This window comes from Hesperophylax consimilis, chromosome 15, assembly GCF_061612785.1.
Source record: "Hesperophylax consimilis isolate HC1 chromosome 15, BYU_Hcon_1.0, whole genome shotgun sequence".
NCBI classification, from domain to species: Eukaryota; Metazoa; Arthropoda; class Insecta; order Trichoptera; family Limnephilidae; genus Hesperophylax; species Hesperophylax consimilis.
Genome location: NC_142850.1, coordinates 3,105,686 through 3,163,760, shown reverse-complemented (window position 1 = coordinate 3,163,760; position 58,075 = coordinate 3,105,686). Strand labels below are relative to the sequence as shown.

General features: G+C 35.4%; 1 protein-coding gene across 1 annotated transcript; it reads right to left on the bottom strand.

The window, feature by feature from the left end:
• Positions 1 to 15,596: 15,596 nt before the first annotated feature.
• Positions 15,597 to 55,811, bottom strand: LOC149417187 (N-acetylglucosamine-6-sulfatase-like). Its single transcript, XM_089640161.1, has 10 exons — positions 55,674 to 55,811; positions 55,202 to 55,529; positions 51,705 to 51,764; positions 49,953 to 50,156; positions 37,758 to 37,913; positions 25,113 to 25,283; positions 21,443 to 21,644; positions 18,254 to 18,603; positions 17,998 to 18,114; positions 15,597 to 16,750 (listed from the first exon to the last, which is right to left on the bottom strand). Exons 2-10 carry the CDS (start codon positions 55,334 to 55,336, stop codon positions 16,601 to 16,603), a joined length of 1,545 nt encoding a protein of 514 aa, XP_089496287.1. The 5' UTR covers positions 55,337 to 55,529; positions 55,674 to 55,811; the 3' UTR covers positions 15,597 to 16,600.
• Positions 55,812 to 58,075: the final 2,264 nt, after the last annotated feature.

The following is a 58,075-nucleotide window of genomic DNA, read 5'->3' as shown; positions in this document are numbered from 1 at the left end:
TCATGATGATTTCAGATGATTTCATAAATAATGAATTAGAAAAAAATATTAAAATTCAAGAATATGAATGCATATCCACTGATTCATGTAACAAAATTATTTCTAAAAACAACAGTGATATAATTATTATGCACCTAAATATTCGTAGTGTTCAAAAAAATTTTGAAGAGCTAACTCTAAAAATAAATAATTTAATAAAAAAACCGGACTTCATAGTATTATCCGAAACATTTACAAATGCTGAGTCACCTTCTTATTGCTTACCCGAATACAATTATATTTCTACCAAAATAGATATCAATAAAAATAGTGGAATAGTAATATTTGCAAGTAATAAATTTAGTATTATTAAAATAATTGAACACCCAATACATTTAGTTAACTGCATCGAAATACATTTTAAACTCGGCAAATCAATGTACCATCTAATAGCTATCTATAGAACGCACGGCTCGAATATAATTACGTTTATTAATGACCTTAAATGCATATTATCGAAATTTAAAAATAAGCTTTGTTTCATTGTAGGTGATTTTAACTTAAACATTAATGACAAAATTGAAAATGGTTGCAAAAATGAATACATTAACTGTATGACTGAACAAAACTTCATATCTTGCATAAATAAAAACACAAGAGAAATAAAAGAACATACTCCATCCTGCTTAGATCATATCTGGACAAACGTAAATATTAAAAATCTTCACAAATTAAAATCAATTGTTTGGAAAACTAACATAACTGACCATCATTCATGCTTACTTCTATATAATAACAATATTAAACAAAAAAAACATAATATAATAACTAAAAAATCCACCATTAATATGACCATTCTCACTGAAAAGCTAAAAAAAGAGGATTGGAACAATGTTTTAAACAGTAATGACACTGAAACATGTTCGACTAACTTTGAAAATACCCTGTCGCAACACATTAAAAATTCAACAAATGAAACAACAACACACATAAAATCTAAATTAAGATGTTTAAAGCCTTGGATTACACAAGGACTTATAATATCTATTAGAAACAAAGAAAAACTTTACAAGACAACATTAAAAAATCCCCAAAATGAAAATGCATATATTTTATATAAAAAATATAAAAATAAATTAACAGCCTATATTAAAAAAAGTAAAGAAGATTTTTTTAAAAATAAAATACTATCCTCAGAAAATAACCAAAAACAAATGTGGAAAACAGTTAATTTGGCTATTGACAATACAAAAAAAACACAAAACGTAAAATATATTGAGCATGATAACAAAATTATAGATGCCAATATGCAACCTAAACAATGTGCAAACATATTTAACTCTTTTTTTGCTAATGTCGGAAAAAATCTTGCGAAAAATATCCAAAAATCTTTTATCCCGGAAAATCATAATAATGAAAACTTACAGGAACGTAATATACTCTCAACGTTTAAAACGACAACAGAATGTGAAATCATAAAAATAATAGATAATATGAAAGTAGGTTCGTCTCCCGGTTTTGATTCTATTACGGCACATATGTTAAAATCTATGAAACCTTATTTAATAAAACCAATCACTCATTTAATAAACCTAAGTTTAACAAAAGGAATATTTCCAACGAACTACAAAAATACAATAATCTCACCTATTTACAAATCTGGAGATCCACATCAAGTAACAAATTATCGACCAATCTGTTTAATTTCAAATATAGGAAAAATCTTTGAAAAAATAGTAAAAAAACAATTAGTCAATTTCCTAGATAATAATAAAATACTACACAAAAACCAGTTTGGATTTATAAAATCTCTCAGCACACAAGATGCTATTGCTAACGTAACTTCATACATTTACGAATCTTTAGATAAAAGTAAAAAATGTGCAGGTATATTTATTGATCTAAGGAAAGCCTTTGATAGCATATCGCATAAGATTCTACTAAAAAAAATGAATAATATAGGCATAAAAGACAATGCGATTAAATGGATTTCAAACTACCTAAAAAATCGACCACAAGTCGTAAAAATAAATAATGTCAATAGCGATAAAGAACATTCTGACTTTGGAATCCCGCAAGGTACAGTGCTTGGACCAATTCTTTTCACCATATATGTTAACGACATTTTCTTTCAACCACTACATGGCCAAATTACTTCGTATGCCGACGACACAGTTCTAATAATAAGCGAAAAAACTTGGGAAAACGTAATACTTAAAGCCACTGAAGACATAAATACTCTTAAGAATTTCTTCGACATTAATTTGCTATCACTAAATAGCGATAAAACATATGTAATTCCATTTGCAATACACACAAAAGACATCCCTAAAAATTTTAACATTATCATTCATGACAATTCCAAAATACATAATAAAAATTACTGTCTCCAAAACTGCACAATACTAAAAAACACAAACACAATCAAATATCTAGGAGTAATTATCGATAAAAATTTGAATTGGAAGGAACAAATATGTCAAATTGTAAAAAAAATCAGAAAACTGATATATGTATTTTTAAGAATCAGAAACTTTTTGTCTTTAAAAAACCTATATTTAATATATTATGCCTTGGTCCAATCAACGCTACAATATGGTATCATTAGTTGGGGATCCACATACAAAACTAACCTTACTCCGATAGAAGTGGTACAAAGGTTAATAATTAAAATAATATTACGAAAACCTTCCGATTACCCAACGGATCGATTATTCGAAGAATTTCAAGTGCCTTCATTTAAAGATCTTTATATTAAAAATGCACTAATTCAAATCATAAAAGAAAAAGACAAGTATCAATTTCTAACTGAAAACCGTACTAGACTTAAATATATTTTTCCATGCCCAAAATTAAACACTTCCTTTGCACAAAATTATTACACTTACCGGGCAAGAATTTTTTTCAATCGACTACCCGAAGAAATTAGAAACATTAATGATAACATCAAAATAATAAACACTGTAAAAAAATATTTTAAAGACAAACTCACAAAAAATAAAAATGTTTCCAATTGAATTAATCTTTAGAATAACTCACTTCATGAAAAATAACTCACTTCATTTAAATAAGTTTAAAATCATTTAATTTTTAATTACTTACTTATTGCAATAAAACAATGTACACACCTCTTCCAGCCACAAGCTAATGCTTCTATGGAAGAGGGGTCCTGAAATATTTTATCTTATATTGTAACAAACAAACAAAAATGTACTTATATAATAAATGTAATAAATAAAAAAAATAAAAAAAAAAAAAAAAAAAAAATAAAAAAAATATTTATTTGTATGCTTAGGTACAATAAGTCCTTCATTTAAGTTAAAACGATTATTATTATAGTGTTCTAGCCTGTTTATATATAGAGGGTTATTTATGTGCTGAAATATAATTTTGTACCACAGAATTGCTCTCACTGAAAGAATTTTGAGACTCTGATAGAATTATGGAAGCTATTTTGCTCGGATTGAACATGGTCGATATTAGTTTTACAAGAAAATCCATAAGCTGTTATTCCATACCTTATAACAGATTCAGCTAGAGATAAATAAATTATTCGAAGTGTGCAGATTGGAACAAAAAAAATTAGTTTGTACAATCTGCTTACAATTGATCTTAGTCGTCAACAAACTTTGTTTATTTGTACACCCCACTTGAAAAAGCGATCAATATTGACACCTAAATAAACATATTCTTTAACTAGTTCTATATTTTCACATGTACACATTGCAGGAATACCATCGTGTAAGCAATCTGAGGTATGGGTCTTTATTTCTGGTGTAATGTATACCTTAACATTAGTGGATCTTAAGTGTAACAATTTTGTTTTTTTTTTGCATTTATGATTAATCCAAAGTCATGAGACCATTTTAAGAGTTCAATGTAGTCTTATTGTAGAAGTTTTATACAAGTTTGCAAATCACTGCTAGATATCACTATGTTTAAAGCAGTGGACGCCTAAGTAGATGATCACTATGTCAAAAGCAGTGGATGCCTATGTAGATGATCACTATGTCAAAAGCAGTGGATGCCTAAGTAGATGATCACTATGTCGAAAGCAGTAGACGCCTAAGTAGATTATGACTATGTCAAAAGCAGTGGACGCCTAAGTAGATGATGACTATGTCAAAAGCAGAGGACGCCTAAGTAGATGATCACTATAATCAATAATATTTGGATAATTTGTGTTTGCATACCGCCGTTTAGTGAAAAAAATTTCAAAAGCGATGTGTCAGGTGTTAGATATTATCAGAGCTTTGGCGCCTTGCCAATTAATCGCCTGGAGCGGACTGCTTCAATTGCGCCCGCGTAGGGGCGGCCCTGGGCCTAGCGCATACGTGTGTTAAGAGGAAGCTACAAGCCAATAATGTGTATATTCTTTGTGTACCTTATATTGTAGGTAATAGGCATTAAAATCGCTTGACAAACGGAGTCTAGAAACGTTAGATTTCAAGCACAAATCTGGTTTTTATTTATTTTGTTAATAATATGATAAGAAAGCAAAAAAGTTAATCAAGTGAAACTGTCACAGATAATCTTAGCTATAATACTGTATTTTTAAAGTTGTTTCCTTTACTCGTTCATTCATTTCTTTTGAAAAAAAAAATTAGGTGGTTTATATTTTTTATTGAGTAATTTATTTTTTGTTTGTATTCTACTCAAACGAAATGATAGGAAAACCTTCTATTTATCTAAAGCATATTTTTTGGTATTCATAATGTACACCAATTCGTTATAAAGATTAATCAAAATAGTGATTTAGCATTAAGCTTCGCCTTAAGTGCAATTTGAAATTTCAATTTATAATAATAGTCCAGGTTAATTATAAGATATAGAGCTACAAAATCAATGTGAATATCCGCTTTTTATCCATTCTAGGTGAAAGTCATGTACATTCCCCACTTGTCTTGTCTAATCTTGATAAATGCTTTACAAAACACGTAATTGTTTTCACTTCCAACTGCACACTGCACACACAAATGTGTGCTAGGCTTTCGCTAGTGTCATGAGTTATGACTATTTTCTCCTATGTAAAAAAATAGTAAGTAAATTTTATTTATAGTAATAATTTCCGTAGATCTCAGAGAACCAAGTCAGTCACGTAGGTACTTACGAAAATAAAACCCATTTAAGGTGAAACGGGGGGGGACCTTTCTTATAAAAGTGTTTACTTAAGTTATTCGTAAACAATATATATTATTGTAGTACCTACCTACTAAAAATTAGGTTCTCGCCAACACCTATTTCGTTATTTTTAAAGATCAACTATTATTTTTGAAGTGAAACTTCTTTACGCGCGTTATGCAATTTCGAGGACAGGAGTAAAACCAACTCATGGCCGTCATGAAAAACCGTGATCATTTCGCTATAGGAGCCTAGCCAATATATTTAAAAAATAAGCGGGGATCGAACCTCGGTTCTTCATGATGAGAGTCGCGCGCTCTAGACCGCGAAGCTGAGTTTGGAGAGTGACCTAAAAAAGGTATATAATCTCATCATGAAGAACCGAGGTTCGATCCCCGCTTAAAATATATATTTTTTCCATAGACATATGAATATTAGTAGACCTGCCCTAAGTGATTAAAAGCGTATTATCCCCACTCCCCATACCGGTTCCATTGGAGCCGGCTTTGCTCGCGTATGGCCTCAAGTGAAATTTGAAAACGTGACGTCATCATTCTTGTGCGAACTATGGTCGAGGCATCATCGGTTCATTTTACGAAATAACACGGCAAAATGTTGACTTGTACTGTGAAAACTTGTAAACATAGATGTGAAAAAGAGAATAAACCCAATTGTCGTATTACATTCCATATATAAGCATTATTTTACTTTATTTTAAGCTTATTCACACCGTATTATATGGATCAGTTTTAGAAACATAAACTATCACATCACAATGTAGCGATTCTCAAGTGTGCTCATCGTTGTTTACTGGGGTAAGTAAATTATGAAACATAAGTGTCTTAACTAAATACTCTGAAACTAACTACGACTCTGCAAACAGAAGAAATTTACTTTGCCGAATTTGGACTTCGAAAATTGATTCATAACGTGGCGAGTAATTTGCGCTCCCATGTAAAAATGTCTATTCATTCAAAATCAGATTTTACTTTTAAGAACTAAATGGTGATATTATAATGCGAGATGCCTATTTACTGTCAGATTGATTTATTGACGAATCACAGTCAGCTTAACCCCCTTCGTTCTTCAACAGTTGATTTTACCCCTCGCCATTATCTTCTTGTCTATTAATTCCTATGTCTGTGATTTTTTCTTTTTATAATTTTTTTAATAATAATTATTTTTAAAGAAATAAAATGCTTTTTTTAAAAGTGATAAAAGACTTTTAGATATTTTGACTATATTTCTAATATTTTAATCGAATACGTAATAACCGCGGTCTAGAGGCAGAGCGTTCGACACTCGTTATGCAGGACCCGGGTTCGAATCCCATATTTTTATAACTTTTAATTTTTTTATCACATGCTACTTATAAATATGTCAATATACAAAAAGAGAGAATGAAATTAAAAAAGAGAGAGAAGAATACTAAAAGTTTCACTTCCGTCGTGCGTAGGCTTGCCACACACTGTATTTTTTTTAACTCTAAGACAAGCTTTTTTATATAGGGTTTTCCAATAAGAGGTGTTATTTTGTTATTCAAATAAAAATGCCATTTTTTAATATAAATAATCGAATATTTATTTTATTATAAAGAGGAAGGTATGCCGTTAATAGTAAAAAATAACATCAGTCAAATGACCACCGCGACCACGCCTACAGGACCATATCCGTTTCATGAAATTTTCCATAACCAAATCGCAAAGTGGCTGCCTTATGTCCTCGATAGCCTCACGAATTCCATCTTTGAGGTCTTGAATCGACGCTGGGCTGTTGGCGTAGACCTTCTCTTTCACGTGGCCCCAAAGGAAGAAGTCGCAAGGTGTTAAATCACAAGATCTCGGTGGCCAATTGTGATCACCTCTTCGAGAGATAACACGGTCCGGAAACTTTTCCCGTAAAATATCAATGGTTTCGTTGCTTGTGTGGCACGTAGCGCCGTCTTGTTGAAAGTAAACGTTGTCCAGATCAATACCATCTAATTCCGGTCATAAAAAATCATTTTATGGCCGGAATTAAATACAGATGACACCTCTTATTGGAATATCTTATAGATAGCACAAAGGAAAACAAATTATTGTAAGCAATAATTATCCGCCCGAAATACCCATACAAATAAAATAAAAATGCAATCAGCAATAATTGTTGAATGAAATACTAGGTAGTCATATTGAAATATTTAGCGGTTTGGAATAAGCTGACGTAGCTTAGTGGTTTAGAGAAACTGACCGGCAATGAGATAGTTGCGGGTTCAATCCTCGTCGGCGGCATTTATTTTTACTCGGGAGATATTTTCAATTTGCATTGCTTGGTATTTCAGGTGGAATTATTATTTATAATAACCTATTTCGTGTTATATCACTTTTAGAGCTGTTTAATTACATTATCAATCAGGCAATCTCCCCGGGCGTTTGAAGAACTTTATTTTTGGCCAACTTTTTTAGCCGAAGTTTCGGACAGCATTACAAATTCCATCATCAGGGCAGATGTGTAAAAATTGTGGCAACACGGCATAATACCCTAAAAGTAAATCACCATAATACTTTTCACTGAACTAAAATTATCTTTGTTTTATTAGACAAATGTATTATAAACATTACAGTCAAGTCTGCCACCTCCCTTTTTGTTGTTTCATATAAAAATTAATTAATGAAAAAACACTTATCTTGATTAACTTCTGTATTTGAATGTAAAGTTTGGTATTTTTTATTTCTAACACCATTTAGTTTATATTTCTAACTATGACGGTAAGAGAGACAAAACGATTTCCATGAGACCATATGAGTTGTTCCGAAAAGTGAACAAATTAACTCTACGGATAATAGCTTTTTGTTCAAATAACTGAATAAATTAGCTTGAGGAGTTAATAGGTGCCTACCTATTAAAATTAACATTGGAATTGCTTTATTTCACATAACTCATAACCATTAAAATCTTATACCTATGTGAAGAAAGAGACAATTGTTAAAAAGTTGACTTATAATACTAATGCGGGATTAAGATCCAAAGATCTTTTGAGAATATAACCTACTTATACACATTTAATTTTAATCCGAAGTGGAGAAACCAATTAAATTTCAATATAATTGCCAAAAACACTATTTTGGCCAACTAGCATCTCAGGTATCTAGAGGTATGTGGGACAATTGCGCAAGATAGGAGGAAAGGTGCTGCATCATGCATGGTGGGATAAAGAGATTAAAGCGATGGGCTCAGAGAAGAAGAAAGCATGGTTATGGTTATGTCTAATAGCGGCTGGCAGTGCTTCTATGTAATGTATAAAGTGATCGAGCGAAAGAAGTGTACTTATTAATAGTATGTGTTGGAGTGAAAGAAAGAGAATGAGGTCAAGAGTGGTCCAGAAAACTAAAGCATGAAAGTGACAAAATCAAAAGATTAGAATTGATTTTAGTGTCAGTTTTCATAACTTTATAACACTTTTTATAGGTGTGTTGAATTTTCATTTTTAGGAGTTATCCGGTTATTATTATTATTATCCATACTATCCCAATTAGAACTTTCAATTCCAAGATCCCGGACCTTTTTCAGCACCGCGCTTCTCTTAATTCCGGGAATAATCATGGACTTCTTCCAAAATATAATACAACAATAAATATCACTGACAGCTGTCGAGTTTTTTCTGTGTCTTACTAGAAACTTATAAATAGAACAAAAAAAAAAAACAGTGTTTTTAAACAAGTTTCAGTATACTGCAACATAATTTAGTGCACTACGTTTATTTATTAATAATCATTTCGAAATCATCGTAAATATTCACCATTATTATAAAATTTATAAATCAATTTGTTTAATAATCAATTGTGCACAGTGTTCCCTACGTCTCGCTCTAACAAGTAACAGGATAAGGTATTCTCTCCCTCGCACTTACTGGATAACACTTGTGGACGCTCCCGCTACCTACTTGAGTTAATTACCTGTACATTGCGAGCAGGGTTGTCACTCATATTATTTTCTTATAAAAAAAAAAATTTAAATTTAACTTTCGAAATGAATAATAATGAAGCAATTGCTTTCCTAAACAAAGCTAAGGAGGAGATTAATAGCATCCACAATGCCATTACCGATCCTGTCTTAAAAATAACAAAAGACCAAATGGCAAAAATACTCAGTAAACTTTCTAATCTATCTGGAACTATGCAAGACCTAGGAGTAACTGTTGGAGTTCTTGAAGGAAAAGTTATGACATTCGAAAAAATCATTGAAAAGAAAGTATTACCACAGGAAACAACGCCAATTTGTGAGGTGCTCGCTGAGATAGAGGAACGCAAGACCCGCTCGAAGAACATAATTTTACTCAACGTCCCCGAGTGTAATTCGAACTCAACTACAGTGAGCGTCTTGGAGGATGGAAAAAAGGTATTAGCAGCTATTAGTGAAATTAATAGCGAGTTCAATCTAGAAGATGTGAAAATTTACAGGCTCGGAAGTAAAATTCCAAACAAAACCAGGCCAATTAAATTAGAATTTGATGAAGTCAAACAGGCGAAACTAATACTCTTTAACAAAACTACTCTGTCCAATGGAATTATAATCAAACCTGACAGGACACTACAACAAAGAAATCACTTAACTGACCTCTGGAAGGAATTAGAAGAGAGGAAAGAAAAGGGCGAAGTCGATTTACGAATCAAACATTTCAACGGAATTCCCAAAATCATCAAAACCCAAGCAAAAAACTAAAAAACAAACAGAACAGATTTTCTAGACTTACAGGATATTATCAAAATGTACGGGGAATGCGTACAAAATTGCACCAACTTAAAACTAACTCCCCAATCTTCTCACACGATATTCTGTTTTTAACTGAAACATGGTTAAATGCTGATATCAGCTCGTCAGAATTAGGCCTACATCAATATACCACATATCGTTCTGATCGAAATTCTATTACGAGCAAAAAGTCTAACGGAGGAGGTGTGATGCTGTGCGTATCCAAGAATATATCATCTACTAAATTACCGGTAAAACACAAAAGTGTTGAACAAATTTTTGTATTGCTCAATATACCTAATGGAAAAATTATTATTGGCTGTGTCTATATCCCACCTGCATCGGATTTGCAAACGTATAAAAATCACAATGAGGACATAGAAGTACTCAAATTCAAATATCCTAAAGCAAAATTCATTATTGCTGGTGATTATAACCTTCCTAACTGGACCAGCCAAGATGACAACGGACCTGCTACAAACCAAGCCGATTTACAGTGTGCTAAATGTAGTGAAATTCGTGATATGTCTTTATTTTTGGGACTAACTCAATCAAACAAGATTTTCAACTTTAACAATCGAATGTTGGATTTAGTGTTTTCAAGTGATTCGAAAATAGTGGTTGAGCTATCCGACGAATTATTATTACCATTAGATCAACACCACCCACCGTTGGACATTATCATAACAAATAGGCCTTTAACATCTTCAAAAAAAACAAGTGTCCCATCGTATAACTTTTCCAAAGCTGAATACCATCATATTACGGAGTACCTTGCCCAAACAGATTGGTCCTTTTTAGATGAGGAAAATAATATAAATGATCAATTAGAATACTTTTACTCGATTTTAAATACCTCTATAGAACAATTTGTTCCCAAGGTTAGCTTTACATCATCTAATTATCCGAAATGGTTTACAAGGGAACTAACTAATTTAATTAATAAAAAAAAATGTATCCACAGAAAATATAAACATACCAGAAATTCTAACGATTATATAGCATTTACTAAACTACGAAAACAATGTAAAGAATTATCAATAAAGTGCTATAGTGACTATGTTAACGTAATTGAAAATGAGGTACATCATCACAATGTGAAAAAATTCTGGAATTTTACTAAATCTCAACGAAAAGACAACTGTGGATATCCTAATAGCATGTTCTTTAAAGAAAAATGTGCCGACAGTATTGAGGGTATAGTTAATCTTTTTGCTGACTCATTTAAAAGTGTCTACGACAAAGATATTCCCATCAAAGCAGTCTCCAGTACGTCAGTGGAAGAGTCATTAAACCTAAGTCAATGTTTCATAAAATTAGATTCCATAGAAAGAAGCATAAAAGCACTAGATAGTAATAAATCTGCTGGACCGGATGGTATTCCTCCCATATTTTTAATAACTTGCATTGATAGTTTGATATATCCCTTACATAAACTTTTTAACAAATCCTTAGCGTCTGGCTGTTTTCCGGCTCTGTGGAAAAAGAGTTATTTAACGCCCATTCATAAAAAAGGCGACAAAAGCGATATATCTAACTACAGACCTATTTGTATTATGTCTGCTTTACCCAAACTTTTCGAGTCATTAGTATTAGATACCATTGTAAAACCTATCAACAATATTATTGTTCCTAACCAACATGGCTTTATCAGAGGTCGATCTACCTTAAGTAATTTAACTATCTACAATAATTACATATCTGAATCGCTCAGTCTGAAACAACAAGTGGATTCTATATACACCGATTTCAGTAAAGCATTTGATAAGGTTCGACATCATATTCTTATATCCAAACTCCGACTGTTAGGCATCAAAGGTAGTTTATTGACATGGATTATTAGTTACCTCAGTAATAGAGTTCTTTGTGTCAGGATTAATTTTATAGAATCCTATGTATTCGAGGCCACAAGTGGTGTCCCGCAAGGGTCCCACCTTGGCCCAATATTATTCTTAATATTCATTAATGACATTGTAAACATATTTAAAGATGTACAAGTCCTACTTTTTGCAGATGATCTAAAATTGTTTAAAAGAATACGAAATATATATGATTGCCTAATTTTACAAGCTAATTTAGATAAATTTTTTAAATGGTGCGAACAAAATATGTTATTTTTGAACATTGAGAAATGTCAAGTAATACGATTTTCCAGAACTCATTCTCATATCTTACATGAATATAATTTAAATAATGTTAAATTAACACCAGTATCACAAATTCGTGACTTGGGAGTTATATTCGAATCAAACTTAACATTCACAGCGCATATAGATGATATAACTAATAAGGCTTTAAAGATTCTTGGCTTCCTTTGTAGAACCCTAACTGATTTTAAGTCCTTGGATTGCATGAAAACACTCTACATTTCACTAGTTAGAAGCCAAGTGGAATATAATTCACCTATTTGGTCTCCTTTCTATAAAGTACACTCTAACAAATTAGAACGGGTTCAACACAAATTTCTTAGGTACTTAAATTTCAAGCTTAAAATTCCAATAGAAAACATTAATTATGTAAATTTGATGAATGGACTTAATTTAATTACGCTGTCTGACAGAAGAACCATTTCAGACCTAATTTTATTATACAGAGTCATGAACAACCTTATTGACAGCCCTGCCATCGTTGCTGCTATTAAACTCTATGTACCGACAAGAAATACTAGACAAAATACAACATTCTTTTGCGACACATATAAAACCAACTATCAGTCAAACTCACTTACCAATAGGATGCATGATTTGGGCAACAAGTTTGGTGGTATTATAGATATATTCCATGATTCCCTTTATAATCTTAAATTCAAATTAAACCAACACTTTGTGGAATCATACAAATTATTGTAATAGATTTAACAATTAGATATGTTATTGTAATGTTTTATATTATATTTTGTTCTTTGTTATTGTTAAATATTATGTTGTTTAAAATGTTTCTTTACGCCATATTCTTCAAAAACTACTTGTATATTTTTTTAAAATTCTTCACTTTTATAACTCTTAGTATAAATTCTAACTCGATAACTTATGTAAAACTTATTTATAATCTATGTAAAAGCCCCTATGGGCGTATAACAACAACAATAAACAATAAACAAAATCCCATCAAAAATAAGAACAGTCAGATATATATCAAATATTGTTAAAAGGTGCTGACAAATTTCGAATTCGAAACGCAGCATGGAGTAAATATAGAAAAATGCTACGAGGATTTAAAATTAATACCACCTACCAATTTGGATTCGGAACGGCTTTTTTTGGGATGTGGGAAAAAAGCAACTTTTTTTACATTAACTCCACACTAATATTTTCCCTCAGGGCCTATGTGTGAGGGTATTTTTGAGGACAAGAAGGAGTGAACATAGTTGTAGGAGAGAGGATACATAAAGACCGGAAAATAATTCCACAGCCGAGCTGTTGAATTCAAGAATGAGTTGTAGAAGCGACCAATTCTCATGTGACAAATGTCAACCGTGTTGGGCACGCATTTAGCATGTTTCCCGGTTATGCACCAGTGCTGAAGGGATCAATTATGCTAGTTCCTCGAAGCATCTTCCATTGTAATACAGGTAGAACAAGGACAGCACACCTACCTGACGCCTGTGCTCTAAAGATTGCAATCCGTTTGTTAAGATAGGGGAATCTAGTAAATGGACCGCCCGTTTCTGCTGAGTCAAGGATTTTTTTCAGGTATTTTGGGGCTCCAGACCATAGGTGACTGCCAAATTCAACCGTGGGGCGCACTTGCAATTTGTACAGGGTCAGCAGTTGTGCACTATTAAAGTATCTGCTGGCTCTGTACAGTACACCTAGCTTCTGTGAGGATAACTTGACTCTGGCTTAGGTGGAGCCTCCATGCCTGAGCTGGTCACTTAGAATTACACTAGGCATATCAATGGAAGGCTTGTTGGGAAGATTGCTACCGTTGAAGGTGACTAAAATTAGATCATCAGTAAATGATGAAACGTTGGAAACTTTGATCTTAATGGAATTTGGTTAGTAATCAATGTTAATATCTTTGTATAATATCTGAAAAAAAAATAATGCATTGGTTACAACAACTATTTTTTTTTAACATAACATTAAAATTATTTAAATTCGTGGTGCCAGCACTGGAATTTGTTTTGGTTCTGAAAAAAGGTAGCACCATAATCCTAGTTATGAAAAAAAATTCCGGGATTGAAAGCCTTAATCCCAATTTTCTTCCAGTCAGCCCATCGCTTTCTTAGTCTGAACCTTATTTTAATGATTTTTTAGTTTTCCTATTTATTATTTTTTATCTATCTGTGTATAAATAAAAATGTAAATGTTTGTTTGTTCAAAATGTTATATCTCCGAAAGTTCTCCACAGATTGCTTTGAAATTTTGACAAAACGTTGCATTCGAATACGAGTGTGTTTATTTATACCTATATAATATAGATGGTAAAAATTTGCTTTATTTGGAAACAGCGCCATCTGTTGAATAAACATGCTTTTTTGAAAAATACCACCAAATAACGTAAAAGCGACACGCGCTATGGTTTCTCCATCGGCACAGACAGATTGAGCCACAATGTGTGGCGCGCTACAGCTAGTTCTTAGCCAGCTACATCTGTTATCACTCCACTAACCTCAAGCGGTGGCGGCCCGAGCACTGTTCTTCGATGGTGGGGAAAACTAATAATAATAAAACAACAAAAATAATTATTATCCGTTCCTTTATTTGGGCAGCTGCCCATTTATTGGTGGCTGACGGACTTTGGTGCCTCAGTGTGGTAGGAAAATCCAGAGATGTCATGTTGGATAACAGCACTCCAAGAAATCTGCTTCTCCGAGTATAGTCCTCTCTTCGTAAATGTACTTATATCTTTCACTTTCTCAACTACCAGGGCTGTCTTAAAGTCAGTGTTGATCGATAATAGGGATAAAGACGGAACGAAGGGTCTTTTTTGTTTTCCCGTTTTCTACAGCGATTGGTTAAAGTGTATATTTCTTCAGTCTGATTTTATTCAGGAAGCTCTCCGATTCTTTTCTGTCACTTTCTATTAGCCACATTAGGGTCTATTTTAAGCTTACTATATTCACTCGTCTGAATTATTCTGCACACCATTTTGAAATTCAGAGCAAATTTGAGTTTATTGAATGTGAATAATTTCACGCGGGAATATTTCATATTTCACACACAAATTAGTACAATTACTATTTAATCAGTATTTTTGATAAAAAAAAAAAACTTTCTATTTTTTATTTATTTCAAAAAACAGTTTTTACATAAAAAGCATACTCTGCACATCTCACTAGGGCATTCCTGTATCAAGATATTATTTCAATACTGTCGGCTGTTCATGCATTCAAAGGGTCCTCTTTAAAATGATTTGCTTGTCTGTACCATAGCGATAGGTCATGACTTATTTTAATAAGAGCGGGAGCCACGGTACCAGCTCAATATTTTCGTACGGCTCAAAGAGTCAACTCAATTGAAGGACAGCTCAATTGAACGGGAGCCGCGAGCTCAGAGCGTATGAGAATACTGTGCTCACCCGATACGTCTTGCTCGATATAGCTCCCCCGCTACGTCTCCCAATATATAATAGCAAGTAATAAAATATCTCCTTATAAAAATGAGTAACCATTTAATTGAACTGTGGTATGGTTTACCGGGAGTCGTACGAATACGTCTCAGCAAAAAGAGCTAGCTCAATTGTACGGTTCGCTCATGAATGACTCACCGCGACTGTACCTGCAATTTTGTATCATATTCTAGAGAAAAAATGCATTGTGGTTAACTATACAATATATTTTATTACGAAGCAACAGAATGTACATTCAACATGACTCATACAAAACACTATTATTGTAAAAAGTATATTCTTCTTCAATAATCGCAAAATTAATAAATTACAAATAATTAACAAAGTTGGTTATTTTTATTCAATTAATATTCTGTTCCATAAATCATGTTTATCCATGCAATGTAATGCAGTATATGGAAATAATTATGATAGTTACTTTCTGATGAGTTTTTCGGGGAGAGAATGATAGTGTTAGAGATTTGTTAGAAATGTTGTGTTGTGGAAATCATGTTATTTTTATAAAGCTAGAAGATGTTGGTTAATTTATCATATTGAATATCTACTTGTGATAAGTCATACTGATTTATCATTAAAGAAGCGTAATGAGTTGATTACTCAATTATTTAAACAATGTTACATCAATTCATGTGCACCAATGTAAATTGTAATAATGAAGATTAATTGAAGTTTTCTAACATATCGCAGGAAATCTATGTAAAACTACTACAGCGGTTTAATCTACATATGTAATAACAAAATAAAGCTGTTTTAAAAACAATAATAACATTTTACAAAATGAACAGTACTTCCTATTTCTCGATACGGTCGAAAGAATACACATTCGTTCGGCATGCAATACCACGAATGTAACATAAAACCAATTGTTCAGGAGAGGGAAAATCACGACACATATTATGCAGCATTGGCCACGAAATCAACCATTTTAATAAACATTCGGCATTCTGTGGATGAATACTCGGATAAAATCGTTACGAATCAAATGGTATTAAAATATGTATCACTTTTAGAAAAATTATCACATTCGCGGTATTGTTTTCCAAACAACGATATATTGTATATTATTCTTCTTTAAATTTTTTCATCCTTCTTATTCTTCTGCACCTCCAGATTTAACATTCAAAAAACATTGCCATTTTTATCTTTTGATCTGTGAACTGGGGGAAGTCTGATTTCATATTGAAAATGGTAGACTTTAGAAATCAATATTGCAACTTTCTCCCTTGCAGCTTCTTAATTTCTCAAGATTACTTCGGTATTTATACTTAATAGACGGCATTAAGTCATTGATGACATTTTTCAGCTGGTAAGGGTCATCGTGGATGTAATAGGCTTCCTCAGTTTCCTAGAAAAAATAATATAATACAGTAAACCTATTCCAGTTATAATGATGGAAACAACCGAAAAAACATAAAAACCTTTGTTTTTTGACAGCAAAAAATTTGGTGCAAAATTATGTTTATTTTTATGACATCTGTGTAATAATCGATGAAGTTTTTAATAACAAAATATGTACATATAAATATACTGATTTCACCTTTTTAATAAAATCGGAATGCAAATAACAGTGAAATTGAGTGTATTGTGCATGCAATGACTGCTTGGGCTTTGGTGAAAATGCTTTATTGTTTACCAGTCCCTTAAATAAACCTTATAAGAGAGTTACACTGAATAAAGTCGTCTTCGAATGCGAGTTATACCAATAAGATACATATAAACATCTACAAGTGTTGTTTGATTTTTGTGATCACTAGGCAGTGCTGTTGCATGGTACATACTAGACACACCGTCAAAGGTGAATGTTGACTCACAATAAACAGTGCACAAGGATGCTGACCCTTTACAATGGCCAGTGCAAACTTTTATGAACATGCTCCAGTCCTTTGTACTAAGAAGGACAGTAAACTCGTAGATGGAACATTTACAAACATGTAAATAAGATCTTTAACAAATACTTAATAAAACAAGGTAAAATATTGATTGATATCCAATATTTACTCTAAAGGCGCAGATCCATTTGCGAGTAAACCGCTGGTATGCAAGCGAGTCGGCGAGCCAAAGATACAAACCACCAATGCAGCACCTGTATACGCAGTTTTCAAAACCTGCAGTCTGGCGCGCTGTGCATGTTTGAAACCCTTAGCCCACAGTATACTAAATTGCGGGTGGTTCAGTCTAGCAAGCCGGTGAGCTGACAGTCTTTACAGAACTTTGGTTATTACTGTTCCGCGACTGGGAGCTCGCCATTTCACTACATCGGCGATTGAGAGACGACTGTTTGGCTCGCCGACGCATCAGCAACGAGAGCTTACGAGCCAATGAGCGAAAGAGTTATACTGTTAGTTCACTGGCTCGCAAATGGATCAGCACCTTACATTATATGTAGGTTTTTTGTAATGAATTTTAAAATTCGTAAGAAACAAGCCAAAAATAAAATATCCTACGTTTAGTTGAAGCAATCAATTCACATCTTCTATCTTTGTTGAAATAAGCGAGGTTGAGCAAAATGTCATATACATATTACTTTAGCATCATATCCTGTAAAAAAAAATCAACCATCATCAGCTTCTATTAAGTATGTTACTTTCCTACCTTAGAATCATTAAATGAGCAGTAGATAAAGTCCATTAGCGGGAGAAAGTTGCGTACACATCCGTATGTATTGTTCTTCGCATCTTGACACTTGCAGTAGTACTCAGGTTGGCACATCTGAAACAATTAATTTCTCTAACAATAAGTAATGTCATTACACCAAGCCGCATAATATTTGCGCCACACTTATAAGTAATGTGGTTTGTGTAAATTGCTATTATGCAAAAGGCAACGGCATTAAACCCAGTGCACTTACAAATAAATTTGTATCATTTCCCCATGGACAACTGGGCGATTCTCCAGAACCCTCTCCTGTGTACTCCACCAACATCTGTCTGTCGTACGGCTCATCAAAATTCACATCATTCGTCGCCAGCATGTTATGTTGCTGTAATTCAGGGTTACTGAACATCTTGATGGGAACCCCGTCCATGTCCACGGGGAGTTTTATTCCCGCCAGTTGCAAAATGGTTGGAGCCAGATCAATGTTCATGATGGGGTAAGGTGGTGATCCTCCTTCGAGGATGCCAGGACCCCTGATGAGGAACGGTACTCGGATATCGGTGTCATACGGCTGTCTCTTATCATACCCTTGCGAAAATTGACCTGGAAGAAAAATAATTTGTACATATACCAAAAAAATATCGACCCCTTGGAATAACAACAATCAAGGTTCCCTAAACTAGCTTTCTTTAGAACCCATTATCGCATGATCAGATGGAAAGTTGTTCATCAAAGAAGCCAATCAAATCAAAGTTCTACTTCGAGTTATGTTTTACACTGAAATAATAAAAATATTATTACATATAAATAAACAACGACAAAGATACAGGATTTACTGAGGTCTGCAAAGACTAAGTTTCCTCTGGAAACAGATGGAGTGTATAAACTCAGCTGTTCCGGATGTGACAAGGTCAATGTAGGTCAGACAGAGCGGACTATCTCCAAAAGGATTTCAGAACACTTCAGAGCTTATAAACTCGGTCACCCTGATAAGTCGGCAATTGCCGAGCATTTGATTGACACCGGGCATTACTTTGGATTTGTTCTTGAAATCCTGGGGAGACCCAAAACTTATAGAGCACGGCTGATTACGGAGGCCATTGAAATTCATAAAAATCCCGTAAACATTATTAGAGACGATGGAGCTAAGCTCAATAGTTCTTGGTATCCGGTAATTGACGGCTACACTAGAGCTAAACGAAGAAAAACACTATAAATAAAAACTGATACGTTAATGTTAGCTCAGAGGGTTGGAGCAGGCAACACGGTATCACAACCTCATACATAAGCTCACATTTCACCACAACCTCAAATAACACATCTGCCCTAATGATGGACACTGCAATGCTGTCCGAAACGTTGGCTAAAGAAAGAGTTAGCGCAACACGGCATAACACCCCAAAAACAAATAACAAAAATACAAATCTTAAATCATAATCCACAAATTAGCCTAAAGAAATGTGTAGCAATGCGCACATCCCTCTAGATAGTTCATTCCGAGCATACCCAAAAGAAAGTCAGTGTGTCAACATGTATTTGACATATCTCCCAGCTAATAAGGAAGTTGAGTAAAAAATATTTTGACTTATAAAAAATATGTTCATGTAGATCAAAAAATATCGATTCTAAATATATAAATATATTTCTATATTATTATTCTTAGAATTAGTTAAACGTTCTTGAAAAAGCATTCAATAGCAATAGACTGTATACGCTCCACGATTGGTCGAAAGAATTCTGACGTCACATGTGTCGTGATTGTACGTACAACAGATCACCTATGGTGCATCTCTTTCTATTACATGAGAGATGGTCGGTTTAGATGAGAGAGGTGTATAGGCCAAAGGTTTATTTGGGTTTGTCAAATATATGTACGTATTTGTTGTTATTATTATATGAAATGGATTTCTAAAGATACATATTCGTATAGTGCTTTATAATAATATGTTGTTTATTGCATAACTTAGAAGTTTTTATTATTATACATGTCACATAGCATGTGATACACTTCAGGCCGCCGGCCGCCCAGAAAAGTCAAACAGTGAACTGGGCTGTAAACCGTTATTTTACTATTGGTCTTTACTTTTCTGCGCGGTGGTCCTGAATTCGTGCGGGGAACGTCAACAAGTAGCGACGGCAATACCGTACAAGTACCGTACCGGGCGAGAAAAGCAAATATTCTAACTTAAAATATTAATTTAACTATGAAATCTTAATCAATTTTCTTTTTTTTTAATAACATCAATTCTAATAGACGGTTAACATTGGTAAAAAAATTACTGGAATTCCTTGTTGAAGAATTAAAATTTTTTCCATACAAAATGCTTAAGCGACGTGGTTTTCACAGTTCGAATGACGTCACACCACACCCCGCCTCTTACCGCTCGGATTCCGCTCGTTTTGGCGGGCGTAATAAAATTTAAACTTTGAGAATTAATTTAATTATGAAAACAAACTTAAAACAAAAAAAAAATACCAGTATTTAAGTTTGAATGTGAACATTGATAAAAAAAATTAAAAAAATGGACTCAACTTCCTTATTACCAGTGCTAAATAATCAATGATCTTCGGAGCACCCAACATTAAAATACAGATAGAACACAGCATTCTCATCTAACCACTTTGTTCTAATGATTGCAATATGTTGAGACAAAACAGGTTCCCCGATTTTGCAGTCAACCGAGTTTTTCATAAAGATGTATAGGGGCACTAGACCAGAGGCGCCTAACAAACTCAACAGTAACCAACTTGTATGGGGTTAGCAATAGTACACGACCCACGGACAATGATCCTTTAACTACTACTACATTAAACTGTATAACTGCATGCCACCTTCCGTGAAACAACCTGCTGATAATTCACCAAGACACATAATAACTTCTGTTTTGTTTTTTTTTCCTCTCAGCTTAACTGCTCATTAAGTTCCTTTCATGTATATTTCTTACTTTTCTTTTCATTACTCATTTATACTATTATGAAATTTAAATCATGTTCTACATTTGCACAATGTATCTGTACTCTTGTACTATAGTGTGTCTACAGAACATTTTGATACGTAACTTACCTCAAATTACTACATTGTGTCTATATAATATTATGATGAACATGTCAACACAGCTTCTAACCTAATAATGTAAAATAGCGCCACAATGGGTGGAACTACGGTGGAGACTCCTGAGGAGGATATTGTGTTTCCACCTATGACGGCAGAATAACACCCATGCAAACACCTCGGCACAGGTTTTCCTAGTGAGGTGTTCACAGAACATTACTACCTAAGCTTCAATCATGTTGCATATCACATTTCATTTTACTACCACGTTTTATATATGGAACATCTATCTGTATTACTTGCACCCAATGTCAATATGTATACCTATAAACTGTATGTATAAGTGAATAGATAAATAAATAAATAGTTGTTTATTATTAATGAACTAACCCATATGGAATCCATTGTCCGAAGTAACAATGATGTATGTATTATCCAAAAGTTTGGCCTTGTCCAAACTTTGGACAACTTCCCCGATCATCTCATCGACAGCCAGGAGAGTCTGCCATCTTCCTCTATACACCTCATCCAGCTTTAACAATGTGTTGTTTGGGAGGGGAGAAGGTTTCATCTGCATAATCCAATGCTTGTCCTGAAAGGGTTTTAAAAAAGTACTAATGTACAAGTTTCTATTGTTATTTTTAAAATACACAGGTTGTTGTTGCATTGTGGTCTTTAAAAGGGCACAAATAAAGATAAGAATAATATAATTATGTTTACATGTTCAGTTACCCTGGTGAAAGCATTCTATTCAACATTATTATTCAACAGGGATAAAAATTTACGGGCTTTTAATAATAAACTCAACGCAGGAGGCCTTGGGGGAAATAATTTCCATCAAGGTCTAAGTCATCTTTGGGGATGCCATGTGGAGAGTCTTTTTGAGGAGAGGAGTGAACATGGGTCTTGAAGAGAACCATGTTGTAGGAGGGAGGAAACATAGAGGCCAAATGTCAACCGTGTACATATGCTGGGCGTGCGTTTGGCGTGTTTCTCGACTACGCAGCCATGACAAAGGGATCAATGACGCTAGTTCCTCGGAGCATCTTCCATTGAAATACCGGTAGAACAAGGACAGCATATCTACTTGACGTCTGTGCTCTAAAGATTGCAAACCGTTTGTTAACGTAGGGAAATCTACCAAAAGACCGCCCGTTTCTGCAGTCAGGGGTTTTTTCAAGTATTGTTTGGCTACACACCAGAGGTGGCTGCCAAAACAGCCGTGGGGCACACTTACGATTTCTACAGGGTCAGAAGTTTTTTTAAATTTTTTTTACCTGTTTTAATTACTTTTCAACTATTCAACCCATTGAATAAATACAACTAGACAAGGCCTATTACCATCGAAATGACCCAAAACTTATATTGATTTGGTTCACGTGCACATTTGTGAAAAAGCGCGTGCATTGCGTCGCAATGGGAAGAGGGCACTGTCCATTGCGTTTTGCCCTTTGTTGGACTAGAGTAGCGCCAATTAGTCTCCCAGTCAAGCTAAGCAAGTTCATTTTTTTCAATCACAAAAATAACCCATTTCTAAATATTTTAAAGGGTATCCTATCGTGGACTTCATTTTTGAAAATGTAATCAGTTATCTGACTATAAAAAAATATATATACCTTAGAGATAGCTTGAGAATGGCGTATTACCAAATGTTAAAAATTCAAGAAGATACATTTATTTCAAGGCAAGTTTCTGACGTCATGAATGACCAACCCACCAACGAAACCAACCAATACCGATCATGACGTCATGACAGTGTGTGTGATCTATACTGTCAACCAATACATAACGAGGGCTAACACAATACACATTAATTAGTTAATTATTCATAACAGCTTCTTGTGTTTTATGTTCAAAATGCCTAGTTAATTAATAGTTGCAATAATTCATCAAAACAATATAGGAAAATAAATGGCTTATCTTTCCATCGGTAAGTTATCAGAAATTATGTATTATTTTTGTTATTCTAGCAGAGCTAATTTATTTGGTGAAATTATAGTTTAACTCTAGATGTGCAAAAGAACGTTTTTTTCAAGAGCAATCTGTATCTGTATATTGTAAAGGCAGAGGAGCTATGGCACCACCTGGTTGGGCAGCGTTGCGAGGCGGTTTACGGTAGGGGCAGTAGGAAATGATTTTAAGAGCCGTCTTACACAAAAACTAGTCGGAGAAGCAGCTCGTTCTCATAAAGCCAACATTAAATGTGAGCGGGTGTTCCGCTCGTGCACGTTGAGTTTCACACATGTGCACCGGTGCACCGGGATCAATGCTGCTAGCTCCTTAGAACAGATTCCATTAAAATACATGTAAAACAGACTCAGCATGCCCACATTGCGTCTATGTATAGAGAAGTGTGTAGAGATGACAATCAGTATGTTTACGATGGATTGTCAATCAGACGGACCGTCCTCCTTTGCACAGAATCAATTATTGTGGGCTCCAGCCTAGAGGTGGCTCCCAAATGCAACTGTTGGGCGCACTTCAGATTTTTATAGGGTTAGCAGCCGGTTATTATTGAAGAATATGCCAGCCCAAAACAAAACGCCCGGTTTGTTGTGCGCCAGATTTACTCAGGCTTCTATAGATATCCAATACTTGAGCCAGTCTTTTATACTTACTCCAAGCATTTCAATGGTGTCTGTTCCATATGAAATATGTTTCTTTCTTACTTGTTTATTCTTATGATATAAGTATCCATTGTAACCATGTAACCCCCACCCTCCCTTACCCCTCACTAATACTCTCTCTGAAGCTCTGTCCTCATCATTGCTGCTTATTCATTTGCGAACCGAAACGCGAGCCGAGCCACGAATTACAGGGAAAGGAACGAAGCAATCCCTTGCGACGTTTCGCATTATTGTGGTTGCTTTGTTCCTGTGATGTATGGTAATAAGTTGGGTATTCAAGCGATAGATGGCACTAGTCATAAAGCTTACTCTAGAGTCCGACAGATGTCGCTAGAGTGTAGCAATTGCCTGTGGGATATTATTGACAGACAACAAGCTTCTAGAGACAGAGAATTACCAACCTTCGGGTAATGAACAGTGTAGCGAAATCCAGACTTATAAATTGTTACATAAATAAACACAATTCAAGTTCATCTCCATATTTGTGGTGCGCACTGATCGGGCTTTTCTTATTGGCCGATAAACAAGCAAACTACATTACGGGATTTGAGGAATAACTTTGTGTTCTGTTTTATATTGTAGGGAACATGTATTTATATTATCTAGGCTTTCTAAGCGAGGCGGCGGAATTCGACGGAGAGTTGTATTGTGAAATTACTTATGTATGTGGGGTTATTTTAAAAATGAAATTAACTAGACAGGGCAATTCTAGTACAATACATCAGTGATCCAGCCAGATAGTAATAAAGAGTTTTGTAAATGTGGTGAACGTATGTCTGTCGGTATGAAAGAGACAGGCATATCTGAGTGAGACAGCATGACCGAGACGTATGAAAAGGCACGTCTGTTGTAACTCGTCCTCTTTTCAATAGCAAGCTCTTATATTGTCCAAAGTATTAATACTTGTAGCTAACTCAATAAAAACTAATAGTAACAGAGTACCCACATTCTTTTTACTAAGAAGAAATTTGGATGACATGCACGGAAGATTACCACAGTAAATGTTAATGTAAATCATCTGACAGATCGTCGCTCTAGTTCGTTTTTGTCCAACAGACCATTTTTGGCGAAATTGAGTTATGCAGTTGTTCTCCGAAAGCATTTATTTCTACGATACAAGTTAAAAAATTTTTAGTGTGTTTTCAAGACAAGTTTGTCTCAATTCCACCAAAATTAAATCAATATTCCGAGCTTGTTTATCCAACTCTGTGTCCTACATTCAAATTAAAAACGTGTTTTTTGCATAATTTTAAACATTTGGAACGAATTTTACTTAAAATAATAAATGCATTACTTTAAATCATTTTCATAAGCATAGAATGAGCTAATTTCATTGTATATGCGTTTTTCGTAAAAAAAACTTTGAAAAACTTTGTTGGACAAAAACGAACTAGAGCGACGAGATTGTGATCAGTCCTATTCATTAAATCTACCTCGCCAGCTGGAATGTTGTAACTTGGTGTCTGAAGTGCCTTTACCCCCGGGAAGGCCTTCTCATGACGGGGGGCGGGCTGGAAGGGGGCGTGGGGCGCCGGGGGCGCCAGGAACATGAGGAAAGGCTGCTCGCGGGGAGTTGAGTCTAGAAAGTCTAGTGCCATGTCTTTCTGGAGATTTACAAACAAAAGAAAAGATTGATAAACAATTAAATTTAATACATAAACAGACCTACATTGCCTACATAACCTTAAAAGAAAACTAGCCCAACTTGCACAAAATTAACAATTATATAAAATTGTAAATTGGGACCTTAGCAAGGGTAGAGCACCCAGATATTCTATAGCATTATGTATATATTTTGTAAAGATAAAATTTGATTTTACTAGGTATTTTGTGAAACATATCCCCCGTGTAAAAATAGAATTAAGTTTTTGCCCACATCAAAGTTTTCGTTAGTATTTTGAAACTTTAAAAACTTGAAAAATTAGACATGTACAGCAATTAAATGCTATTAAATGCAGACCTTTTACATTAAAAAACAATAATAATTTAAGGTGTGGCATTTTTGGTTCTATCACACAGCCTGGCAGCCTGGTAATCAGTAACCCTGTATAATCACATGTCGCACAAATGAAATTAGATAACTCCATTAAGCATTAAGGGGCTAGGGTTTTAAAATTATTTTTTTTGTATTTTTTTTTTATTTTTTAAAATAAATGTTTAATATGTTAAGAATATTGTGTTCAAATTTCAAGTTGATTGGAGCAAAATTGACGAAGTTACGAGTATTTTTATACCTGTCGGATTTTAACCCCTACCCAACCATACGTATAAGCCGAGCAGAGCAGGAAGCTGAGAGACAAACTAAAGAAGGCAGGATTCGTCGTAGATAAGTGCAAAAGGGTGCTTTAGACATCATGGATGATAGCAACAACCTTTATGGACCTGGCATTGATGATTCAGTGTGAAGTGTGAGGCAAGCCGATAAAATTTGCTTATAAACGTTTAATACCAGATTTTTTAGTGTTCAAAACTTTAAAGCGTTTTTCCCACAACTCACGTTTTCAAAGTCGGTGCCCGTCATAACTTCAAAACTACTGCACCGATCCTTTTGAAATTTTGAAAACTATTTTTGTACATAATTTACGAGGTAACGCTGGAGAGTTTTTTTCAAATTTGTTAATAATTATTATTTTACAATAACAAATTAGCCGATTTTTTTCACTAAAAATAGCGTTTTTCCCTTCAAAGTGTTCCAAAAAAGTGAAAAATTAAAATTTCGAAAAACCCTCCCAGCGTTACCTGGGAAAAACTATTATCTAACGAATGAACTTTAATTTTTTGATTTCAGATGACCCAGCACCGAGTTATGAGGGGCACCGCCATTCTCCTTTTTTTTGAGACACGTCCGAATAATTGCTGTCATTGCCGTATTTTTTAATATTTTGTCGCGCGTTGGACCTGGGGTGCCCTGACTTTCCCTCGGCCAGCTCAGAGCGGGGCATGAGACGTCTCTCTCATGGTCAGGGTTCGGGGTCAGCGCGAGGCTCAAGAATCCATATCCCACCGTCTACACAAAACACTCCCATACGACTGCTATCCCCAAATGAAAGAGGTTAGGTTTTTTATGAATCAACATTGTATTTGAGCGGCAAAATGGACATTACATGGGTGAATAACAATAGAATACAGGTTGTTACATCCTAACTGGAATTATCATCAAAGGGTTCCCTAATCTCTCTCTGGGGAGTAATTAACAGCTCTCTCTCTCTAGACCGACAGGCAGCGTGGACGAATTTAGGTTATTAGCGGACACATTCAAGGGGTAATAGGAAGCGTAAGAAACTCACAGCGTGGCGTGGTCGGGACATGGGAGTCCTCGGGGCATCCTGTTGATTGTAGGGCTGAGCGCCGTGTTTCAACCAAGCGGTGCCAGCCTGTCGATGTTCAAAGCGCGCCATTCTCGTACATTATGCTTTTCGACCGTGCGGTGCGAAATTGGGAACGCGGGGCCGGAACGCGCACACGTCCAGCTAGGTCAGAGGTCGGGGCGTAAGGAGGGACGAGGCGCTTGGTCGCCGGGGGTGGGGGGAACTCTAGCGGATCTTTTGTGCGTTTTCAACTCCGTTTGGTCCAGCAACCAACCTGATAGTTCCCGCTACTCAGGCTAGCAACTGTAGGATCTTCGCGCCTAAAATCTGTTATATGACACCTCCCCCCGCGCTCGTAAAAAAGGCGACGTGGTAATGGAGCATCAGGGTTAAAAGATCCTCTATATGCCTCCCTTGGGGTTTTTTGACAAAACAAAAGTTGCCCTTAGTTTGAGAGACTTGGATGGCCAGAGAGATGCCTAGCTAAAACATAATGACTAGCTTATGCCATAGGCTAGGTAACAATATTTGTGGGGAGAAATGAGGAAGGGTACATAGCATGTTTGGAGCAAATAATTTTGGGGAGAGAGCAGGTGTGGAAACAACAAGTAAAATTATGCAATTAGAAAACAATAGACATGGTTATGCAATTGAAAGATAAAAGACAAAATTATGCAATTGAAAGACAAAAGGGCATGGTTATGCAATTGAAAAAACAATAGACAACATTATACAATTGAAAAACAAAAGACGGAATGTTAAGGTGTGATTCTAGGGTTTCATTGGTCTGGAAGCTAAGTTTGCGTTGCGTTGGTTTTTTGGTTTCGAAGAGTTGCGAAGGAAACGAGATTTCACTGACTCTAAAAGATTACATTATCACTGTAATCTGACCCATTGAGATAACACTCAGGAGTACACTTAGGCCTTGGAAAAACACTTTGCTTCGTTGTGGGCGTTGATGTTTGCGAAGTGGGGCTGTGGTTTGCGGGGCTGCAGCTATGGTTACAGTGGTCATTGGAGAGAGTAGTCCAGGTTCCGTAGTTATGCCAGTACGAGTCCTATGTGCTATTATGGTGGGCACGGATCGTATGTGTTGGTTATCGGAGCATAATGTAGCTCAGGATAACTTTTTAGAGATGCGCAGTTTGTGTTTACTGGAGGGGCAAAGGGTAATTATGTTTCACCCATGACCTGGTATGCGTCACTGCATGACAGAGCAAGAGACGGTATAACTGGCATTGGCGTTGAGGGCAAGAATTTGAACTCCGGGACTAGCGTGTCCGAAAGGTAGTTCAGAGTGTCATAAAGTATAGTGGGACAACTCGGCTTGCAGTGGTGCGACAAACGTCATACATATGAGCGGTATGGTCTGTGCTTTCAGGAACAAGATGGAACAAGTGTGTAGCGAGTAGTAGTCGAGGGACCTTTGTAACCACAGCGCAGGCTGCTAGGAGGTGAGGCTCAGCTTGGCTGCCGGAGATGGCATCCGCCTGGGCTTCTTTTTAAATCCGGGGGGAATTATTATTAAAGCAAATTTCTTGAAGTTTACCTGCCTAGGGACCAATGAAGAAAAGTTTGGAGAGAAACAAAATGTGTCCAGAAAAAATAAACAAACGAGGTTTAGCTGAAGGTCCGGAGAGTGACGAAGAGTGTGAGAGAGAGGTAGAGAGAGGTTCCTAACTAGTTTTGATTACATAAACATTATCCTTTATTAGGATGACTTGGCGTTTGCCGAATGACAAACTGTCTTGGTTGAAAAAACAACCGGCCTTCCTTGGCCTATGTTAACATACAGGTGGTAACATTTTCGTAGGATTTCAAAGAACAAGACAAAAAATTCGTGAACGAGTCACGGCAACAGCAGGGAAACTAATTCATGAATAAAGGTTGTCAGAAGAGACAGACGATACGCCAAGTGCGTATCATACATATTCAAAATTCATGAATGTGTTTCGTTGAGGAGAGAAAAAAAATGACAACATACGTGAAAGGTGAGGTAGGAAGCCTGTTGGTGACCGGAACAATTACCGATTCGAACTCGAAGTGAGGGCGAAATATGGTCGACAACAGATTTTCCACTTCATACATATGCCTGAGGGCATGGGGGTAGGGAGGGGGAGGAAAAAGGACGGGAATTGAGTTACGAAATTTGCTAGAGACTGGACTAATTTCCAATTCAACCTCTATGTGAGAGTGAAACATATTCAACCAGCAGATTTCCTGACTCTTTACATTTTAATAAAGTGGATTAATTTTAAACAGCATTTGAATACACATTGTACTAAAGGGGCTAATCTTTTGCGTGTATTTGGCAAAAGATTAGGGGTCGTTTTAAACTTCTACATGATTGTGAGAAAAGACAGACCCTAGTTCCAATTTCACAAACCTGGGATTCTTCTTATTTGTTTCCCAGACGACGAGTTTAGTGGTTTTGTGCCCATCGATTAACTCCTGCGGCACTATGCCCCATAATTGACAGTGAAGCTGAAAACTAGTCCTTTTGGGATAGTAGATATTCCTGGGCTTCTTTTCTTTTTTGGAAAGCAGCAAAAACAGGAAGTCCACGGGCATTGGCGTTGAACAAAGGGGTTTCTGTGAAATACTTACGTAGTTCACATATAAAGGTTTGATATTATTTCGTTCGCACGATTCATGGTGAGTATTGTAACGTCTTCACGTATAGTGTACAAGTATGCAGTATATGCAAGGTACAACTCAATTATAGACAGAAGTCAAAGAGTGTAAAAACAGTTCCTTAAAGGAGATGACGATGTCGATATTATGTCGTTCACACGAATCACGGTAAGTATTATTATTACGTCTCCACGTCTCGTGTACAGGGTTGTACACAATTATACACAAAAGCGGTTCTCATGACATGTTAATGACACACGACCAAATTATACACAAGAGCGGTACTCATGGCAAATTAATGTCACACGACCAAATTATACACAAGGGCGGTTCTCATGGCAAATTAATGTCACACGACCAAATTATACACAAGGGCGGTACTCATGGCAAATTAATGTCACACGACCAAATTATAACACATGGTTATAAGTATTAAGTAATTGTAACGAACTTCTCGTGTAGTGGTGGATTTTTTAAGGATCTCTCCTATCGCGTGACAATTTTTTTACATTTAAATATAATTCAACAAAAGCTAGCAGTATCATTTGATACTGTTTGCAAAGATTTGTTAGATTGACTAACTCCGTAGCCTGGAGAGGCGTACGATGGAACAATAGAGAAGATAAACAATTTTAATGTTACTTCATGTGTTACAAGGTGCAAGATGATGGTAGAAGGTATTTCTACTTACATCGTGCGATGGGTGAGAACAGGCCCATAATGGCTTTACATACTGTTCATTGTAGCGTGCAATTGGGTTGCAAACACTTGGTTAAATGGTGAGACAAAGGTTGGGTGTTTATATTATGCAACGATGATCGAACAAAGTCCTGTTGATTTACGTTGTGATATAATTATTTGCGTTCGAAGATCAGGATAACCGTAAGGTTTTACTAACCTGTCCCGTAGGGTTGAAACGTGAGGTACGAGACATACGTGACGTAACAGTAGAGAAAAGAAATCGAGATCTCGTCATACAATAAAAGACCTTAATGGGTTTTACATACTTTTAGTTGAAGCGAGTCCAGTTATTTGTATGTGGTTTTATAGGACCGACATTTGGTTTTCTTTTATAAATACAATTTCCCAAAATGGATGTGTCAAAATCCAATTTTGGTAAGTGTGAGCTTGGGTAGGACGCCATCAATTTTTGAAAGGAAAAAATTGAAAAAAAATGAAAAAATTATATACATACAAAGAGGGCAATTATGTGATTAATTGCTACTTGGTTCTTGCGTTTGAGACCACTATAGGGTTTTACATACTCAAGGCAAAGTTGAATTGGACAAGAAAGAATTAATGGCTGTACTTGACAGGTTTTCTTTTTTTTTAAAAAAGGGGTCGGTATTTAACACTTTGGAATTTACAAAATCCGAACTCTTTTGGATGGCACTCTTATGAGTGATTACCAATCGTTATTTTACAAGGACAAAAACAAAAGTGGGGTGGTTCTTTCTAACACGACGAAGGGAACAAAATGAAATGAAAATGGGGTGACATGACATAAACATTGCATAGTGTGGAAGTTGAGAAGCAAAAGCGGGTTCGCGACTTCCCGGCGATTGTAACTCGAAAACGTGTCTCTATTCTAAAATGATCAGTTTCAGAACAGGTGAGAAAATAAAAGGTAAAAAGGGAGAAAACGATTGTCGTGAGGGAAAGAACGTTATTACAGGAATAATACTTCATGGTCATAATATGTTAATATACATTTATTTACAAAGGTAGGTTAAACTCGTTTTTGACGAATAGGTTGACATGTAGTTGACACTTTACACGCCTAATTATGGTAAGACTTCATAAGCTTACAATAGTTTGTGATAATGCACAATGGGTTAGTTTAAAGTTGCTGGGGTGGTGGGGCAGTTTCAACTGTCTCCTCACTTCCAGACTTTACAATGTCCTTAATATGGTAATTACCAGTATGTTTGCCAGAGGAGTCGGACAGGTAGTAAACTAAGTCCGATATTTTTCTTACAACCTTGGCCTTGACAAAACGGGGTGCCAGCTTGGCAGAGAAGTACAGGGCTCCTTGAGAGAGGGTGTTATTCCTTTTCCAGACAACATCGCCTACATTAAAAGTGATGTGTTTCCTACGTAGGTTATATCTGTCCGCACTTTTTTGGTGGGCCAGCAATAGGGCATCAGTAACTTCACTATAAATGGCAGTAAATTCTTCCAAACGATGAGCGTAATCAACGGCAGGATTGCTTGTGGAGGTGGTTGACGTGGGGAAATTCGTGTTCCAGTGCAATGAACCATGTACCACCTGTTCCATACCGTGTTTTAAAAAGAAGGGGGTGTAACCAGTGGTTAGGTTAACAGTGTTATTCATGGCAGCTTGAATTTTATCTAAATTCTTACACCAATTACGTTGGTCTTTGTCAACCAAAATGGCCAGAGCTGTGTTAATAGTCTGGTTATACCTTTCGACAGTGTTATTTTGGGGAGTGTACAAGGTATTATAATAAATATCTTTAATCCCGTATTTAGCAAGGAAATCTTTAAATTCTTGTGCTATAAACTGTTTTCCGTTGTCAACTATTACGGTTTTGGGTGTTCCGTAGGGTATGAAAATGTGTTTTTCCACAAGTTTGACAATGGCGGCGGCGTTGGCTCTTTTTAAGGGGAAGATCCAACAAAATTTGGTAAAGATATCCACAATGCTGAGTATATGCATGTGTCCAGAATAACTCCTGGGAAAAGGTCCGACGAGGTCCATAGATAACGATTGGAGGGGTCTATCAGCACGTTTGGGTTTTCCCATTAGGCCGGCAGGGGGTGCCGTACTATGTTTGTAAGCTTTACATGTTTCACATTTGGAGATGTAGTTGCGAACTTGCTTGAAAAGACCAGGCCAGTAATACTTCAAGGAAATCTTTTTATACGTCTTGAAGGTTCCTGGGTGTATAGAGTCGGGGGCACTATGATTGTTGATGATTACTTGTTTTCTCTTTTCGAGGGGCACAACGAGTTTCCAAGAGTAATCTTCAAGGATGGACAGTGGGGCCTTACAATTGCGATATAGTTGTCCTTCTTTTATAATAAAATTGGGAAACTTTTGTTGATTGTTTTTGCACCCTTCATAGATTTTAAGATACCATTCATCTTTTGTGGATGGGGTAGAGGCAATTGTATCGATGTTTAATGTGGCAAGTTCAATTCTTGACAGGGCATCTGGGACAATATTGTCCGCACCTTTACGGTGGATGACATCGAAAGTGTATTGGGACAAACGAGAAGCCCAGCGAGCGAGTCTGCCGGAGGGATTACTTAGAGAGATCAACCATTTCAAACTACTATGGTCTGTGACTACAGTAAATTTGCTACCGTCTATGTAACCGCGAAAATGGTGAACAGAATCCAATACTGCCAGTAACTCTTTTTCGGTGATTCCGTAATTTTTCTCGTGTTTATTCAAGGTGCGGGAAAAATAGGCTACAGGGTGTTCGCCATCGGGGAATTCCTGAGTTAGGACTCCACCGATCCCTACGTTAGAAGCATCCGTATGGAGGGTAAAAGGTAGTTCAAAATTAGGACAATTTAGGACAGGGGCTGTTTGAAGAGCATTTTTTAAAGTCGTAAAAGCTTCTTCGGCTTCAGTAGACCAACGAAAGTTGCTGATACCTTTACGGATACCAGTAATTTTGTTTAATGGGGCCGAAATAGTGGAAAAGTCTTTAATGAATCTCCTATAGTAACCTGTAAGTCCAAGGAAACCTTTGACTTCTTTCGCGTTTTTGGGTCGGGGGAAATTTGCCATTGCTTCCACCTTAGTAGGATCTGTTCTCAGACCTTTTTCGTCGACAATGAATCCCAAATAACGCAGGCGAGACTTACAAAATTCAGACTTCTTTAAATTGATGGTTAAACCAGCAAATTTAAGTTGTTGAAAAACTTTTTCCAGCATTAACAGGTGTTTTTCGAAGGTGTCACTAACGATGATGAGATCATCAAGGTAGCAGAATAGGTTGTTGTCAACTTCAGGGCCGAATAGTTTGTCCATCAGCCTCTGTAGTTCGGCGGGGCTATTTTTTAGACCAAAAGGTAGCCTTTTAAAGTGGAACATTCCCCTACCAGGTACAACAAAAGCAGTTTTTTCGCAGGATTCCGCATCTAAAGGTATTTGCCAGAAAGCTTTGCTTAGATCAATGGAAGAAATGAATTTGGCGTTGCGTAATTTGTCTAAAGTTGCGTGAACGAAAGGCAGCGGGTACGCGTCGGCTTCAGTGCAAGAGTTTAATCGTCTGCTGTCGAGGCAAAAGCGTGCAGAGCCGTCTTTTTTGGAAACCAAGAGGGTTGGGTTGGTCCAAGCACTTCTGCTGGGAACTACCACTCCCATTTTCAACATTTCATCAAGTTCATTTTCTAAAAGTTTCAATTTTTGGGGGGCTAAATTGTAGTAGCGTTGCTTGATTGGTGGGCCGTTGGTTTTAATGTGGTGTTTTACCAAATTAGTTAAACCCAGTCCGCATTTTTCGAAAGATATTGATTCAAATTTATTGATCATTTCCTCTAATTGGAGAGCCTGGTCAGTGCTTAGGTTTTCGTGAGGTATTATTGTACGAATCTCACCAACTTGAGCGACCGGAGGTTTTTGGCCAAGAGTATTAAATACTTGTGGAGCAACGTTAAAAGCCTTCCAGAAGTCAACGCCAAGGATGAAATTCTGGGATATAGAGGGTACTATTAGAAAGTTAATTGTAACTGTGTTATTGTTACATTTAATTGGTAAGGACAGAGTACCGATGACTGTCTGGGGAGCATTGTCCGCAGTTGTCACGAGTGTAGGTTTGGAAAAAACTTTAAAACCGTTGTTAACAAAAGGCAGGTGGGCATTGTTGCCAAGGCAACTAACAGATGCACCACTATCCAGTAGTCCAGAGAAGGGGACATTGTTAACGGAGAAAAGGGCATAAGGTCTTCCATCTTTAGCTTGTTTGCAACAAACCGAAGAAACATTTAAGGTCTGGTTAAAATATTTAATGTGTGATAACCAATCAGTCCATTCCTTAGACCTTGGTACAGAATGAATACCTGAGAGGTTATTATTTAGTTTTTTGGTTTTCTTGCATGAAAATTCGGTGGGGGTTTAGAGAAATCCACTTGAGGTTTAACAAAGTGAGGGTCTTGCAACCTTTCCATGTTATTTCTTGATCTTTTGAAAATTTCACGCAGTTCGTCGCGTGGAGGAGAACGATCCCTGGAGCGATGTCTCTTTAAGGTTCTGGGTTCTTTAGCTTCCAGAAATTTGGCCTGCTTGAAACAAGTGGTAGCTAGGTGACCTACTTTTTTGCAAAAGGAGCAAACTTTTTTGTTGTCAAATTCTGGTTTTAATCCAGAAGGACGGCTTGGTACAGTGATATTGTCCGTGGTGGTTTTGTTGTTTTTCCTGTCTTGGTGGGATTCCAAAATGAGGCAAACTTCGTTTAAATGGGCTAACGACACAATTTTCTGTGAGGTGATAATGTTTTCATATCTTTGTAGGAGGCCATCAGTTATAACTGGTAATAATTCGGCTTCCGAGACAGGGTGGGAAAGTTTGATGTTGATGGACTCGGCCCTCTCTATGAATGTTGCCACAGTTTCGTTTACTAATTGTTTAATGGATAGTAACGATAATTTAATTCTGTGTTGGGCCTCTGATTTGCCGAAGCTAGTGATCAGGGCTGATCTGAGTTTATTCCAGTCCTTGCATTTTGATTTTTGTATTCGGTGCCACGGGATTAATTCTGGAGATATTAGTTCTATAAAGTTTTTCTGCAGCACGTCAAATGGAACATTTTTAATTGAGGCCGTTTCTTCGATTCGGTCAATGAAATCCAGTACATCAGAAACACCGTTATATTTGATCTTCCAAGGAGTGAGATCGTATGTTTTTTCTTGTGCCGTGATGGGTGCATTGTCTTGTTTTACTGTAACATGTGTCCTGGTTTCTTTGTTAGAAACGGGGATTTCCAAAACTGGGGTATTGGGTGCCTTGTCTTCACTTGCAACGGATAGGTTTATTTTCCTGATGAACTTCCTGTTGAATAACAAAGCGTATGCTTTCAATGCTGACTTTGATTTGTTTAGTGGTGATATTCCTCTGTCTTTTAAGACGGCTTGTAGGTGCACTTTGGATAAGTTGTGTACATTGGGAATGACACCCATGTCCAAAGATGTAGCCATTTGATTGGAATTCATTGTTAAAAATGGTTTAAAAAGGAAAAAAAAACTCCGAAATTCTTCTAAGTCTTTTTGAAGAAAAATTGGCCAGGGGGACACTTTAGGATTTGCATTATTTAATTTTTGTGGGCAGTATTCGCACTTATATTCACTGCACTTGAGGAAAGGCACGAAAAAAGGCACAAAAAACAGCACTTCAGAAGCGAAAAAACACTTTTGATGGAAAGATTTTATATTTGCTTCATTTACTGGCACTAAATCGTGAGATTGAACACACGTTCTTATTATTGCGTCGAGAAAGCACTTCTTTGCAAAAAAAACACTGCACTTCTGAAGTTAATTTGAAACAATTCACTTAAAATCACTTTTATAACAGTCAATGCTGAAGAAAAAACAAGAATATGGACAAACACCGTACCTATATAATTAATCGGGATAAAGAATTATTTGTGTTTTAGAGGTTGTAGCTGATATACTTTTTAGAAATCAGCTTCGATGGGCCGTTGGGTGTATTGTGCTTTTTTTAAAAGAGTCACTTCCGGTGTAAAAATTGGCTTCACAGTTCTAAATCCTGACTGTTATTATTACGGTGCAATTTATGCCGAAATTAAAACAGTGGGTTTGTTTTGTTAAACAAAGAACACAGAATCTAGGTTATTGAAACAAAACATTATGTTCGAACTTTCGTTATCACAGCATTTGGCGGGAATTTCGCGCGTCTTTTTTATTCGTTCGAGAGAATTCCTACCGTTATTTTTTCGCGGCAAAATGCGCTTGGCAACAAAGTCACGACGGTATTGCGTGCGTTTCTTATTTATTCGAGAAACTTCCACCGTAGTTTTCGCGGCAAAAATGCTCTTGGCACAAAATTGCGCGCTTTGTGTGGACAAAATTGCATAGTACATGTTTTCAAATTGGGGACAATCGTAAAGGTAATTGTGCAGTCGGGAAGGATATGTTTAAAAAAAAATTCTGCCCCATGTTGGTCGACAGTGTCGCGCGTTGGACCTGGGGTGCCCTGACTTTCCCTCGGCCAGCTCAGAGCGGGGCATGAGACGTCTCTCTCATAGTCAGGGTTCGGGGTCAGCGCGAGGCTCAAGAATCCATATCCCACCGTCTACACAAAACACTCCCATACGACTGCTATCCCCAAATGAAAGAGGTTAGGTTTTTTATGAATCAACATTGTATTTGAGCGGCAAAATGGACATTACATGGGTGAATAACAATAGAATACAGGTTGTTACATCCTAACTGGAATTATCATCAAAGGGTTCCCTAATCTCTCTCTGGGGAGTAATTAACAGCTCTCTCTCTCTAGACCGACAGGCAGCGTGGACGAATTTAGGTTATTAGCGGACACATTCAAGGGGTAATAGGAAGCGTAAGAAACTCACAGCGTGGCGTGGTCGGGACATGGGAGTCCTCGGGGCATCCTGTTGATTGTAGGGCTGAGCGCCGTGTTTCAACCAAGCGGTGCCAGCCTGTCGATGTTCAAAGCGCGCCATTCTCGTACATTATGCTTTTCGACCGTGCGGTGCGAAATTGGGAACGCGGGGCCGGAACGCGCACACGTCCAGCTAGGTCAGAGGTCGGGGCGTAAGGAGGGACGAGGCGCTTGGTCGCCGGGGGTGGGGGGAACTCTAGCGGATCTTTTGTGCGTTTTCAACTCCGTTTGGTCCAGCAACCAACCTGATAGTTCCCGCTACTCAGGCTAGCAACTGTAGGATCTTCGCGCCTAAAATCTGTTATATGACAATTTCTCCGTGAAAATTTTATACAACATTCTTAAAATGTCATACTTTACTGTACTATTAGATTTAATAAAGAGATTTTAACTGTGTTGTCACAAAAAATTCACAAAAAATGCCTTTTTTCGTACGAATTAACCCTAGCCCCCCCTTAAGGCATTCTTTCATGCACACTTACAAATCTATATACATTATGTATAAATAAGATGGATCTTACAATGACATCGGTGAGATACTCTTTATTGTTGTAGTGTTGAGGCGATCCATCCAGAGACAGTGTAAAGTTGTAGTACTTGGAGTTGCCCACCAGGCCTCTCCACACGTCCCAGCCTATCGGCACATGGCTGGGACCCCCGGCTTCCTTTTTCCCGTACTAAAATACAAAAATTATTTGTGAAACAAATGAATATATTACATAAATATATAAGAATCTTTTCAAATCCAAACAAGCGATTAAGTACAACATGTAATATAGATTTGACAATTATTTAAATTCTATATTTGAAATGTGCAAAGTCCTTGCATAAAAAAGGTTACTTTCGCAGGCCATTTTTAAAAGGGAAACCATCCAATTACAAGTTACATCTTGTTATTTGGTGTATAAATAAAATTCCAAGCAAACATGGTGTTTCTTTCTTGGTTCAGGAGATATTTCAAACCAACGGCCTCCGTTAATAAGAAGATCGACAATCCGAGATGGACTAAACATCAAACCCCAGCAACTCTTCGTAGAAAAGTCGCAATTGAGGTAGCTTGGTCATGTACGAAAATACTAATACCGATACCAGAGGGAGACGTCCAGCGGGCCACCCCAGACAAGGTTGGACGAAGCAACTCCATAGGCTGGGCTTACTTGTAATATGTTAAAGATCTCACTCCGGTTTATCTTTGACATCAAGATTACTTTATATGGATCTCGCAATCATGACAAGCATTTATATTTTCCCGGCTTCACTTCACGAAACAGGCTGGAGTGTGGTTGTGTTGCAGCCCTCTAAGGATTGAAGAAATAGTGGCGACTGCAAGCAGCACGAATTAAGTAAAGGACGAGTTACACATATAATTGTTTTAGTTATACCTTTTAACTTTCTTGGTTTATCAGACATGCTTTTAAATCTTGTTATTATTTTAAATTTTGCATTGAGATGATAGTTCATAAGTGGCATACCTGCATTTAAAATGTTGCAATTATTTTAAAATTAACGATAAATCATTTTCATTGGATATGAAAAATTCGTATACGTTGAGCGCCAGCATATCCATAATCGATTAACTAAATACATACTTACTGTTTGTGAGATTTTTATTTATTTATTTATTGGATGATTTATATAGCGCCGCTTTTGTGAGATATCACCTCAGGGGCGCTTTACAGTTAATGCAGATATTACAAAAAAATATAAATATTACAAATTGATATTGAAATTAAGTTAAAGAAAATGAAGTACAGAAACAGGTGACACGAAGATGGAGAATCTGCTGCAAGAATCCTATGTGGTGAGGAAACTGGACCAGCTGCTGCAGCAAGAAAGTGCACCGCGTCCACCAACAGTGCCAGCACGAGGTTCGTCATCCATCCAGGTATGTGTCTGCTGCTAATAGAGGGCTGACACAATATCCTCTCATGGATTCCAGACCTTGGCAGCACCGCTGTGACATTCGACGAAGGTAGAGGATGGAGACTCTGCAGCAAGAATCCTAGGTGGTGAGGAAACTGGACCAGCTGATACAGCGAAAGAGTACACCGTTCCCACCAACAGTGCCAGCACGAGGTTCGTCATCCGTCCAGGTATGTGTCTGCTGCTAATAGAGCGCTGACACAATATCCTCACATAGATAACAAACCTTGGCCGCACAGCTGTGACGTTCGGCAAGTCCATCTCCTTGTACACTTGTTCCTGGTGATTATGTTAGTGGTGCATTGTCATAATAAATTACCCTGGGCACTTGTTAGGGCTTCCAAGAATTCCATTGAAAACATCTGGCGTACCTACAGTTACCGATTCTCGTCCCAAGTTCAACTTCATCGAATTTAGAATATTTTTTAGCACAATTTTCGATTATTCATTTTTAACACACTGCACTCTAATCACATTACTATAAAGTTCTGATTACTAATTGGTAAATTAATTTAAAATGTTGATTGACTGATTTTTAAAATAATTTCAAAGGGATGTTGCCTCGTTTCCATTGAAAATACTAAAAAAAAACACAAAGCGGTTGGAAGACGGCATGACGCGTCCAGCTGCCACAAAGGGCGCTAACTAACTTTTACGAGAGGTCTGCGTTAGAAAGGTTAACTAACGAATGCTCTTTGAGATTCGTTCATGCCCTGAGATATGAATCAAGTTTAGAGTTAATTCAAACATTTAAATTCAGAGTAACTGTTGTATTCAATATAATAAAACTTTATTTTTAACATCTACTCGTTTATCCCTTATAGGGAAGAAGAAGAGATGGTAGGCAATTCACCTATTTCTATTTCCGGCAGCGATATCATCCCAAAAATAACAGTCAAACTTCTCGGTGTCAATTTAGATTCGGACTTTTCACTTAAAAGCAGTGGCGGCCAGCTAATATGTGCTCCCGAGCGCCGAACATCCAACAAGATTTCCGACATGGCTAATCACAATACGAAACTCGGTTTGGTTATAATATCTCATTCAAAAGGTACCTACTTATTAAGCGCGCTTAACTTGCAGACCGACTTTGACTTGTGCCTATGTTCGTAGCAGTTTGTTTTCGATTGCGATCCAAAATTTAATTGCTTTGTCGCATATTCTGTGGAACAGTCGAAAGCGTGGGTACATACTATTCTTTGCAAATAATACCATATCAAGGACGGCGTCCGGAGCTTTACCACCACATAAGGAACGGTTTATTCAGTAGAAAGTTAAACTAAAACGCGTATGTTTGATATTATTGTCGATATCGTGGTTTCAATTTACCATCTGCTATTTTTCAGCGAATGTTCCGCTTCTTCGATACAAGCATACAAGATAAAACTTGTCATTAAGAGATTAGTGATGGTCAGATTACTTGTTATCAGTTCAGCCAGTAGTCGCCGTTGCCGGGCATTGTCTGTTGAATTTAAAACTTTTTTTACTCTGCGAAAGTTTTGAAGTTTAATTGCAGGTTATATCTTGTATATCAATTATTAATAAGGCAATCAATTGCAGTTTATACCAATTTATGATTACTTTTGTGTTTGTTCAACGTATAAATTAAGAATGAGTTTGAAATTGGAATATATTAAGAACAATAGGTAGAGTTTTGAAAACAAAGTGATAATACAAATGCCGGTCCACCTAAACCTGAACTGATAATAAAACAAGAGTGCAAATCTGGATCGAAGAAGTTTACTCGATCATTTAACAAAACAATGTATAACAAAGCTTCGTGGCTCTGTGTTAGTGATCAATTGAATAGTTTATTTTGTTTTCCGTGTTTAATTTACGATGGTGATTCAGTTTGGACAGTTAGCGGTGTCACTGATTTAACTCACTTTTCTGAAAAAATCAAAAATCATAATTCTTGTCATTTAGATTTACAAAAAGTTTTGAGCTTAAAGAAAAGTTGACATCAGAATGCAATTAGATTCAGGCTACCATGCCCAACAAGTTAAACACCATAATGAGATAGTTAATAAAAATCGATACATCCTGTCCAAACTTATTGATTGCGTAAAATTTTGTGGTGCATTTGAATTAGCTATGCGTGGACATGACGAAAAAAGAGACTTGATATGGCAATGAAGCAGCATATGGAATCTGACTCTATATTCAAGGGTACTTCAAAGACAATACAAAATGAATTATTAGATGCAATTTTGGAAGTGTATCACAGCGAAGTAAAATCACAAATTTCAATGTGTGACTTTGTAGCGATTCAAGCTGATGAAACGACTGATGTATCCACAGTTATGCAAATGGTAATGATCATTCGCTACGAACGGAATGGCGAAATCTGCATACGGTTTTGGAAGTATTTAACACCAAAATCCAACTGTGCCGTTGGATTATCAGATTCGCTGTTTCAAAAACTTGACATTTTAAATATATCTCCGAAGCAATTCATTGCTCAGTGCTACGACGGTGCTTCAGTAATGAGTGGGAAAATTGGCGGGGTTAAGAATAAAATCCTTTTTAAGAAATACGTTGAGCCAGGACAGACTGAACGCACTATCAGTGTTAAGCATTGAAAAAAAGGTTATTCAGTCTATGCCTGATTTCAACACGAGAGTCATAGAGGTCTTCGCTAAACAAAAGGAGCGGGGAATAGAACTTCTTTATAAATAGGTATGTACCTTTATTTAATTTATTTTTTTACTTAATGTTGTAATCCGGTGAACCCCCACATATTTTGACCACCGGCCGCCACTGCTTAAAAGTAAAATAAATAGGACCGTAAGCATCGGTTTTTTCACCTAGGACAACTCAAGTCCGTCCGATGAAACCTTCCTACAGAGGCAACAAAACTATTAATCAACTCTTAAGTAGTCTCACGTCTCAATTACTGCAATGGCCTTTATGCCAGCCTTAAAAATATCAAACTGACAAACTTCAATCAGTGTTTAATGCAGCAGCACGGCTCATAACCGGGATCTCTAAATATTTGCACATTTCAGAACACCTTCGTAACTTTCACTGGCTCAAGTGCCCTGAAAGAATCCAGTATAAATTGTGCTCGGTGGTGTTATTCATCAATGAAATAACACCACCCTACAAAATACTGGTCTGAGGCAGTTAACTCTTAGATCAGCAACATCATCGGCTATAGGCAGGCTGATGGAACCTGAGCGCAAGCTATATTCTAAGTTTGGTGATCGCGCTTTCGGAGCATCTGGGCCGAAGTCTTGGAATAAACTCCCTCCGGAACTAAGATGCATACCAAGCCCGACAGAATTCAGGTCTAAACTAAAAACTTACCTTTTTAGGCTCTCATACTCTAATCATGCTTTTCTTAAAGGACAAAAAATAATTATAAACAATAATTAGTCGCCTGAAATATCAATACAAATTGAAAATATCTCCTGAGTAACCAACCTACGTACCTCAATCCACAATTACTGATTATTATATTTTTTCCACCTGTAAACAACCAACTTTATTTTTGTAGGAAAGGCTTTGTTAATGCTAAATTTCTCACTAGATGGCGTCGAGACATATTATAACTTCATTTGTTGGTGAAATTTTTTTGACTTGTCAAATATTATTATTTTTTTAATGATAAGGTACTAGTACATATTGAATTATTTGGCGGGTTGGAAATAAGCCGACATAGCTCAGTGGTTTCAGAGCACCTGACCGGACATCAGAAGGCACGGGTTCAATTCCCGTTGGCGGCATTTATTTTTACTCGGGAGATGTTTTCAATTTGTATTGATATTTCAGGCGACTAATTATTGCTTATAATTATTTATTATCCTTTAAGCTATGCATAAAACCTTGTCTTATAAACATTAGTTTATCAGTAAAAAAAATAATACTTTTCTTATGGATTTAAATTGTTTTTAATCTGTCTCATACCGAGGAACGAATCACCTTTAGGAAGATAAATTCTGATCAAAACCTTGTACTGTTGTACCACCCAACATAAAATTTGTGGTCAAAACTCTATGGATATCGCCCGACATAATAAAACTAGCAATAAAGAATAAAAACACACTAGGAATTTACGCTCAAGATGACAAGAGAGGCCAAAAAGAGTCTCCACATAAAACTAAGACGGACATTTTTGATCATGTGAAATCACACATTGAATCATCTCCATGCATGGAGCCTCATTATGTGAGAAAATCATCAACGCTTAACTATTTAGACAGCTATATCTCCATATGGAAAATGCATACTTTATACTTGGATTATTGCAAAGAAACAGATATTACCAAGCCTGTTACAGAAATAAGGTACCGACGAATATTTTCTAAAAATTATAATTTAAGTTTCTTCGTACCAAAGAAGGATCAGTGCCTAATGTGTACAAACTATGCGAAGGCTAGTGATAAAAGCGAATTAGGACAAAACTATAAACATGGAAAGGAAAGCAAAGGACACATGCAATAATAAGAAGGAAAATGATAAAGAGAGATTGAACAAAGAAAACAACTTCATGTCACTAACATTTGATCTATAGGCAGTTTTACAAATCCCAAGCGGAAAAGTCGGCCTTCTCTACGATGTAGGAAAATTGTGTGTGTATAATCTCACATTGTATGAGGCTCCTGTCCCCAACAATGCATACTGTTTTCCAAGGTCCTAAATAAATGGAAAGCGTGGGAGTTGCGACATAGGCTCTATCCTGTACTACTACTTAAAAACGACTTACCAGACAATATTAGGGATATAAGGGTGTTCTCCGACACATGTGGAAGGCAGAACCGGAACCAATATGTAGCAATAATATTACTTTGGACCGTGCAACACATTGAGCACATCCACATAATTGAGCAGAACTTTCTAGAATTCGGTTACACGCATATGGAAGCAGATTCAATGCGTAGTAGCATAGAATATGTTAAGAAAAACTCTGCTGTATATATACGATGCATGATTGGATTAATATCTTCGAACTAGCAAGATCACAAAAAGGGCAGAATTGATCAGAAAATAGTTACCGTCAGCCCATACAAAGTTAAAGAGTTCAAACATTTATCGATCATCAAACGAATTCATCGATCTGAAAGACCTAGCTAACCAAGATAACAAAGTTAAATGGTTAAAAAGAATCCGGTGTGTGAAAGGAGAAACTAACAAAATCTCCTTTAATTATGACATGTTGGACACACAAATATTGCAGATGATTTACAAGCTTACTATAATAGAAAGTTAATATAAAGATTTCGACCGGTCAGTGGTTGAGTGGGCATAGCGCTTGGGTCTCACCCGAGCGTCGCGTGTTCGATTCCTCGGCTGGCTAAGTCCTCCATCACAACACAAGCAACATTTTCGGCTTTCTGTGGTGGTAGTAGGAGATTTTCAAACATTGTTGGGTTATTCGTAACCCGGGAATGTTTGTCTTTCTTTAAAAAAAAAAAAAAAAAAAAAATCTTCTCTTACTTCTCCTGGCCCACAAATAAAAAACTTTTCCCATATTAATCTCCGGGACTTGAAACAACTCTATGATGAACCACTGGCGATAAGTCAGGCCAAGAAAAATGACCTACTGCAACTACGTCACAAGGGTCAAACCTGAAGAATCACATGGATGGTAACAATGAACTCCGTACTAATGTCGATGTAAAGGATCAAGTTCCTGAGCATGCTAATGATGAATATGAGGATGAGGAAACACAACAATAATTCAATCTTTATTTCTTAATTTTACCTAATAACAACAAAATAATGTAATTACTTAATTTTTTTGATTTTTTTTTTTTTTTTTTTTATAAATTTAATTTAGATTAAATTTGATAATATTATTATTAAGTTCTGCAAGTGTTTTAGTTTTTTATTATTGTGACAGCTGTTTCGGCTTACAAGGCCATTTTCAAACTGTGGTTAGTCCACATTGAGACGACGTTTTTATACTATTTCAAATGTAAATTTTGAAGGTGCATACATTGATTTATTACTGGTTACACCGATGACATGATCTATTGTTGGTTAAACCAATCTATGTTTTCCCCTCAGTAAATGGTAATGGGTTCTTAATTATTTACTAATGACTTTATTGCTATGAATTATTTGGGTGCATTATACTGCTTGGGTTTTGTGAAAATACTAAGAAGTGGTGAGTAAATTATTTTCCGTACTTTATTAATTAGTGTTAAATTTGGGTCATTCGTTCGTTTATTGATTTCTAATTGTTCAAGTAAATTTAATCTAATGCCCTTTTTTTCCATATGCAATGGTTTAGGACCCTTGTTGTTAAGTGGGGTATGATTATTCACCAAGAGATGTTCTGCGAATTTTGAGGATGTGTTTTTATTATTATAACATCGTATATGTTCTTGGAATCTAGTTGAGAATGCCCTCCCCGTTTGTCCGATGTAAGTGGCGTTACAATCGGCGTGGTCACATTTTAATTCATATATGCCACTGTTATTGAGTATAGGGATTTTACTTTTAGAGTTTTTAAGGCTTGTTCCTAAATTATTGTTTGTTCGAAAAGCTATATTTAAACCACATTTCTTTTGCAATTTTTTCAGATATTGGGCCGAGGAATTCGAGACATGCAAATTTTTCTATATTTTTGTTATTTACCGGATATATTAAATTGATTTTATTTTTATATTTCTTATTTTTTATTATTTTTTCAATGTTATTTGCCTCATAGCCGTTATTAATCGCGATCGTTTTTATCGTTTCCTTTTCTTTTACATAAGCTTTATTGTCTAAGGGAATGTTAATGAGTCTATGTACCATTGAATGGTACGCTGATAATTTATGAGACCAAGGATGATTTGAATTTATTGTTGTATCTGTAAAAGTTGGTTTTCTAAATATTTCAAAGGTATGTTTATTATTACTTTTACCAATTGTCAGATCTAAAAAGTTTATTTTACCTTCAATCTCATGTTCAACTGTGAAGCAGATTTTATTATTAACGGTGTTGGCCCAATTAGTAAAGATATCTAACTGTCGGTTGGTACCATTCCAACATATAAGGATGTCGTCTACGTATCGGACATAATATACTATATGTTTAGCTAAGGGAGATTTAAGAATTATATTTTCAATATAATCCATAAATATCTCCGCTAGAAGTGGACTTAATGGTGACCCCATGGGGAGACCATCATGTTGTTGGTAATATATATCATTGAAAAGGAAATAATTTGTATCTACGCAGATTTTTATGAGCTGGAATAACTCTTTTCTTATTACCGGATTGATATTGCATTTTTCCAAGATATTTTCAATTATTATTAGGCATTCTTTAATGGGGATGTTGGTAAATAGGGATTTTACGTCTAGAGAAATGAATTTACAGTTATGCGGGAGATTAAAATTTTTTATTTTATTAACTAGTTCTATCGAGTTTTTGACACTGTAACGTGGTGAAAAATTTGTTAATTTTTTGAAGATGAAGTTAAGTCTTTTAGCCAGGTTTGATGTAGGGGCGTTAATAAAAGATACTACGGGCCTTATTGGATTATTCGCTTTATGGAGCTTAGGTTGGCCATACAGAGCTGGGGCTCTTGGGTTCATGACCCTTACGTTTTTCTTTGACCATTCGGTGGGAAATATGGCATTGCAATTATTTATAAGGATGTTGACGTTATTGACAATTTTATTGGTTGGATCCTTAGTTAAAATTTTAAAATCTTCTGGTAACAAGAAGTCTTCCACCTTACTGATGTAATCAATTCTATCTAAAATAACGATTGAGTTACCTTTGTCAGCTTTGGTTATAGTTAGATTATTATTTTTAATTTTATCTCTAATTTCTTTCAATGTTCGGGTTTCTGTACTGACAGCATATTTATTTTTATTGTTGTGTTTTATTGTGTCGTATTTTATAAGTATATGATAACAATTTTTTTTATTAATATTTATTTATTTATTTAAATGCGTTTTTTAAATTCAGATACTGTGTGGTTCAAAAATAAATAAGAAAAAAATTTCATCATATTTATTTCAGTTTTAGAACAGGTACATGAAACACGTTTTTTTAATCTTTGGTCGAGAGACTGCGAAAAAAATCATTTTTCACATACATAAATTTATTATTATAATATTCAAATTTTTAGACACTGTTTCTGTCCTCCTCAAAAGTGGAAGATACAATGAATGGAAACGAAAATTCAAACAATGCAAAGATGCACAATGCACTTGTTTCAGTAAACATTTTTATTCAAATAATGCACAAATACACCCATTCAATAAATAATTAAAACCATAAATAACAACAACCAGTACCAAATTACAATCACAGATAACAAAATCCAAGTAACAAATGATAACACACATTCAACAAATAACCAAAACCATAAACAACAACACATAAGAAGACGTTATATGGAGATGTAGCGACTGTCGGAGGGAACACGTCGGGTGATGGGCCAGGCTGTAGGACGGCATAATGCTCACGCTGACCCATGAAGGTGGAGAAATCCTCGGACCAGGTGAAGGTCTGCTCCTCTGGATTCTCCTCCTCCCCCTCCTCCAAAGGCTCCAACTCATCCTCCATCCATAACATCCATTTCCACCATTGACGGAAGTTCTACATCACCGGCGAGGGATTCATCCTCGCTATCAGTGAATCCGTAGAACTCCGCAACGACGTGGTCGGTTTCCTATAGACAGAAAGAAAAGAAAAAAAATCAATACGCGTATAAATATTTTATACCTAAACAAAAAAAAAGTTTGTTAGTACTTTTTTGCACACCCTATATAACTGATCTAATTTTGTGATATTTATTACCATTTTTATAAATAAAAAATAATATTTCTAATAAATATTATTAGAAATAAATATTTCTAATAAATCATGTATTTTGTAAGAACCCTGTAGCTCCCATACAAAATTTGAATTTGTAAAAATCGTTCATATTTGCGCGCGCAGATCGAAGTGCGTTTTACGCAGGCGCGGATATGATTTCAAGATGGCCTCTCACACATACATATAAACAGTTCACGTGTATTTGTGCAGGTTTCCGATGTCTCGTATTTATTTAATTAAAAAATATTAACTAAATATTGACGAAACTAGGGCTTTTATACACAATCTCAATAGTTTTCTTTACATAATAATGTACAATCCTTATAAGATTAGGCAATATTTACGTGAATATTGATGGAGAAACGTCAAAAAATTTCTCGGACACTTTTTTAGCGCGGAGGACATTAGAATATTATTTTTTGTAAAATATTAACTAAATATGGACAAATCAAAGGCTGTGATATATGTTTTCAATTGATTTATCTGCAAAATGAGATACGAAACAAAGCAAATCACACAATATATGATGGAACATAGCTAGAAATAAAACGAACATTTTTATCACGAAAACATGGCGTATACTTTGACGTAATATTTTGTCGGTTATTTTGAGTTTTCGTATTTTAAATTTACCGAAACACATGCCGTGAACAATAAACTATGTATAAAAAAAACATTACTTACGTTTTATTGATAAATTACTTCGTTTTGGCACTTTAAAATAGAACCGCGATGTTTCACTTTGACCCGCTTTGACCGTTATTTTTGGTTGAGTTGGCATCCCACAGAAAAATTTAAAATTAGATGTGGAAGAAGCTTCAAGTGTTTCTGAAATATGATGCGTAAAGAACGAGAATAGCTCAAGCGATTAAGACCTTGTTCTCCATACAAATTCTTTGTACATTAGGGTTAAAATCGCATATAATTTTTTTTTTTAAATTTGTATGGGCCGCGCATATGCGGGCCCGGCATACGAGGTGTTTGAAACTGTTAATATAACGGAATTTTAAAAAATTGAAAATTTATAATGTAAATATGACTTTTAGATAGTCAATCAAAACTCGTCAATCTTGCATAAATGTAAAAATATAAAAAATAAATCCATTAAAATAGGATTTAAGATTTTCACGTATTACAAGTATCTTTGTTATTTGTTTTTGGGGTGTCAAATAACAAAAAAACCATTAAAATAGGTTTTATCAGTATACCGACCATATGTACATTCCAGCATCACTTTTATTAATCAAATGCGTTATACATATGTACATTCCAGCATCACATTCATTAATCAAATGCATTATACATATCGATGGTAAAAATGCTAAATGCCATATTTGAACTTTTACAGAAGTGGCAGTTTTCAACATCAAAGTTTTTTTTTAAATGAATAATGAGCCTAACTTTTTTATTATTAATGAAAATCAACTATTTGGTCAGAATATTAAAAAAAACTTTTTTAGTATTTTTAAAAAGATATTTGGATAACTTGTAGATACTTTCGTTTCTAATATACTACCATTATCGAATAACGTAGTGCATAAGGGCTTTTAATCGAAACGCCAAATAGTTTTGTATTAGTGATCAACGAACAGGTGGACACAATCTGTTAATAAATAAGAATAATAACATATGTATATTCTAGCATCACGTTCATCAATCAAATGCATTGTACATATGGCTCTGTATTGGTGATCGACGAACCGATGGATGCAATCTGTCAGCCATAAATTAATAATAGTTTGACTAGTCTGTAGTTAGTAATATGATCATTGTAGAAACGTATTATATATTTGTACAGAGCCCTTGAGTTGATTTTGCACAAAAAACAGCGCTATACAAATCGTTGAAATATTATTATTATTATAAAAGAATTTTAATGTTACATACTATGAATGGAGGTCATCGAAAGTGCACAGGGTGGGACGAAGGAGCATTGTCGAGGTAATGGATCCCCGACCCGGATAGGACAAGGAGAAGATCAGATGAAAATTTTATGAAAAAAGAAACAAGAAAAGGAAACAATCACCTGATTAAGGTATTTCCCAGCGTAGAATGTCTTATAGCCATCTCTGTGGAGGATGGCAGCGAAGGTCTTTGGCTCCAGGTTGACCTGCCACCCGAAGCTGCTACAGCCCCCGGACATGGAGTTGTTGGTGGTGTGATGGTTGTGGGGGTACATGCCCGTTAGGATGGATGAACGGCTTGGGCAACATATTGGAGATGCCACGAACTTCACAGTAAACAATATTATTATTATTACATATGGACTGATGCATAAAATGAATGATTTAAAGTAGGCAATAAAAATTTATATTTTCATATTAATCAAACCACACATAAATTTAATATTCTCTCTCATAGTTGAAATCATAATTATTAGTAAGTACAGTCAGCTCTATTTTTGAAATAATACGGTTAACTTTACTGGTAACATCCATCTTATTGACTGAGCTACTGTTTTAACTGATCTGTTTTTTTGCATTTAGTCTATCTATAAATTTGTTTGTATTTTTAAAGATGGTGGCCATTTTGGTGGTCATAGTTCAGTAAAGATTAATTTTTCAAATGTAAAATCGTCATGTTTATTTGGACTTTCTTATTATTATTATTTTCTCATGGGTTCTACCTGCCTGAAGAAAGTTTGAAAAAAGAATTGTTATTAGTAATGTTTCTTTCGAACCGTATAATTCCTTATTTGAAATTTTTTTAAATTTACCTAGAATAGATGGTTTATAATTATTAACTAGATAGGTATTTAAGTACCTACTTACTGATTGTTTGATAATTTTGGTTTGGATATAAAATAAGTGAAAATTAAAAACATACTTTTTGGGCGCTTTACACAGAACTACTGATTATAATCCTAAATTTATCCCACCATTGTGAATATTTCACTCAATGTTAAGGTAGGAATAAAAAAAAAGTATTTTATTTTTTTACATCCCGAGTCATGGTGTTTGAAAGAGAGTACGAAAACAGTGTGTAATACAGTTGTTAATGATGAATACTTGGTGTAGGTGGATGAGTTTGTGTTTTGTGAAGTATGATTACGTGAAATAGAAGGGTGATGGAGATATTGAAAGAAGGGTAAGTGCAGGAAACTCCATTAATAAAAGAAAGAGCATGGTTGGCACTAACAAAAAAAGTCCAAAGAAGCGGAGCTAGCAGTCCACAATTGAGTGACGGTACCTACCCGATGTATGAGGTAAGGATCTGACAGATGAAGGATGAAATTAGACTGAATGCTGTAGAAATGAGATCCCTGAGGCAAATGTTTGGTAAAACCATTTATGATAGTGTTAGAAATGTGGAGATCCGCAAAGAATGCAAGGCTGCTGTAAGTGTAATGAGTAAGATTAAGAAAGAGACGCTCAGATGGTTTGGGCATGTAGAGCGAATGAACGAAGAAAGGAGTGTAAGGAGAATATATAAAGCAAATGTGATGGTAGAATAAGTCAGCGACAACCGAGGAAGACATGGCACGATCAAGTGAACCAGATACTTGTGTCAGGCCATGCCAAGAGTCAGAATAATAGAAGAGTATGTAAGAGACAATGAATGAATGTGTTATCAGAGTTGTTTGGTGGTTAGTTAGTTACATCCTGGAATGATTTTCAAGCAAAAGAACCTATCTCCCGTTTTCCTATACCTGCACTATGTTACCTACTTTTTTTCACAGTATTCTGTGTAATATATCCCCCCTGTAAAAACAGAATTAAGTGTACCATGCAGCTCGAAAACATAAAAATCTACATAACTGGCAAACCAGAATACTTACGGAATTAGGAAATGTGGCTCCATTTTTGCCAATTAGGTCTAGCGTTCTTGTCATGGGAAGCTGAAAACCAAACCAAAGGTTTTGTTAAATATCAAACTAGTGTTTCAGCTAAAAAATAATTTTGGTGTCGGTCAATGGTCTAGTACAGCGGTCAGCAATTAGTTTTGGTGGTGGGCCATTTGAATATATCAATTTTTTGGGGGGGCAATAACAAAAAGCCATTCCATGACTCGAAACGATCGAGGAGTGCATGGAAGCGACTTTGGAAGAGATACACAACCCAAAATTGAAAACTAGCCTTGACACCAGGGCCGGCCTTATGTGGGCGCATTTGGAGCCAAAAGCCAAAGCGTTGAAAATTCCTAAAACATCACCCTTGAGATTATTTCTCATAAAAACAGCGCTACACAAAAATTCAATTCATCATCATATTTTTGATTACAGTGATCATCTACCCAGGTGTCTACTGGTTTTGTCAAGGGGCGCCAAACTTTTATTCATGCCAGGCGCCGTTTGGCTCAGGGCCGGCCCTGCTAGACACTTCCTTCAAGCAGATACCATAACGGTTAACTCATACAAATACGCTCTGTGTAGAACTATTGGGGAGTGAAGTACACAATTTACTTACAAAGGATTTGAAAAATACAAAATTCTACTCTGTTGCTATGGACGAATCTAGCAACAATACTGACGTAGCTCTGTAGAGTGTTTTCGTAAGATGTACTTTAGGCTGCGTGTACTGTGGTCCGTTCAGAGACTCTCACTTCGGTCCTTGCAGGCCAGAATTATTCGACATAAGAAAAGAAAAAAAAATCAAACAATAAAAAGAACACACTGCAAACTGTAGTGTTTGGTAATATATAAGTAGTTTCCTTGCGGCTCAACAGATGTCGTTAGAGTGTGTTGTTTCATTTCAGAATATATAGTTAATGTATTTTTAAGGTGTCTCCATAGGTGTCAGAAGTAGTACCACATTTGGGTCTAATACACAAATGGTTACGAAGATAGCCAATCTACAGGTGAGCATCCTCAGTAAGCGAATCACACGCTTCAGAATAATTTAGAGCATCCTACAGAACAGACGTGAGTCCAGTAGATATTCATTGTAAATACATCACGTTAATAAACATACCCATAATCTCAGCATAGCATAGCTAATTAAAGAAAATTAACTGTACACCACATATTCCAATAATACTGCTGTCATTATGTAAAAAAACAGCTATTTGACAAAAATTACAAATTGAACTTTATAATATGAGGAAATGTTAAATTCTGAAGATTTTATTGTATTTAATTTTTGTCGAATAGCTGCCTTTTTGCTGATAACAGCAGAATAACAACAAGAAGGCTTAAGCAGGCCAAAAGACTGTGGGAAGTGTGTACATATGCAGCAATACACACAATCCATTGAGTTATTCGATTCAACTCTAAATGCGCAACATATAACAATCGCCATTTTTTCCCCGCCAATTTAATTCTTAATATTTTGGTGTCTACAATACATCTACAGTCAAACTTGGTTATAACGAGCACGAGCGGACCGACTAAATTTGCTACTTATAGCCGTTAATTGTTACATCCAAAATAGGTTTTTTAAAAGTCATATGTACCTACCTACCTACTCTACTATCTCTATTCTCTACTTTCAATATACTCTACTATCAATATGTTCGCAAAAGTGCAGTATATTTTCAAAATAGGAATAGGTATTACTTATTTAAAAAATAATTATAAAAATAAACTTTTATTACTCAAATTTATTTTCAATGATTGTTTTAAAGATTTCGCTTTCATGCTTCTCAATTTTCTCTTCAAAACAATCAATACATTAATATGTACTATCATAATCTGGTTCAGGGCTTCCAAGAAAAATATCACTAAATTGTCTTATTATCTTGTGCGTACTGTACCTACCGCTTGCAAAATCGCAGTTTTTATAAATAACTAGCTTGCTGGATTGTTTTGGTTTTGGGCTGTAAAATTTGACTAGTCACAAACCAGTTATTTTACATTTTTTCGGGCTTTTACATATACATATACATAAAGGCAGTACAACTTAACATGAGAAAGAAATATACATACATACATGAATTCAAAATAAAAGCAAGAAAAATTTTAAGTACAGTGAAAAAAAATAACAATAAACTTACAATAAGAAAAAAATACATATAAGTTATAAAATTACAGCAACAAAAATTTAAATTACCGTGATCAGAGAATCACAACATTATTGTTACGGTATTGGTTCGGTATGATGTGCACATGTGACAGGTTTATATTGAAACTGGAATTATAGTTAGCTAAGGAGAACGATTTGGGTTGACTTTTATCATAAACGTTCTTGAAGAAGTCGGCAAAAAGATCGACAATATTTTCACAACTCGCGACAATTTACGGCCCATTTGGCTATGGAGAAAAATCTAAATGTTTAGGGTAATTCTTGATAACCCTGGCTGAGAACACATTTTTCGAGTTTTGGTTACTTTATGCTGCATTTTCTAAATAGAACCAAATTTGAAGAATCGGTTTGCATAACACGAAATCCAAAAAAATCTTAGCTCTTGAATATCGCTGTCAACCCCCTCCACCCCAATGAAAACAAAAAAAAATCCACTTGTAGGTCGAGGCCTGTTTGAAAAATAGGCAAAGCAGCCCCTCTGCTGAAAAAGTTGTGCATTACTATCATAAAATTACTAGGTACCTTCATTAACATATTTATTAGTTTTTAAAACAAAATTGACAAGGATACGAAAAAAGATGTAAAAAGGGATAAAAAAATTGGGAAAGCTCAAATTTTGCAGATTTTATGACAATTTTACATTGTGTCTGATGGATAGTAATGGTTCACATAGCTGACAATCTTACACAAGACAGCCATAAAAAATATGTATCCGTCCCTAACGGGATAGTAAATTCATGAATAATTCTCAACTATTTTATCAGACCCAACGACCCATTCAAGTATTCAGAAATTGTGTTGACAAAATTATTTGCTCGTTATATCAGTGAAACAACTTCATTATAACGGTCAACAATTATATGAAGATAAGGCTGAACTAAAATATTGTTTTGTAATTGCTCGTTATAGCCATGAACTCGCTATAGCTGTCATTGTTATAACCAAGTTCAACTGTATTTTGTTAGAAAAATCTACGAAATGCTCTCCTCTTTGATACAACATTTGGGCAGCCATGCAATAGGTATCAATTATCATGACAGGCAGATGTGTAGCATAATATAATATTGCAAATAAACTACAAAAAGATAAACATAATCATATACAAGAAAAAAATGCTCTTTTAGAAAGCTTTGCAGGGATAAAGAGTTCACTTAGATAATATCATTGTAGTAATAGTATGTCTGATGTAACACTCATCTGATGCTGCAATTGAAGGCTATTCCAATTTTATTCTGTAGAATTTCCATGGAACTTCAATTCTAACAGGGTAGAAATGTAATGTGAATTACTCAAATAAACAGTAGAATATGCTTACAATCCCACCAAGTTGACTATCTTGATCGTCTGTTACGATGAGCACAATGTTGGGCTGCAGTGGCTTGTTGAAGAAACATTCCGCCAAATAAATCAATGAGAATAACAAAAACACACACATGTAGTTTGAAAACATATTAATATCTATTGGTTTACGAAGATAAAATAAATACAGAGTGTTCAATGGTAATGCATAACTTTACTGTTCACTAATACTATTCGTAGAAAATAAAATTTATTGGGGAACGTTGGGCATAAGTTCCAAGCCCGTGCACTCGCTTGCTATTGCGATTCCAACTGCAAAGAATCCGAAACTCTTTACTAGAGACCTGAAACAAAAGAAATTTTAGTAAATAAACATTGTTATTGCTGTGGTTGTATAAATAATAATCTTTATAGCGAACATAAATCAAATTTTACAGGTCAAAGAGCAGTGCTGAATTGCCGAAGTTATCAGAAGTAAAAGTAATTACCATTTGAACGGGTCGTTGTAGAAGTCCATAACGAATGGGATAATTCCACCTTGTGATGCCATTGTATTGGTATTAGATTTATATTATTTAAATATAGTTTAACAAACGCCGACCGTGCCGGTTATAAAACGTCAAGGACAATAATAGACAATAATGCAGAAAAAAATCTAAGTTAACAGTGTTAACACGTGTTTATGATAACATGAATTTGGAATTACGACTAGCGATTTTCATAATCGATATATATCAAGTTTTATTGAAAACGTTCGAGACTTCCAAATACAATAATTTGAATTAAAAATTGCCAGTCGATGTCTTTCTATTACAGCTAATTATAATTGATTTCATCAGCAATTTGTGACATTTCAAAATTGGTAGAATAGAGTTACTCAATGCAATTTTCAGTTTCTCAAAACTTTTTTTTTATATTAACTCCACACAGGAGGCCCTGAAGAAAATAATTTCCCTCAGGGCCTGTGTCATCTTTGGGGATGCTGAAGGAAGTAAAAAAAACTGAAGGAGAATGTGTGTAATTTTTTTTTTTTTTTTTTTTTTTTTTATTGAAAAAAATTTTTTGATACATATATATACAGGTACATACATAATAACAAAAAATAAAAGAGAGTAACAAAAAAAATCCCACAAAGGCGAGGCCTGTGCGTGGGCATTATTATTTGTATGTGGATATTTAAAACAGTGGTTTAAATAAAAATAAAATATTGTACATGGTGATTGATTTTACTGTAATTTCAGTTACTTTTTACTAAAATTCCAAAAATATTTAAGTGCTCAATGAATATTAATTGGTACAACAAGTATTAATTGATACAACAAACACATAGCAGACTTTATTATATATCTACTCTTAAAGCTAATTAGTTGTAAGTATAATTAATGGCTTTGTTAATAACTTATAAGAAAAAAATATCTATTTTGGCTGTTTTGAGCCAAGTTTTGATATATTTTTTATATGAATGAAGATTTTGACGAGTGGTCTCTTTAAGGGTTGAACATACTGAATTATAGATTTTTGGAGCAATAAAACTAATGTGTCTCTGGGCCTGTCTAGTTTTACAGTGGGGTACAACATACTCACAGGCGCCACATCTTCGACTGGAACGATTAGAATTTTTAATAAAATTGTTTGGGTGCTTGTAGATAAATTTAAGACATTGAAAACTATAGGTTTGTCTAAGGTCCAAAATATCGGTTTCCCTAAACAATTGTTTGGAGGGATAAGATTTACTTTTCTGGTACATAATCTTAATTATTGATTTTTGGGCAATTTCTAATGGTTTGAGATGATTATTGTAACTTCCTCCCCAACCAATTATTCCATAGGAAATAGATGAATGAACTAGTGCATCATAAACTAATTTTATGGTTTTTATATTAACTATATTACACATTCTTTTAAAAATATAATTTAAATATCTCAGTTTGTTAACAGTTTTTTCTATATGGCTGGTCCATTTTAGTTGAGAATCTATGGTTACACCTAAGTACTTAATATTTTTTCCTGATTTCATCTCTTTACAGTTTGTGCATGCGGTAGGGTTACAATTTACATTATGAAATCTTAAATTAAGATTAGTTTTGGGAGCTGACTTCAGTGTGTTATAGAAAGGAATACAGAGAGTTTTTTCATAATTTAAAGTAAAAAGGTTTCTATCTAGCCACTCTTTGACAATAGTAATACATTTGTTAGCCTTATTAGTTGTGTCTTCCCATGTATTTCCTTGGACTGTTATTGCAGTATCGTCAGCAAATGAGAAAATATTACCAGGTATAACAATGTTACATAAATCATTTATATAGATTAAAAAGAGTAGCGGCCCTAATACAGTCCCTTGTGGAACACCGTGTTTTACTGTATCAAAATTGCTCAAACACATTCCAATTTTTGTACATTGTTGTCGATTCGAAATGTAATTTTGTAAAAGCATGAGACATTTATTTTTAATTCCAATGTTGGATATTTTATTTAAGAGAGTACTATGGTTGACTGTGTCAAAGGCTTTCTTCAAATCTAAAAAAATTGTTAGGGTTTTAATATTTGAGTCTAGGTTAGAATAAATTCTATTGGTTAAATTAAATATAGCATCGTCAGTGCCGAGTTTGGTTCTAAAGCCATATTGGTTAGCTGATAGGAGTGCATGAGATTCCAGAAAATCGATGATTCGTTTTTTTATACATTTTTCTAATATCTTGGACAATTGAGAAGTTAAGGTGATTGGTCTGTAGTTGTCTGTTTTACATCGAGGTCCTGATTTGTGTATTGGAATGATATTCGCAAGTTTAAATAAATCCGGGAAAATACTCTTACTGATACATGCGTTAAATATATGATGTAGTGGTTTGATTATATGTTGTTTTATGGATTTAATTGTAGCATTACTTAA

What these genes read in the sequence shown, in the direction of transcription:
- LOC149417187 (XM_089640161.1), bottom strand. Translation starts at nt 55,336, where the DNA reads ATGTTTTCAAACTACATGTGTGTGTTTTTGTTATTCTCATTGATTTAT. An exon ending in GAAATGATACAAATTTATTT is followed by an intron (nt 18,115 to 18,253) that starts GTAAGTGCACTG and finishes TAATTGTTTCAG; the next exon opens with ATGTGCCAACCTGAGTACTA. An exon ending in GCTCATTTAATGATTCTAAG is followed by an intron (nt 16,751 to 17,997) that starts GTAGGAAAGTAA and finishes TATTTTTTCTAG; the next exon opens with GAAACTGAGGAAGCCTATTA.